This window comes from Chrysochloris asiatica, unplaced genomic scaffold, assembly GCF_000296735.1.
Source record: "Chrysochloris asiatica unplaced genomic scaffold, ChrAsi1.0 scaffold00104, whole genome shotgun sequence".
Taxonomy (NCBI): Eukaryota; Metazoa; Chordata; class Mammalia; order Afrosoricida; family Chrysochloridae; genus Chrysochloris; species Chrysochloris asiatica.
The window spans coordinates 8,700,292-8,762,109 of NW_006408622.1; the positions used below are offsets into that span (position 1 = coordinate 8,700,292).

The following is a 61,818-nucleotide window of genomic DNA, read 5'->3' on the forward strand; positions in this document are numbered from 1 at the left end:
GAGGTTGGTGTCCGCATCATTCACTTGGATGAAATATGTCAGTGATTTGCTTTCAGGTCTACACCTAGTGGCATTGTAACTGTATATAATCTCATGTGTCCTCGTGTCACTGATAGTACCACGGTAAATAAGGCAGGAGGAAAGAAAAACTTTGGGGTGACTTTTATTTTGGAATGATAATCAAAGTTTAGAAAAATTTCAGCAATAGTACAAAGAATTTCTGCATGTCCTATACCCAGACTCCCAAGTTTGTTAACATTATGTTTGGCTTTTTTTTTTTTTTAGAGTAAGTGATGTCCCTTATCTATCAAAAGGACTTTTAACCCATTCACATTCTCCTAAGGGCAGAAAACTAAGAACAGAGACATAATTTACAAAATTTATTGATATCCTGCATGACATTGACTTATATCTGAAATTGCTGAGAGTTACAAGATTATCTCTTAATGAATTATTGAACTTAGAACTAATAGGCACTTTAAACACCTAGCTTGACCCCCTTTCTCTTTCTCAACTCATTAGTACACTGAGACCCACAAAGGTAAAGCAGTTTATCTACTGTCAACCATCAGCCACTTGCCTCAATTCCCGTCCCATGCCCTTTGCCCTGTCCCTTGAGCTTTTTCATAAAAAAGTGCTCAGAAGCAACATCTTTAAGTTATTTCCAAGAACGATGGTGCTGCATAGTGTCCGTGAGTCTTCCCATCCGCCTCTCTCTGCTATGTGGATTTATCCATTTCCCATCCATGTCTCTCTGTCTATGTGGATTTATCCATTTCCCATCCGCCTCTCTCTGCTATGTGGATTTATCCATTTCCCATCCGCCTCTCTCTGCTATGTGCATTTATCCATTTCCCATCCGCCTCTCTCTGCTATGTGCATTTATCCATTTCCCATCCGCCTCTCTCTGCTACGTGCATTTATCCATTTCCCATCCACCTCTCTCTCAATGTGGATTTATCCATTTCCCATCCACCTCTCTCTGCTATGTGGATTTATCCATTGTCCCTTTTCTGGATCTGCTGCGCTCTTGGGTCCTGTGCACCAGCCACAAGGTGGCCCATGCTCAGTGTAGACCCCACTCTAAGCATGTTTTGCTCACCTGTGAATGGTTGAAGTTCTTCACTCAAACTTCTCAGGCCAGAATCCTTATGTAATTTTCACACCCTGTGTTATGCTGTAACTTATAAATACAGATAGTTTGTAAATTATGTGTACTTAAACCTTTGGGTATTCATTTATCTATAAAACAAGCAAACCTTTGCCAATCAGGTATATCTTGTTCTTAAAATCTTTTTTAAATGCACAGAGGTGCATTTCATTGTCTAATATGTCTTCTTTTTTACTTTTAATAATCTATGTGTCAAAGGGAACAAGCTTTACCCTGTATTCAGATCCAGCTACAAAGAGAGATCTGTGACTTTGCGAATCAGGCTGACCTGCCTTCTGGAAATGGAAACAAATCTTCAGGCCTCCAGAAGACATTCGCCAAACTGACATCTCGGTTCACCAAGAAAACTTCATGCACCAGCTCTAGCAGCAACACAAATTATTCCATCCCAAATACCCCTTCCAAAAACATCTTCATAGCTGGTTGTTCAGAAGAGAAGATCAAAATATCCAGTAATATTGATACAAGGTTACAAAGCATTTTGAACATTGGTAATTTCCCTAGAACTACAGACCTTTCGCAGTCAACTCAGAATTCTGGTAATCAGATGGCCAATGGTTTTCTCATGGAGAGGCATGAGAACTTCTTGCACGGGGATGATGGCAAGGATGAGAAGGGCATGAACTTACCAACTGATCAGGAAATGCAGGAGGTGATAGATTTTCTCTCAGGCTTTAACATGGGCCAGTCCCACCAGGGCTCTCCGTTGATAACACGGCGTAATTCTGCTGCCACAACCATGATGACTGAACACAAGACAGGAGTCATGCCACCACAACAGCCCCCACTGCCAGTACCCCCGCCACGCCCCCCCCAGACTGGGACACACACACCTCTGACACCCCCTCTGGGGCTGGCACCTCAGCAGCAGTCCCCCAAGCAACAGCAACTTCAAGTCCAGTACTACCAACACCTGCTCCAACCCATTGGACCTCAGCAGCCCCCACCCCAGCCTCGGGCACCTGGGAAATGGGTACAGGGCTCATCCCCACAGCCAGCACCTGTTGGAGCAGGTCTGTCTCCTCTTGGCCAATGGCCTGGCATATCTGATCTCAGTTCTGATTTGTACAGCTTGGGTTTGGTGAACAGCTATATGGATAATGTGATGTCAGAAGTTTTGGGACAGAAACCACAGGGACCTAGAAATAACACCTGGCCAAACCGTGACCAAAATGATGGAGTCTTTGGGATGTTGGGAGAGATTCTGCCTTTTGATCCTGCAGGTAAGTGTGGCTCTCCAGAGTTTTTTAACATAAAATGTAATCACAAGGGCTTCATGGCCTTCTACCCCAGCCACACTCAGCAGTGAAATGCTTTACTCACCCTTTAAAGACCTTTCTTGAAATCTGGTGGTGAGTGTGAGGCAGACCTACCTAGCAGGAGTGGGAACCGGTGGTGAAAATGAGATGAGAAGGTAAGCAGAACTATTGTTCTCATTTTATAAAGGGAAGAATTAAGGCTTAAAGAGATACACTTGAACTGCGCAAAGTTTCTTAGTTCAGCTAGGCTCACCTGGGCCCTTTTTCCTGGGACTCAAGGCAGCTGATCCCTGGCTCAGCTGATCCTTGTGCCCCTTGGTGGGCACAGTTTGCTTCATTACACACCTGTTCTTTGCAATTCATTTTTGCCTACGCTTCTGAAAAACTATGAGAAGTGTTAGGGCACTCTCCTGCCATCATAGAATTCAGCTTCTCCTGCTATACACTATGAAAACAAACACACCCGAATCATCCTAAGAGATTTAGAATAAGAACATAGAAACAAAACAAAATAGAAAGGGGAATAATTAAAGATTCAAACCAGCAGCATGACTTTTTATAAGGATCATATTACAAAACAAACTATGAAAATGAATAGTTATTAAGTCGAGTTGGTTCCGACTCATAATGACGCTGTATAAGATTGTCAAGGAGTGGTTGGTGGGTTTGAAAGGCTGACCTTGTGGTTAGCAGTCCAGTGCTTATCCTATTATACCACACCAGGACTCCATGAAAGTAAAGAAAATCTAGCAGTGTACCTTAAAAAGTAATGTGCTGCAGCTAAACCTGGCTTATAGAGGGATAAAGAGTGGTGGTTCTGTGCTGTGGAGTCGGTTCTGGCTCATAGCGACCCTGTGTAGGGTTGCTGAGGCTGTAAATGTTTACAGGAGCAGAAAAGCCTCATCTTCCTACAGAACAGCTGGGAGTTTTGAACTGCTGACTGTGAGATTATCAGCCTGACTTGTAACCACTACAATACCAAAAGAACTCTGTTGATATATGTGGTTGTTGTTAAGTGCCCATCAAGTCAGTTCTGACTCAGAGCAACCCTATATGGATTTCTGAGGAGTGACTGGTGGATATGAACCACCAGTCTTGCTATTAGCAGTCCAGTGCTTATCCTACAGCACCATGTGTTGTTAAGTGCTGTTGAGTTGGTTCTGACTCATAGCAACCCTGTATAGGGTTCCCAAGGAGTGACTGGTGGGTTTGAACCACCAACCTTGTGATTAGCAGTCCAGTGCTTATCCAACAGTGCCACACCAGGATTCCTGTTGATGTGTATCATTGTTGTTAAGTACCATCGAGTCTGTATAGGGTTTTTGATGAACGGCTGGTGAGTTTGAACAGTAGACTTTGTGATTCAAACAGACCTTGCAGTCCAGTGCTTATCCTGTAGCACCACACCAGGACTCCTGGTTGATGTTGTTGTTGTTGTTAAGTGCCGTTGCATAGATTCCGACCCACAGCGACCCTATATAGGGTTTCCGAGGAGCAGCTGGTGAGCTTGAACCACTGACCTTGCAATTCAAACGGCTTTGCAGTGTAGTGTATTAACCCACAGCGCCACACCAGGACTCCTGTTGATGTATGTTGTTGTTGTTGTGATATGCTGTGGAATCAGTTCTGACTCATAGTGACCCTGTACAGGGTTTTCGAGGCTGTAAATCTTTACGGGAGCAGAAAACCTCATCTTTCTCCCATGGAACAGCTGGTAGTTTCGTACTGCTGAACATGAGATTAACAGCCCAATTCGTAACCACTACGCTACCAGAACCGACTCGACGGCACTTAACAACAACAACGCTACCAGAGCTCCTTCCTGTTGATGTTTAGTGACCCATTATATCAACCACTTAAATGAGAAAATTTTTTTCATAGGTGTAATGTTGTTGTTAAGTGCTGTCGAGTCGGTTCCGACCCATAGCGAACCTCTATAGGGTTTCCGAGGAGCAGCTGGTGAGCATGAACTACCGACCTTTCAGTTCAAACGTCTTTGCAGTCTGGCACATTAACCCACAGCACCACAGTGTTGTAAAAACATTTGCTAAGAGACTGCAGCAAGTCTTACAAAATAAAACCCCTCAAATAAAATGCAAATTGAAAGAAGTTTCTTGAGACTGTTTTTTTCAAATTATAATTTCCAATAACAAATTATATCTTGAATGAGGAAATATAAAGTAATTTCCTTTAAAATCCAGAACCAGATATTATGTGTAATCACCAATAAAGAGTATAACTTTGTCTTAGGCTTTCCAGGAAATAATTTAGTTATGCAAAAAAAAAACAAACGAAATAAGAAGTATGGGATACATTTTAGAACAGGATAGATTTCAAAGGCACACTTCTTTGCTAATAATAAGATAGGAGGTGGGGGAAGTTTCCCTAATAAAACAATCTTCTGGAATTAGTACGAGAATATAGAGTCCTGAAGTGGCACTGTAGGGTAAGCACTGGACCACAAAGTCTGTTTGAACTGCAAGGTTGGCAGTTTCCACTCCTTAGAAACCCTGTACACAGCCACTATGAGTTAGAACTGACTTGATGACACTTAACAACAACAACAATTTAAGGGAAAATATAAATTGAAAATAAGTTTCACTCACAGAAGAATAATATAAATTGCTGTAGATAAATATAGTAAAGATCAATATAAAAAAAAAATTCCTTGCTAAAATACCCGCCAGCATTAACTACTAAAGGAAAGAAATACTTTCTTTTCCAAAAACTCCTCGTATTGCTGCTCATGTTCTCTTGATCTTGCTCTCCATGAGTAGATGGTCTAGGGAGCCTTTTGTCTACTACATTGGGACATCAGAAGGGTATGGAGTCTTACCCTATTCTTTTAGAGCAGGCCCACTTAGCTGCTACTGAAGGTCAGGCAGTGTATGTATTCTCAATGGATGATAAAGAGCCTATGCAGTTCTTGATAGTCTTAACTAAATGCAGGGTTTGGGCAGGATTTTACCATCTATTGACTCTCCAATGGGAGTCCTGGTGTGGTGCTATAGGATAAGTACTGGACTGCTAACCACAAGGTTGGCAGTTCAAACCCACCAGCCAGGTGGGTTTGAACAGGCTCTACTCCAAGGGCATAAGAGCTGCATAGCCCTTTGTGTAAATTAAGGAAGGGCAAGGCTTTGTGCTGGTGAACTGCAGAGGGTACTCTGTCTTGGGGTGGGAGCCCAGTTAGAACAAAATGCCTAATCTGGATGGGCAAACTCCACTCCTAGGGGCATGGTTTGACTAAGATGGGTGGCTTGTTTTCCCCTGGTCTGGGCAGCCTCATGAGTGGCCCCATGGCAGGCCATGAGAATAGTAATGGGAGTTATGATGAGGGGAATGTGCATTAGCACATTTCCAAATGTGAATCTAAGAGCTATACACCACTGAGCCATCTTCAGTTTGATACCCAGAGAGACTTTCCTGCCATATCTTTTTGTTTGACTTTTTCTTTAAATGCTTTATGTGCTGTTTTTTCCTTCCACTTTTCCTGCATTCACATCCTTCATCAGCTCTGTCCAGTCTACTTTTTCTTTTTTTTTTTAATTGTGAATTGAGTGATAGTTTACATGGAATAACATTGGTTTTACACTCATCATTTCATTGCAGTGATTAGCATCATCATTCAACAGTATTTGCTTCTATCCCTCTGGGTTGTTTGTTTTTGAGAGTTGTTGTTTTTTTGTTTGTTTTTTCCCAAAGGGCACATTCTACAAGCCTGCCTCCTGGCTGCCAGCACACAGCCTTTCTTTTTCTATGAGTCTAGAGTCGTCAACTGCTCTCTCTCTTCAAAGTCATACATTTTGACATATCACTTTATTTTGTCACTCTTAATTTCTTCAGACTGTATAAGCAGATCTGTCATCCCAATATACAGCAAAATTCTGGGTCCGAACCCACTAACTCAAAAGTTTGGCCCAACTTGGAAATGGAATATTATTCTCTACCTGATGTTTTGAATGACCACTTGAATAAGTTATCAGTTTATCACAAGGATCATCTGACTTTCTGATTTCTTATATAATGCCTCTAGGCACACAGAATAAAGCATTGAAAAATTAGACATAACTAGTATTTGTCTTGGAAATTTCGTCATGATAAAGGAAGCCTTTTTCTTTTCTCTTTTTCATTCAGCCTACTCTCTTAGGCATAAGCTTTACTGACCATTTCTACAACCACTATACCCCACCCTCAGCCCTGTGTTCAAAGCCCCCATCTCACTCTAACAGGATGAGAGGTACACAGTTTTCAGAGGTAGAGAAGTAACCAATTTGACTCCAAACCTGCCTGTCCCTTTGTCTCAACACAGTGGGCTCAGACCCAGAGTTTGCACGCTACGTGGCAGGCGTCAGCCAGGCAATGCAGCAGAAGCGGCAAACCCAACATGGTCGCCGCTCAGGCAATCCCCGGGGCAACTGGCCACCCATGGATGATACCCACCAGACCTGGCCTTTACCAGAATTCTTCACTGAAGGGTGAGTGCTGGCTATGGGAGCGAAGATGAATTTGGGACTGTTATCCTTCATGGGGCCTTTGAGAAGGAGGTTCTTTGGTGTTTGTATGTTTTTGTCAAGCGTGATTCCATTACAAACAATAGTGACACATAGCATGATTCCATTACAAATAAGAGTGACACATAGTTAAAACTTCAGGGGTTCAGTGGTTTCTGACAGACCATTGGATGCCTGATGTGTCCTTGGATGCCCTGGTGAATACACCCATCCATATGAAGTGATGTTTTTCAAGACAAACTCTTCAGCCCTAAGTGATGATGGCTTTTATCCTGATATGAATGTGCCTCTGAAACCCATATGATATATGAACTACTAGTCCTAGTATAGTGCTGTGGGTTAATGCCCTGGACTACAAAGTCGGTCTAAACCGCAGCTGCTTCTCAGAAACCCTATACAGAGTCGCTATGGGTCAGAACTGATTCAACTGCATTTAACAGCAATAACAACCCCATTGGAGCCCTGGTAGCATGCTGTAGGATAAGCATTGGAGTGCTTGCCACAAGGTCAGTAGTTCACACCCACCAGTTGCTCTGAGAGAGAAAAATGAGGATTTCTGGTCCCGTGAATGCTTACAGCCTCAGAAACCCTGTACCGAATCGGGTCACTGGGAGTTGGAATCAACTTGATGGCAGTGGGTTTGGGTGTTTTTTTGCTGTTGTGGTATCACTGGAGAGTACACAAAGCAACAGTGTATTGTTTAGATTCCGTTGTATTGAGAGAATTGTGGATTTTCATTATAAAGACAACTTGAATTGATTTTTCACATCCCTATTGCTATCTGGACTCCTGGTATGACACTGTAGGATCAGCATGGCACTGCAAAGAACAAAGTTGGCCATTCAAACCCACCCACTGCTCCTCAGAAACCCTGTATAAGGTTGCTGTGAGTCAGAGCTGACTTGACAGCACTTAACAACAACAACATTGCTATCTGGGAAATAAATCTGGACAGCTAAAGGCAATCTCAATTTTTTGTGTGTGTTGTTGTTGTTTTCCTAAAGTAAATATCCCATAAAAACTAGAGGTTTCTGAGTGGAATATATATTACTTTCATAACAAGGGGAGTGAAGAAAACCTCAAGATTTTAGAAGAGAGACCCATTAACCAAAAAAAAAAAATCAAACCCATTGCTTTTGGTTCTGACTAATAGCCACTCTATAGGCCAAAATGGAACAGCCCAGTAGGGTTTCTAAGGCTGCAATCTTTGTGGACCACCACTTGTCTGTCATTTGTCATACTGTGGTGGCTTGTGTGTTGCTGTGATTTTTGAAGCTATGCCACAAATATTTTAAACACCAGCAGGGTCACCCACAGTGGACAAGTTTCAGCTGAACCTCTAGATGAAGACAGACTAGGAAGGAGGAGAGACTGACTACTTCTGAATATTTAGTCACCGAAAACCTTATGAATAGCAGAGAAACACTGTCAGATAGCACCAGAATATTGAATATTGAAGCATAGTGAAGAGCAGCAGGATATTGTTAGATAGAGTGCCAGAAGATGAGCCCTTCGGTTAGAAGGCACTATTTCATGTTTGGTAAAGCGGAGGGGTCAGAGAGAGGAAGAACCCCAATGAGATGGGCTGGCACAGTGGCAGCAGCGATGGGCTCCAGCCTAGCAGTGATTGTGAGGTTGGCACAGGCCCAGCCTGTTACATACAGACTTGCTATGAGTAGGTACCGACTCCATAGCACCTAACAACATTCTTTATGGAAGCGCACTCCCATATCTTTCTTCCATGGGGAAGCTTGATGAATTCAAACCACCATCCTTTCCATTCATAGCCACTGGACTACCAGTGCTCTGTAGAAGAGACAGCAGAGACCACTGACTGGTAATGAAGTGAGTACAGGGTAACGACTGCTCTTGGAGGAATTGTTGTGGAAGTTGAGAGGCCAGTGTCCAGGCTGGCTGTAGGAGGCATGGAAACAGCTTTTGTCTTTGACTTTTAGGGATGGCCTACCCAGCGGCTGGTCGGGTGCTCAGGGAGACTCAGCCAGCTCAAGTGATGAGACGTCCTCCGCAAATGGAGACAGCTTGTTCTCCATGTTTTCAGGGCCTGACCTCGTTGCTGCTGTCAAGCAGAGAAGGTATGAATGATTTCTAAACAAAAAAAAGAAAGAAAAAGAGGGAAGAGCATATAAATTTGCCCCACAATTAATTTCTCTAGAAGGTCAGAAGCCCCATCTCTCCCAGCCTGCTTTTTGTATGAGAAAGGTAGAGGGGCCCTGGTCCCTCTAATGTTTGTCTGAAGGCCTTTCACCTAAAAGAATACTTGGCCTTGGTTTGCCGATGCCTCTGTAAGAATACCACACAGGTTTGTAGCCCAGGTGACTTAATTAAACATTGGGTTGAGTTTTGCTGTCATAAAAGTCTCCATGCAATGATAGCTAAGATAGGTGAAGAAGGATTTGGACAGAGAATCTGCTGAAGCTGGTCTCTGCCCTACAGGAGGCAGCCCCTTCTGTAAGTAAGAAGGACCAGGACAGCCTAACTCTAATCAGCACTCACCAACAAGCAGATAGGAGCCAGGGTAGGCAGTAAGACTTCTGCTTTAGACATACTTCATTTGAGAGGCTGATTAAACATCTAAGAAGAATAAATAAGTCACCTGTAGCACCAGCTTTCAGTAGAGATTACTGTCTGCATGCAGGAGTGCTGATAGAGCTGGATTTTTATTTATAAGTAAAACTAATGACCTTTTTTTTTTTTAAGCCACATGATTTCCAGTGCCATGGTAAACACTTAGTCGATATCTGTAGAATAAACTAACAAAAAGCCAAAGCTGGGGGGCTCTGAGTGAGAAGTTAAACAATGTCAGTGGCTGTCCTGATACCCACCTCATCCACCCCACCTACCTGTGACACTTGCAAGACTAAACCATGCAAGGGCTGAGACACACACACTCACACTCCCTGAGTGCAGTGTAGTCTGGAGACATTGGAGCCAAGTGGCTTAGCATTCCCTAGAGATAAGGAGACAGGAACCCAGGTCATCATTGCACTGAGCTCTTGGTTCTTTCAGGAAACATAGCAGTGGAGAGCAGGAGACCAGCACTCTGCCGTCACCACCTTTTCTTAGCACCTTGGAAGACATGAACCAGGTATAATTTTGAAGTGGCTTCAGAATAAGGAGGATGGTTCTACTTTCTTTGTAGTGACTAATTCTTTTGTTACTTTAATCCCCCAAGTCCCCATGATTTTGTCTGAATGATATCCATCTCAGCCTACTCAAAGCCACATGCAAAGGAAGCTTTATGGCTCTGCTGTCCACTGTGATAGCCACTAACCACATAAAGCTGTTTACGTTAAATTAAGTTTAAATAAAAGCTCACTTCCTCGGGTGTATTGCCCACAGGTGACTTGTTGGTAAGTGCTGCCAACTACCATACTGGACAGTGCAGATGAGCTTCTATTGCTTTCCTTGCATAAAATTCTGTTGGCACTGGCCCAGGGCTTTGAGGAGTGGGCAGTGGGGGGTGGCTGGAATTGGGCCAGGGGTTGGGGGATGTCTCACCCTGCTCCTAGGTGGGAATAAAGGTCAGAGGTCTGGGGAGGGGGAAAGAGGGTAAGTCACCAGAAACACCACTGAGACTCCTCTTCTGTCTCTCAGGACAACAAAACCAAAACTTGGCCGCCCAAAGCACCCTGGCAACACTCTTCCCCGCTGCCCAGCACACTGCCCAGCCCCAGCACGCCTCTCTATGCGATGGCCAGCCCCAGCAGCCAGTGGGACGGCACCTTGCAGATGCTGCAGTCCCCTGTGTGGGCCGCGACCAGTGACTGCAGCACCACCTCCTTTAGCTACGTGCAGACCCCACCTCAGCCTCCACCCCCAGCAGCACACAAGGCAGCACCCAAGGGCTTCAAGGCTTTCCCCGGGAAGGCTGAACGCAGGCCAGCCTACTTACCCCAGTACTGACCCAGGGCCAACCTGCCCACCTGCCCAGAGCTGTTGGGAGCAGTTCCCGGCTCAGGGCCGACTAGCTGACACCAGCTTCCCCCAGAGGACCAGTGCACCCGTCTCAGGCAGGAATCCCTGGGGGCTGAGTGGTTGGCAACTCCTAGCCTTTAAATTTTGGGTTCTCAAACTTTGGAGGCACCAAACCCCTGGAGAGCCAGCTAAAGATGGAGTTATTTGACCTGCAAAGAGTTATTTGACCTGCAAAGGGGATGCTTTGGGAATCTGTGTGCTTGCTTAATAAGCACCTCAGGTGATTCTGATGCAGGTGGGCCATGGACTATGCTTTGAGACACACAGCTTTAAAGCTTTTAGTCCCACTGTGTGTGTTGGGAAGACATCTGGCCTGAAAGTCAAGAGCAAAAGTGACCCTTTTTCCAAACTCCCTCCTTTAACACATTGTTGATCACACCAGTCACTGTTTTTTATAGCTGTTTTTCTTGTAGGTTTTAGTTAAAACATCTCCTACCTAAAATGCATCAAATATTTTAAGATAACACATGTGGCTGGAGATTTGTTTAACAGTATCTTTATTTAATCTTATACAAAATGGGCAAATTATAAATTATTTGTGGTCAGAAGCAATCACCTGGGTTTTCTGTAGGAGGGTAGCCCCTCCCTCGCCATCCCGGCAGCACCCAGGATGTGTAGCCTTCACCAGATTTACTAAAGCAGGATCATAAAACTGATATTGGAGCCCTATATGGAGATGAGCCAGCCAGCTGCTGCCCGTGTGCAGGATAAATGCGCACCTCCGACACTTGTTATTCTGCAGATGGTCAGAGGCGTCACCACAGCCCTCTCCTCAGAGGGTAGAGGTGTGGCCAAGGGGCGGCACCGAGACACCTGCACTTGAAATGGCAGCAGCATTTTTGAACTGACTCAGAAGACAAACCAATTAAAATGTAGATAGGAAGTACAAGTCTTTTCTTTAAAAAAAGAAACGAAAAGGAACAACCAACCTCATTTTCAGTTAACATGTGCCATTAAACAGTTTCCATCCTGTGGATTTAGGGATAGTTTCCAGCCAGAATGGATCCAGAAAAATTGAATGGTGCTTAAACTGAGAAATAGTAAGTATATCTATATAGAATAGACGTATCCCACTGTATATTAATTAGGTTACAGAAAGTTCTTTATATAAAGCTTATTTAAATTTTTTCATATTTCATCTTTGAAAAAGTCTAATTGAGAAAAATCCATAATATTTTCTGGTATGAAAGTTTGACAGTATTAATATTTTTTATATTTTCTTAAATCATTAAGCCATTTTAATATATGTTAACTACTAATAAATGGTTTATTCTTTCTAACTCCATATAAACTTTTCCAGCAAAGATTGTAAAAACACATTTATGTTCTCATTTTTCTACAAATATAATTATATATATTTAAAAATACCAAAAATTATATATATATATATGCATATGTGTGTATATATATATACATATGTATGTATATATATACACACACATACACACACATACACTATAGAGGACCCTTAGGGTATCTGAGCCCAGCCACCTGAATTTTAAGTCCTATGTTGCCAGGTTGTATCCAGGCCTCAGGTGTTGTCTTTGTGCTGTGTGGGGACTCCATTACTACCTGTACTTAGGATACTGTCACCATAGGTTCTGAACATTCACCTCACCATGTTTACAGAGGACTATTTTGTACATAGACTTTTTCAGGCACATGCTTTGCACCAACCCTGCGTGGCTCCTGTCTGTGTTAGCTGTCAGAGTGTGCACACTTATCTCTCTGTTGAAGTTGTTTGTGGCTATTTTACTTGTAAGATAGTTTTCTACTTCTTTCAGTAATGTACGTGTCTACAGTGCCCTGTATTCCAAGTTCTATTCTACTGAAGTACTCTTGTTTCAATAGTGCCTCCCCTACGGCCTCACTCTGGATAGAGGTCAGTCCTTGATTCCCCAGCATAGGTGACAACCCTATTATCACTTTCCAGTTTTTGTCTAATAAGAAAGGCATTTTGTAATTGCATCTCCATGGGCTGTGAGATCGTGTGAAGCTGTTTGTGTGGTCTCCATGTAGGTGCTGTGTTCTCAGCACCACCTTGCTCTGAACACTGGTAATTCCAGGTGCTGCGCTCGGCAGAGGGGTCTCGCCAAAGCGCATGTGTGTATGTGTGAGTGTCTGTGTCCTTTGCATGACCGGGCCTGGCTACCTTGCTCGGCCATCAGCAGGACACAGTGTGAATAGTTAAACGCTTCCAAACTGGAACTCTACATTTTGTATCTTACTTTTAAAGCTCCTATAAGTAAAATAACTATTGGCTTTATTAAAAATATACATTTAATAATCGTTTGTATCTTTGTTTAACATGAACTGCAACAGACTACATCTCAGAAGTCTGCCCTAATTCATTACTTTGAAAAGCCTGGTCCTGCACTGGGTTGTTTTTGAGGTAATCCCAACCTCTGATTGAGACCTGTCAAGGGAAGACTACTTGGAATATTCAAATGAGCTGGGGGGAGGTGGGGCTGGACAGAAAGCAGAACAACCCACCACACCTGCTATTGACTTCCTTAAGGCTGCAGCTGGGCACGGCCTCTGGGTAGCCGAAGCCAATGTTGTCTTGTCTTCTGAAAGCTCTCTCCTTGGCTTGTGATCTGCCAACACTCACATCCCACCAAACATAGGTGCTGTAAGCTACCCAAAGATGAAGACTTCATTTCAACCCCTTCTCCCACCAGGGACCCAATCTAGTGGCAGAGACCCTGCCTCCCAGGGATAAAAAGGCCCATCTCACTGGATGATTCCAGATGCCATTCCTGCTAAAGCAGAAGGAAAGATTGGATGATAGGAACCACAAATAGGGGAGCTTTAACTCATTTTCATATTGAAAGATAACATTTCTTCATTGAAAGTCTGTAAACTTTTTCATGAACTGAGAAGAAAGTAACATGTGAGCATTAGTGTGTGACTCACATTTCTTCTGCTGAGTGCCCCAGAAGTTGAGCGTAAAGAACAAATCCCAGAGCCTTTCATATGCACCTCAGAACCCACAGTTGTTTAGTAATAGTAACGCCCATATTGTATGAGTGTACTAAGGAATAAACTGAAAGATCAAATTAAAATTCTAGCAGGTAAAATGCACAGATGTAGTTGTGTTCGTATTTAATGTTAGTACCCAGTGATGTTAACTGACTTCTGACTCAGAACAGTGGTGGAGGCAGGAATCCCTAAACCCCAGCTGGGTGACCCATGAGCAAGTAGAGATGTGGATGTTACAACCGAGGTTAAGAAGATCTCAGTTACAACCAAAAAGATCATTGGAGACCTCAGCCTGGGGACAGCTCAGCTAAAAAATAAGAGGACATACAGGCAGGTAAAATCCTTTTTTGACCCACCTTTTCTACCAGAGGGCACCTGAGAGAATGAGCCTTCTAGCTTCAGAATTGTAGCTGAAAATGCCACATTCCAGCCATGGGGCTGACTGTAAGGATGGCTTTCTCTACCCTGTTGGCCACTCTGGAGACCTACCTCCTGATATGAGACAAAGAGGAAATAAACCTTTCCAGTGCTCCTTGATTGCCAAAGAAGCCACCATGCATGTGGACCATAGGTACTCAAGAAACTGAGGCACTTCCAAAGGCAGACTCACAGAAGTAGCAGGCAGCTGGCCTTAGAATTCCACAGCACTGAGCTGGCTGGGGCCCAGGCCTGTCTGTGTGTACGGGTGGGAATTAGATGTGGCTTGCATTGGGATTGAGTGGCAGATGTGAGCGTGAGCGTAGGAAAGAAAGGCTGTTTCCAAATTATTTGTTTCAACGTTTATTAATTAATGGCACCTAGTGGCCAGGCCCATGCTAGAAGCCAGGGCTGCAAAGGAGATGCATTCCCTGCCTTGAAATTCAGTCTTTTAAAGGAGACAGAAACAATAGAATTTCAGTATAAGAGGTAGCAAACTTAGACAATTCCTTCTCAGCCCACAACATACCCTTCTTCACTCTCAGGGGAGGACCTTGCCATTCACTGCATCATCAGGTGAGTTGTATGCTCTGGAGTTGATTCTGGCACTGTAGGACTGCTAACGATAAGGTTGACAGTTCAAACCCACAACCCACCTTGGAAACCCTATATAAATTGCTGTAAATTGAAACCAACTCAATAATTAACAAAGTTGCCATATCACAAAGTAAAAACAAGTGAAATGAATGTGTAGCCCAATCAAAAATAAGATTAACATGTAACTGATAATGAAAACAATGATGTATTTTATTCTTGTTTCTATACTGTTGTTGCCGTCAAGTAGACTAACTCATTGCAACCCTGTGTGTGCTCCATAGGGTTCAAGGTTATGACCTTTTAGAAGATCACAAGGCCTGTCTTTCACGTTGCCTCTGTGTGGGTTCAAACCATCAACCTTTTGGCTAGTAGTCGAGCACTTTTATTATACTAAATCTTTGAAATTGATGTGTACTTACACCATATCTGCATCAGATTAAACACATTTCAAGTGCTCAGTTCTCCTGGTTTAGAGCTGTAGGATAAACACTTGACTGCTAGGTCAGCAGTTCAAACTCACCATCCGCTATACAGGGTCGCTATGAGTCAGACCAATTTGACGGCACTTACCTAACCACCAATCACATGGGGCAAATGAAGTACTGGCAGAGCTGATCCAGATCCTTTGTCTGCACTCGCGGGCTCCATTTCCTCCCCTACCTTTCTGTCCTCACTACCCACCCAAGTTCACCAACAATATCTATTTAGCTAAACCCAAAGGATGCTTCTCTGACCTTATATTGACCTCTGGTGACCTTTGAGATGGTCGACCACTTCCTTCTCCCCTAGGTTCTGTGAAACCCTATTGCCCACATTGCTCTCATCTGAGAATGGCTGGTGTTAGCCCCTGACCATCTCTTTGTAGTCACTGGTCATCCATGCAGTCTCAGAGTATGCCAAATGCCTCTTGACCAGGCTCTAGACTCATGTCTAGTTCATCGCAACATCCCTCCTAAGTTCTCTCACATCCAAGCTCTGGATCATCCAACTAGTATTTCAAGTGGAAATCTTACAAGACATCCTTGATTCCTCTTTTCTTCATCTCCTCATTCAAGTACTCAGCAATGCCAGTGTATCCCCAGTGCCCACCCAGATTTCTCCATGTTCTTAACGTTCTCACTGCCATCAGCCTGCCTTGGGGTTTCCTGTACACCCCAGATCCCTGCACTAGCCTGCCCTGTGCCCTCTAGGCTTCCTGCTTGGTGCTCCTAAGACTGTACTCCCTATTCAGGACTCCCCACCAATTCCCTGGTACCTGAGCCCCATCCTTTCCCTGGTTTTTCCCTTACAACATGTAATACAGTTGGTAGTATTCTGTGCTTACGTTTGTCTTTCCAACTAGAATGAGAGCCCAGGATGCAGAACAGTGCCCAGTGATGTTAATTCACATTGACTAGGAACCACTAAGCAAGAAAACGTAAGATGTTGCTGGATCAAGAGGGAGAATGCTGGTGGTGGTAATGTGCCACTGAGTCAGTTCCAACTCCTAGCAAACCTGTATAGGGTTTTAGAGGCTATAAATCTTTACAACCTTGAAATGTTGAAGGATTCTATGGGCAAAATAATGAATGATGCAGGAAGCATCAAAAGAAGATGGAAGGAATACAGAGTCAGCATACCAAAAAGAAATGGACCATGTTCAGTCATTTCAAGAGAGAGTATATGATCAAGAGCTAATGGTAGTGAGGGAAGAAATACAAAGTGTACTGAAAGCATCGGCAAAGAACAAGACACCAGGAATTCACGTAATACAAATTGAAATCTTTCAACAAATGGATGCGGCACTGGAAGCACTCATTCATTTATGCTGAGAAATCTATACAAGGCATCTATCTACCTGGCCAACTGATTGGAAGAGATCCATATGTGTGACCATTCCAAAGAGAGGTGACCCAACAGAATGTGGATATCATCAGACAATGTCAGTATTGCATACAAGTGAAATTTTGCTAAAGATAATTAAAGGATGGCTGCAATACTACATGAACAAGGTACTGGACTTCCAGCCTTTTAATTAAAAAGAGGTTCAAGCTGGACTCAGACAAAGACATGTAATGAGGGATGTCATTAATGATATCAGACAGATCTTGGCTGAAAGCAGAGAATCCTTGAAAGATGTTTACCTGGGCTTCATTGATCATACAAAGGCTTTTGACTGTGGGTCATGACAAGTTATGGACAACACCTGTACATAGACCAAGAGGTGGTGTTCAAACAAAATGGAGGGACACTGGCAGGTTTAAAATTAGGAAAAATGTGTGCAAGGGTTGTATTCTTTCTCCATACTTATTCAATCTGTATTCAAGCAAATAATCCGAGAAATTGAATTATAGGAAGAATGTGGCATCAAGATTGGAGGAAGACTCATTAACAATCTGCAACATCCATAAGGTACAACCTTGTTCGCTAAAAGGAAAGAGGACATAAAGTACTAATGAAGATACAAAAACCACAGCCTTTGGTATGAGTTGCACCTCAATGTCAAGAAAACAAAAATCCTCACCACTTGACAATAACATAAAGATAAATGGCGAAAATATTGGAAGTTGTCAAAGACTTCATTTTACTGGGATCCACCATCAACATTCATGGTCAAGAAATCAAAGGACATATTGCATTAGACAAATCTGCACAAGACTTTAAAATGTTCAAGAACAAAGATGTCAGTTTGAGGACTAAGGTACACCTTACCCAAGCCATGGTATTTTTAGTAGCTTCATATGCATGTTAAAGTTAGTAAGGAAGACCATAGAAGACTTGATGCATTTGACTTACAGTGTTGGAGAAGAATATTAAAAGTACCATAGACTGCTAGAAGAACAAACAAATCAGTGATGGAAGAAGTACAGCCAGAATGCTCCTTAGAAGCCAGGAAGGTGTGACGTGGTCTCTCATACTTCAGACATACTATCTTGAGGGACTAAGTCCCTGGAGAAGGATATTGTCTTAGGCTGGGTTTTCTAAAGAAGTAAAACATATATATGCATATATGTTGTTGTTGTTCAGTACCGTCTAGAGAGGTTTATTATGAAGGAAATGGCTTATAATTGTAGAGTCCCAGGTCCCCAGCAGAAGAGAGAAAGAACCTTTTCCAAATGTCCATTATATTGGAGCAGGCCACACCCCTAAGGAAGCATCCCTCCAATTGATTACTCATAGCCACTCACCATAGAGGTAACCTTTCCTGTATCAGGTCCCATCACCATTGAAATAAGCACATCCCAACTGCTAAACCTCTGAAAATCCTGTCCTAGTCATGTTGAAATAGAATCCTAATTATTACTGTCCACCCTTGTCAACTTGAAACTTATAAATTATATACATAATCTCTAAGTAGTAAAGTCATGTGCCTGACATGATAAAACTAAAACACAACTGAAAACACTGGCCTCATTTACATCCATCTCGTTGGGGGTCTTCCTCTTTTTCTCTGACCCTCCATCTTACCAAGCATGACATCCTCCAGCCACTATTCCCTCCTGACAATATGCCCAAAGTATGAGAGACGAAGCTTAGCCATCCTGGCCTCCAAGGAGCACTCTGGCTGCACTTCTTCCAAAACAGATCTATTGGTTCTTTTGGCAGTCCATGGCACTTTCAGTATTCTCCTCCAACACCACAACTCAAAGGCACCAATTCTTCTACAATCTTCCTTATTCACTGTCCAGCTTTCGCATCCATATGAGGTTAATGAAAATACCATGGCTTGGGTCAGGCGCACGTTAGTCCTCAAGCTGACATCTCTGCTATTCAACACTTTAAAAAGTTCCTGTGCAGCACATTTGCCCAATGCAATATGTTGTCTGATCTCTTGGCTACTGCTTCCATGAGTGTTGATAGTTGATCCAAGAAGAATGAAGTCCTTGACAACTTCAATCTAGTATCACCCAAATCTTCATTCCTAAAGGGTCTAGACTATTAGTCTTCATGTGATCAGGTTGCCGTAGTTTACCATTGACTTTAATCACAGGACATGGTAGTACTAAAAGACATCCTACTGAGTCTACTGGATGTCACACACATTATTCTTTACCTCCATTATATAATGTCAAGCCAATTTCCCCTTGGTAATCAGACTCAATCACACCACCCAATACAGTAACTCCCTTCTTTGTTGATCCAGAGGCATTAGGAGTGCAAAATGACCAGGGGACAGTCTTAACTTCCAGTTCAATGAAATCAATGCTGTATCTCCAAGTAGGAGTATTCCGCTCTTTAGAATGAAAACATCCAGGCCCAAGGACCATAGGGTTGCAGGGACAGGAAGCAAAAATCTTTCGAGTGGATCACTAGGAGTAATAGTGGTGTGACTTCCATTTTCACCCCTTGGTTTCTGGACCAATGGATCCTGGCAGCTAGAGAAATAGCATCATATATTGGCTGCTGGTTTAGAGCATATACAGACTCCTGGAGAACATTGCTCCAATCCTTCAAGGTATTGCCAAGAAGATGCTGTGTGAGAGACCATGATGGTGGATAAGACGTTCTGTAAGACCACAGATGGTAGTTTTGGCAAAAGCATTGCATGCAGGGAAGGCAAACCTACATCCAGACTTAAGTGTCTATTTCTGTAAGAACAAACGCTGCCCTTTCCATGATGGAAGTAGCCTGATATAATCAACCTGCCACCAGGTAGCTGGCTGATCTCCACAAGGGATAGCCCTATAACTGGACTCAGTGTTGGTTTCTGATGCTAGTAGATGGGACACATAGCAGTGGCTGTAGTCAAGTCAGCCTTGGTGTGTGAAAGTCATGCTGCTGAGCCCGTGCATAGCCTCCATCCCTTCCACCATGGTCATTTCCTTCATGAGCCCATTGGGCAATGACAGAAGTGGCTGGGGAAAGAACATGATGAGTTTCCACAGAACATGTTTCCTGTCCATTTGGTTGTTAAAATCCTCCTCTATTGAGATAACCCTTTAGTGCGTATTCACATGAGACACAGTGTCTTTACTTTTTTGCCCATTCAGAGATGTCTACCCACATACTTCATCCCCTCACCTCCTTGTCACCAATTTTCCAATTATGTCCCTTCCAAGACCCTGACCATCCAGTCAAACCATTAACCACAGCCCATAAATCTGTGTACAGTCACACATCTGGCCACTTCTTCCAAGTAGAATGAACAACCAGATGCACTGCTTAAAGTTCTGCCCCTTCATCACTGCCCTTCAGGAGCTGTTGTGCTGCCACTGTCATTTCCAAATGGTGCCTGCATATCGTGCAGAACCATCTATAAACCAAGCCGTTTTCTCTTCCTCAGTCAACTGATCATAAGGAACTCCTCAGGAGGCCCTATGTGTAGACTGGGAGACAGAAGCTAATGTGACAGAAGTGGAGACTGACTCATGCTTTCAGGTTCTGCTCGAGCCCAATCTCATAATGCTACTTCTGTTTAATGATGGAGTGCAGCTGTACACATCTAACTTTATGACTGTAGGTTAGACAACACCCAGTTCATGATGGGTAACTCTGGTCGCATGGTGACTTGGTGACCCATGGCTAGGTGTTGCCTCCCCCCAAAATCCAAAGAGGCGTACCAGAAGAAGTTCTCAAAGGCATTACACAAGATCACGTTCTTGGTCCCACTCCCCTAGACAGTGCTATAGCAGGTCTTAACAGTCGAGATGATCACAGAAGGCATTGCCATAGTCATTTTCCCATATCGACTCGCAGGCATTGACTTGGGAATTGGGCAACTCCTGATTCCAACTGTTGTCTTGGAGTTTTGGAGCTGAGCTTATCCACCACAGTGCGAGATTTAAGAGTGCTCTCTAAGTATGGCCCCAATGCTGATGTGTCTGTTGTATCTGACCAGCAGTCTGGATGTTCAAGAGGATTTGCCTTCGTATATATTGAAAATGTAGATGCTGCCAAGGAAGCTAAAGAGCATGCCAATGGAATGGAGCTTGATGGTTGAACATCAGAGTTGATATCTGCATAACAAAAAGACCACACACTCCAACACGCAGAATTTATATAAGGATACCTACAACCTATGGCAGCTCACATGGTGGGGATGACGATGACAGAAGATAAGGTCTTGGGTATGATTATGGGAACTACTATAGGAGATCATCCAGAGAAGGTGGAGAAGGAGGAGGATGGAGAACTAGGTGTTGAAGACAGGGATCAGATTTACATAAGGCGGTCACCTATCTCTACTACAGGCGTGGAGGATACAGATTTGTTCCAGATCTTGATCATACTCTCCTCGACACTATTAAAGCATGAAGTTGAAGACTGTCTGAAACATGTCCGAGAGTTGGGGTACTGATTGTGGACAATATTTTTTATTGTCACCTGTTTAAAAAAGCGAACAGTGCCTAGTGAAGGTAGGTAGATGACCTTTACCCCTTTGATGATGACTACTTTGGGTGGAGTTGAAATGCTGTTTTCATTCTGCATTTGTGTAGTTTGGTGCTTTGTTCAAAGTTAAGTGCTTTCAGAAAAGTATGCTTTGCGTGTGTTTTTTTACAGTAAAAGTTCTGACTACTGAGAAGTTTTTATTGTACATAACTTCATTTAAAGGTTTTTCTACAAAATCCAATGTATTCTGAAAATCAAAGCCTGTATATAAAATGCTACCAAATGGCAAAAAAAAAAAAAAAGTAACAATAAACAGTTTGATTTTTGCTTTTCTAACATATCAATGCTTAGCAGAACTGTTCACATTTAGTAGTCAGTAGTAAATTTAAAGACAAAAATACTGGTTTTCCTCGAGGTCATTAAAAGTAACATATGTACATACACAACTAAGTGTTAAAATTATGCTCTGTCGTTTTATAGCAAGGAGGGGAGTGATTAACTTTTCAGCCTAGGAGCAGAGGTCCCTAGGACCATCAAGGGAGAAGAACCGAGAGCAGGACCCTACCCAGAGAAGCAGTGATGCCTGAGATGGAAGCAGAGGTGATGACGTGGAGCGATGGAGACTTTAGATCCAGAGAGGGAGAGCGACTGTGTGCTGAAGACCTGGAGGATACGGGGTGGGGGTGGGGGGGCAGGAATGCAGGGTATACCCTTTGGTTGGTTGATGATGCATGGAGGGGATTGTAACCATGGCAATGAGATGATATACAATAGAATGAATGTAAAATTAACGTTCTCCCATATAAACTATCACATAATTCACAATAAAACATTTAAGAAAAAAAAAATTATGCTCTATAACTCTGTACTTCTAGTCCTAGAACTAAAGATAGCTCAATATAGCAAATGCTGAGTGCTTTTCTAAATGTGGATTTGTCCACCTTTGTGCAATCTGTATTACATATACTGGAGAATAAGAAAAGAGTTACACAGCGTATGCCAAAAAAAGGCTATTTTTCCAAGCTGTTACAAGGGGATAATAGTATTTCAACTAGTTATCGGCAAATTACAATACATTCTACCACAAATGTACTCTTCTCTAGTTTTTAGGCTGTGAAAAAATGCTGAGTGCTTCAAAGTACGGGATAAGAGAAAGGAACACTATACTGTACCTGTGCATTAGGTAAAGTGAAGACATGACCTGTTGACTTTTAAATTCTTTTCGGGTCCTTTGCTTACCATAAGGGACGCCCAATTTCACTCATGCTTTAAGAACTTGATTTAAACTCAAATGGAAAGGGGGGGGGGTGTATTGTTGGCCTTTCCAGCTAAATGCAAACTGCTTCTTATGATCCTTAGAAATTGGAATTAAGAAAAGGCCAATGCTTTTTACCAGGAGATATATTAATTTGCTCAAGCAAAGAAACAACCTGTGGAACAGCTGCTGCAATTGGAGTGATGACTTGGTTAAGTTAATCCACTGTCAGTCTCCAAGATCCATCTGTGTTTTGCACAGGCCGGATAGGTGAGTTAAATGGGGCTGTGGTGGGAATCACCACCCCAGCATCCTTCAAGTCCTTGTTGTAGTACTAATCCCTACAATTCCTCCAGGAATGTGGTATTACTGCTTTTGGTTTACTACCTTGCTAGGTAAAAATAGTTCTAATGGTTTCCACTTGGCTTTTCCAACCACAATAGCCCTTATTTCACATTTCGGGGGTTCTGCCAGTTGCTGAGTATGTCTATTCCAAGTATGCATTCTGGAACTGGGGAAATCACCACAGGTTGAGTTCGGGGACCCACTGGACCCACAGTGAGCTAGACCTCAGTTAAGACTCCATTATTAACTTGACTTCCTTATGCCCGACTCTGACTTGTGGGCCTCAGTGACATTTTGGATCTCCTGGAACTAGTGTCAATACAGAGCCAGCATCCAGTAAACCCTGAAAAGTCAGATTATTTCCTTTCCCCCAGAGAACAGTCGCCCTTGGAAAAAGGCCATAGATCCCTTTGGGGAAGGTTGGAAGAAAGGTTAACAGCAGGCAGCATAGTGGGGTCCTTCCTCAAGGGGAACCCGGCCACATCTTCATTCAAGGGATTGTGGGTATGTAAACTAGCTCAAGTCTGGGAATTGGAGCCCGGGCCAAGCAAACCAAGATCTGAGCGCAGGCCCACAAGGCAAGAATCCTAAGTCTGGGTGCTGGAGCAGGGTGAAGGGCAACCAACGCTCGGGTGTGTGTGCTGCAGAATTGGTGGCGTAGAGCACAGGAACCAGGGTAACATTGTTCCAGCAGTTTTAGATTCAAGAGTGTCACAGCGCTCATCATCTGTCATCTAAGAAACCGAGGCCAAGGCCATTCGGAGAGGTGAAGCAGAGTTTCAGATTTTATTAAGTCGGCTGGCTCAGAGGAGCTTCACCAGATACTGAGCCAGAATGGGGCTTATATGGGATCAGAGTTGGGGAGGGGCTAGGTTGCAGACCTGTTTGAGGACAGGAGAGAAACCAGAGGATTGGTTCCACTCAGTAACCTGATTAACATTCTAGTTTGTCTCCTGGATGGAGAGGATTGGCCCCACTCAGTAATCTGATTAACATTCTAGCTTGTCTCCAGGGAGGAGAGGGCAGTGAATGTTTTTTACCTTTTCCAGTTCAACATGAGTAGGCTTGCAGGACCCTCCGATGGCTCTCTGCTTTTCCAGGCACACTCAGTGGGCAGGCCCAGCAGGCAGTCACACATTAGAGCAGGTCCCTGACTCAGGTTCCAAGAACCAGAGATTGAAGGACAATCCAGATATGAGATCCAGACCAAGATGTGCAGTCCAGATCCAGCTGGAAAGGCAGTGAGAGGTAAGAGTCTTTCCTGCGTGTCCAAGGAAGCATTCCTTCTATTGATTGGCTGCTCATAGCCAGTCCCGATAATGCAAACTATGCCTGTATCAGAGCCCCTTCACCATGAGAATAAGCACATCTCAACCTCTAAATCTCTAGAAATCCTGCCCTGGTCAAGTTGACACAGAGCTGTAACAATTACAATTGTCATGCTAGGTAAAGTGGAAGGTTGGAGTCCTAGTGTGGCGCTGTGGGTTAATGTGCCAGACTGCAAAGCCATTTGAACTGCAAGGTTAGTGGTTCAAGCTCACCAGCTGCTCCTTGGAAACCCAATACAGTGGCATCCGCAATGGACTCAGGCTTAACAACCACTGTGAGCACGGCACAGGCCCAGCTATGTGTCATTCCGTTGTACTTAAGGTGGTTATGAGACAAACCCAACTCCAGAGCACCCAACAACAAATCTTTACAGGAGCAGAAAGCCTTGGCTTTCTCCCACAGAGTGACTGGTAGATTCAAACTTCTGACCTTAGAGTTAACAGCCCAGTTTATAATCTATATATTAGCCTTCTGCAGGGAACCACTACCAGGATTCCCTGCAGAAGGCTAATATAGAGCAAAAAAATAGAACTAAGCTAAGAATCTTGTTGCAAAACTCAAAATTGACTCTCGCATGAAATATAGGAAAAATATAAGATGAGCAGTGTTTGGTACTAGGCCACGAAGAAACACTGGCATTAGGAGATGCAGTCATAAGTATGCAGTTCTTTAAGAAGCACAAAGTTTTCAGTTCTGGTGGAAACCTGCGGCTATGTTCCATGAGAAAAAAACAAACAAACGTGGCAATGGACAGATTTGGAAAGTCCTAGGTCGATAAAGCTCACTGTGAGGAAGGCTGCTAAGAAGATAGGGGAGAGACTTAGCTGCATCAACTGCCAAGCGCTTGGAGCCCACATTCTCCCTTTCCCTCCCCCCACCTCCCCCTACGGCGTCCCTGCTCCCTTCCCCTCATTCTTGACGCAGGCACGTTCCCTCAACCCGCCCGCCTGGGTCATGCGCAATATGCTTACTAAGGCCAATGTTTCCCGAGTCGCTTCCCCTAACCCGGAGCGGGGACATGCGCAAAAGGGCAAGCCTCGCCCAGTCTGAACGTGCGAACTCTCACGCTCACTCTCCCGCCCCATCATTACCCGCGCGTAGACAGGTCTGCGCCTGCCCCTCTGGACAATGTGTGAAGAAGGTGCTAACGCTACGCCTTTGCTGGTCACAGTGACTCAGCATCAGCGGTGCGCGAGCTGCTGCCTCAGAACAGCTTGTGATAATGGAGTTTGCTTGCGTAGCCGCACCTCCCAATGATTCACTCATCTTGGGCCCCAGCAGTAATAGCCTTTATAGCCTACCTTACCTTTGTTACATCCTGCCTGGATTAAGGCTGATTTATTTAAATGCCCATACCTCAGTTTCCTCATCTGTAAATGGGGCCATTCCTTTGGAGCTGTGTCACTACGGCTGCAATAAGTCCTGGTTTCCACGATTATTCGTTGGGAGCCTATGGTTTTTCTAGTCTGTGCTTGGCTCTGAATTAAAATTCTTACCTGGGACTCCTAATTCCTTTCTGGAACTAGACTTTTGCTGAGGGGCACTTAAAATACTAAGGAAGAGCATTTTAAAACTAAGGCCTTAACGTGAATAAGGACTCTTGACTGAAGTCCTATTTGAATTTTTCTCACAACGTAAGTGATTCCATCTTGCTAAAAGCATGTTTGTCTTTTGTTTCCCCCCCACCTCTTGCAAAAACTTGGTTTAAAATATATGAAATTCTTAACAGATAAGAAGCAGCTTTCCTCAGCTAATTTCAATTTAATTGTGTGGTTAGACATAGTCCATGTTATAAGTAATTTAGTATGAACAGGTGCTCAAACATACTGTAAACGTGCTATATATATTTTTTGAACCCCTAATTAAAATGCTTTTTGCCTTTTTAAAAATATATATGCATGTGCCTTGTACTTGGAATATACAGGTGTTTTTAACTTGACTAAGAAAATGGGTCAGTACTGACGCGATGGCACCTAACAACAACAACAAGAAATTTGTGATCAGCCTTATCTTGTCACTTGAAGGAAGTCCTTTTCGCAAAGAAAGCGAACTCGTACAAAAGATGGTCAAATCAAGATCCTGCCACCTACACCTTTGCAAATGGTTTCCCATCAGAAAATGCTCCAAGCACACTCCATTTGTGATTTTTAGCTTTATTAAAATTTGTAATACCAAGTCTTTCAGGACACATTGCCTGGGGTCGGGGAGCTGCTCCACTTTTGTTCCCCATTATGTAAAAAACGTCTTTCAGCCCTTAAAAATTTTTTTTTAATTTATTTTTTCACTTTACATTGATTTGTTTTTTCACTATGACAATACCTGATGGCTGGGGTTTCTTAGACCTCTGGAGCTAGATTTTCTTTTGATTCTGGTTAGTCTGAACCCTTTGGAGCCTAATGTCTCCAAGATACCCATAGTTCTAAGCCTTAGATTACTGTTCACAGACAAGGTGTGCCACAAAATGTGGTGGCAGTTGTGATGGCGATGGTTGTTGTTAAGTGTTGTTGAGTCAATTCTGACTCATAGCAACCCTCTTTAGGGTTTCCAAGGAGTAGCTAGTGAGCTTGAACCATCAACCTTGCAGTTCAAACGACTTTGCAGTCTGATGCATTAGCCCACAGCGCCACACTAGGACTCCACAAGTAGAGCTTAATTTTTTCAAAAGTTATGTTGGGTTTTCCCAAACTACAGAGCCCACTCTATTCCCCAAGATTCTCGTAGGACCAAAACCAAAATATTCTGACAGAAGGAGGCCCCTCCACACTCTGATGACTTCCATGCACACGACCTTTCTTAGAGGGTTTCTTGCTACTGCCCTACACAGATCTTTGGATCCAGTCTAGGGGACCAAAGTTAAGCAGTCTTTGGCTGGCTTTTCCTACCTCTCTGTCTCTGGCCATGCAATCCCTTCCATTTGGAATGCATTGAAAAATTCTACTCCGTTTATTAGTATTAAAGGAGTTCTGGTTATGAGTTGGGCTGCTAACTTCAAGGTCAGCAGTTCAAATCCACCAGCCAGCCTCTGCGGGAGAAAGAGGAGACGTTCTGCTTTTGTAAAGATTTACAGCCTAGGAAAACCTGAACAGGGTCTCTATTAGTGGGAACCGACTCCATGGCATATCACTACCATTGCCACCAATAGTATTTAGTATGATAGAAGCCAGATTGATGCTAAAATAAATACAGCGTGATCAAGGATTTACCTCCTCCCTCACTTTCTCTGTACTGTTTCTTCTTTTTTTTTTTTTTTTAATGTTTTATTGTGAATTATGTGATAGTTTACATGGGAGAACATTAGCTTTACATTCATCCTACTTATATCCTTTCATTGCCATGGTTACAATCCCTTCCATGCATAATCAACCAACCAAAGGGTATATACACTACAAGCCTGCCCCCCAGTTGTCAGCACACAGCCCCTCTCCCTCTCTGTGTCTAAAGTCCCCAGCTGCTCCATCTCTCCACGTCATCATCTCTGCCCTCAGGCATCACTGCTTCTCTGGGTAGGCTCCTGTTCTCTGCTCTTCTCCCTTGATGGTCCTAGGGACCTCCGCTCCTAGACTGAAAAGTTAATCACTCCCCTCCTTGCTATTATAAAACGTATACCTTTACATTTCCAACCCTCACAATCAGTCCTGATAACAATTATTCACCATTGTATCACAAGAGACCTATCTGAATTTCATTTCATCAGCCCCACCTATACAGACTGGATACTACTCAGTCTCTGCACTTTTTCTTAAAGCTGAAGAGCTAGAAAGTAGCAAGCGGGAGAGCCTTTGCCTGAGGTTGATTACCTTCTTAGTAAGCGGACTGGCCTTACCCATTGCATTTCTTTACCTCTCAGTTAAATGGAAAGGGCAGCAGGGCATCCCACATAGAGCTGCAATGAGAATTACAAAACAAGATTTACCACAGACAGAGCTCTGCACAGAGGAAGATGGCCAGAGTGGCTGCATTGTGTAATGTCTTGTGTAATGAGAGACTTTCAACTACCAGTGAATGATCTTCCATCTACTACTTTTTGCATTAGCTTTCCTTGGCTACTGTGTCTAATGACCCTCTAGATATGGAAAACTAGTTTTCTGTTAATATAGAAAATGATGTAACTTTGGAATTTCAAAGTGTAAGGTTGATCTTAAAATATTATGGTGTCTTGGGAAATAAAGAATTGCTGAATATTCTGGAATCTTGAATAAATCTAAAATGGTTTAACTTGATGAAAATCACAGAACCAAACTGCTCGTAGTATACATTATGGAATGTCAAAAAATAAAGGTGCAACCTTTAAAAAGACAATCATCAGTAGCTGCCTGTTCTTCCTTAGGGGTATGGCCTGTCTCCCTCCTTGTGTGTAAATGGAGGTTCTGGTAAAGTTCATTCAACCCTGCATTCTTTTTTGTCACCTGTGCTCCTGTTCTTGGAACCTAAGCCAGCAGAAGTCTTCAGCTTGCCTCTTGACCTGAAGATTTTGGATTCACCAGTTCTACAACCCCATAAGCTAGCAGAAGTCTCAAGCTTGCCACCAACCCACAGATTTAAGACTTGCCCGCCCCCACAATTGTGTGAGCCATTTTCCTGAGTGATCTCGAAGTAAATATATGGCTGGGAGTCTCTGTTCTTAGCTATGTATATGTTTGTTGTTGTCGTTAAGTGCCATAGAGACGATTCTGACCCATAGCGACCCTATATTAAGTTTCCAAGGAGAAGCTGGTGAGCTTGAACCACCGACCTTGTAATTCAAATGCCTCTTGGTGTGGCACGCTGTAGGCTCAGCACTGGACTGTGAACCACAAGGTACACAAGGTTGGCAGTTCAAACCCACTACTGCACTGCACTTAACAACAACAACAGAATCGACTCCATGGCAATTAACAACTATATATATATATATATAGTGCCATGGAGTCGGTTCTGACTCATAGTAACCCTGTATAGGGTTTCCAAGGAGCACCTGGTAGATAGATATATATTTGTTGTTATTGTGTGCCGTCAAGTCGATTACAACTTATAGTGAAGTCAAGTGCTTATCCTATGGCCCCACACCAGGACTCCAACATACATATATATTTGTTGTTGTTAAGTGCCGTCAAGTTGGTTCCGACCCACAGCAACCCTGTATAGGTTTTTCCGAGGAGTGGCTGGTGAACTTGAATCTCCGACCCTGTGGTTCTAATCAACTTTGCAGTCCAGCGCATTAACTCACCGGTGAGCGCCACACCAGGACTCTACAGATATATAGAGAAACATGGAGTCTTGGTGTGGCGCTGTGGGTTAATGTGCTGGACTGCAGGAGAAAGATGAGTTTTACTCCCATAAAGATTTACAGCCTCAGAAACCCTATACAAGGTCGCTACTGTTGGGAACCAACTTGATGAAACTGACATGACAAGACCTAACAAATAAGATATATATGAGTCTGGTTTAGCACTGTAGAATAAACACTGGACTGCAAGATCGATCTGAACTGCAAGGTTGGTGGCTTAAACTCACCAGCTTTTCCTCGGAAATCCACAGGATCGACAGGACACAACAACAACAAATATATATCTCCATCCTCCAGTTCCCCCAGCAAGGCCAGCAACTCTAGAGTGTGCTCTGCCCTGTTTCAGTCCTAAACTTGTAACCTCTCCCAGGTTTTTTATGAAACATGTCAGATGATGTCCCTTCATCAGCTCAGAAACCTTCATCTCTCTCAGAATAAACACCAAAGTTCTTTAAATGACATATAAGGCCCGGTGTGATTTTGTTAACTTCCCTTCCTTCTCTGACTTCATCTTCTACCACTCTCCCTCTCTCACTCCCCTCTTTCCTCTTTCACTCCACTCCAGCCACATTGACCTCTTTGCTGTTTTTAGAACATCTAAATATCTGAATTGGAGTCCTGGTGTGGTGCCATAGGATAAAGCAGTGGGCCACAAGGTCCCTTTGAGCCACAAGGTTAGCGGTTCAAACTCCCCAGTTTCCGCTCCTTGGAAACCCTATCCAGGGTCACTATGAGTCAGAACCGACTCAATGGTACTTAACAACATCAGGCATCTCAGTGACCTTTTCAGTTGCTGTGCCCTGGTGGCACTGGGGGATAAGCATTTAGCTGCTTAACTATAAGGTTAGAGGTTCAAACCCACCAGCCACAATTTAGCCTCAGAAACCAAAATCCACTCAATGACAGTGAATTCTTTGTAGTTCCCTCTGCCTAGAATATTTCTTCTCCCCACACTCCTTCGATGGATTTGCTTGCTCAATTGGCTTGTTTTCTTCCTCATGTTATGCAGATTTTTGTTCAGATGCCAACTTAAAAAAGCAGACCCATTGCCAAGGAGTCATTTCCAACTCATAGCAACTTCACAGAGTTTCCAAGGGCTATAATCTTTATGGGACTAGACTGCTGTATCTTTCTCCTTCAGAGCCACTGGTGGGTTCAAATTAACCTTTTGGTTAGCAGCCAAGCACTTCGCCACTGTGCTGGAGGAAAGACGTGGTGTTTCTGCTAAGGTAAAAGAACTTAGCTTGGGGACTCTCTGGGGCAGGTCTACTCTCTCCTTTAGGGTCACAACGAATCAGAATTGATTGGTGGGCAGGGAGGTTGGCTTCTTGGGTTTAGTCTCAGTTCTTTCCAGCTTTCTTTTTCTCATTAGTAGAGCTCTGGTAAGGTCAGCGGTTCGAAACTACCAGCCGCTCCGCGGGAGAAAGATGAGGCTTTCTACTCCCGTAAGGATTTACACCCTCGGAAACCCTGTACAGGGTCGCTATGGGTCGGAACCGACTCGACGGCACTTAACAACAACAACAACAAATTTATCAATATAAGCAGCTCTGGTAGCGTAGTGGTTATGAATCCGGCTACAAACCTTCAGGTCAGCAGTTCGAAACTACCAGCTGTTCCGCAGGAGAAAGATGAGACTTTCTGCTTCCGTAAAGATTTACAGCCTCAGAAACCCTGTACATGGTCGCTATGAGTCGGAACTGACTCCACGGCACATAACCACCACCACCATTTACCAATATAGAGTCCTGGTGTGGTGCTATAGGAAAAACACTGGACCACAAGGTGGGTTTAAACCACAAGGTCGGAGGTTCAAAGTCATCCGTCACACCTCTCAAACCCTATACAGGCTCACTATGAGTACTAACTGAATGATAGCACTTAACAACAAATTTACCCATTATCTGTTTCTGTGGTGCATGGTTATCACCTTTGCCTAACATGCCAAAGGGCCCCGAGTGGAAATAAGCAGGTTAATCTTTAAGATGCCCTGGTCACTCTGTAGGATAAGCACTGAACTGCTAAACACAGTGGCGACAGTTCAAACCCAACAGCCACTGTGCCTGAGAAAGAGGCTTTCAGCTCCCATAAAAATGTACAGCTCAGAAACCCTATCCTGGCTCATTATGAGTCGAAATCCATTTGATGGCACTTAATTTTGTGTTTTTATTTTTTTTTTGGCATACCATGTACAAGGTTGGACTCCTGATGTGGCTCTGTAAGATCAGCTCTGGGCTGTGATCCACAAGGTTGGCAGTTCAAGCCCACCAGCCCCTCCTCTGAAACCTAATACACGCTAGACGTGGGAACCGACTATTTAACCACAGACTTAACTTGACTCCATAGCTCCTGGAACACTACCTGAAACCTGTAAGATCATCAGTACAATGTTGTGGAATGAATGAAAGAAACACGCCCAGGCACGGAAAGCTAGGCCTTCGTCTTCCTAGCCACTTTTGGATAGAGGCCAAAGGTGTGGTAGCGCCAAGTGGCCGCCAAGATGAAGGGAAAGGCAAACGGAGAAAGCGCTATGGCTCCAGGCAAGGTCGTCTAGCGGACAGCGAGCGCAGCAGAGAGGTGGGCGGGTAGGCGGGGCAGGGCCCGGCGCCTGCGCCATAAAGGCCACTGCGCGCCGCCCGCCGCTCCTTCCTCTTCCTACTAGCTAGTCCCTGTCCGTGTCTCCAACTGGTGCTGCTATGGCTGCCCTCGCCCGGAATCCGCAGTTCCAGAAGCTGCAGCAATGGCACCGCGAGCATGGTTCCGAGCTCAACCTGCGCCGTCTTTTCGACTCTGACAAGGAACGCTTCAATCGTTTCAGGTGTGCGCGGGCTCCCCTTGCGCAGGGCCGAAGGCGGAGGCCAGGGTGGGTGGGACAGCGATCGGAGCGCGCAGCCCAAGCGCGCGGGGGACCGAAGGGTGGCGGCCCCCGAGAGCCACGAACCCGGGCCCAGGCTCAGGCGGCACCTAGACCTTGAAGCCTCCTTGGAGGTACCCGGGGCTCATGGGGTCTCCAGAGGCCCCGGCCTGATAAATCTTGAGGAGTAGCGGACACCTCCCGGACCATGGACGGAGCCCGTCTGTCGCCACTCCTGACCATGTTGTGTGTCCATTTCCTCTCCTGACCTCAGTTCCCCGTCTGCACGCTCTGGGTAATTGTGCAAGCTGCTGGAGTGGAAGATGGCCCGGGGCCCACCTGAACCTGGGTCATAAAGTCTTTCTATTTGAGAAGGAGCTTATCCCTCCGCGATTGTGAGGACCGGCCCATTCCAAAGCTGCAGGCGGGAAAGGGCTGCCCCCTCCCCTAGCTCCTGGCTGAGACTGGGCTGGGGACTGTATGCGGGGTGCGGTCAGGGGTAGGGCAGACCCCGGGCTTTTGTGAGGAGCCCTAGTGACTGGGTTGGGATAGGATTTCTGTTGAAGAGACTGAGGTCTTAGAACCTAGGAAGGAGTGAAACGGGAAGCAATCTGTTGGAGTCAGTCTTGGGGACGGGAATGGAGTTCAGATGCTCCCACCACTGCCACGGGGAGCTGGGGGCTCATGGCTCCAGACGAAGTTTACCATCGGGATCAGTGTTGAGTAAAGAAGTCTCAGAGAAGATGCTCTGGGAGGGAGTGGTCACTCCCTGACTTAGGCAGGGGCCACTGCACTAGCTCCCTGCCTCCTCACCCTTCATCTCTTTCCTTCAGTATTAAATGAATGACAACTCTCCCCTCAGGGTCTGCATCTGGCTCCTGTGAACATGCTGCAGGCTAGCCTAGCGGTGATAAGACAGCACCACTTTTCCTGGCCACCAAGGCCCCTTTTAGGGTATGACCCAGGGAAGATGATTCTTCTAGAAGCAGCTCCTATTGCTGCTCTTCTGGGAGACAGATTGGCCCAGGCCTGCTGACAGGGTGTGTGGTCAGCAGCTTCTCTCCTGCCATTTTTTTGCAGCTTGACCCTTAACACCAACCATGGGCAGATTCTACTGGATTACTCCAAGAACCTTGTGACAGAAGAAGTGATGCACATGCTGGTGGACCTGGTGAGTTGCTGCTGCTTCTTGGGACTTGACTTGTGACCCGCAATATGGGAGCCTCAGTGGGCTCCAGGAATTCCCCCAGGCCCTTTGTGCTATTGCAGAGTTTTGGGTGCCTATCCCTAGGTTAAGTTCTGATCAACATCCATGAGGACCCCATATGCGATGTTTGAACACATCTCCTCCAGGAGTAAGGGAAGAAGCTAGGCTGTAGCTATCTGTCAGCAGCCTTATTGGGGGAAGTATTAACCTTCATGGGTGGGACCAGAACTCAGTGTCTTCTCTTCCTAGGCCAAGTCCAGGGGTGTGGAGGCTGCCCGGGATCGCATGTTCAATGGTGAGAAGATCAACTTCACTGAGGTGAGCTGGCCTACTGGACCCGAGGCTTTACAAACTCCCTGGAGCTCTTTGGAGATATAGTTGTTAGCAGCAGCATCGCCCTGTGGCTCCCCCACCCCCACCCCTTCTCTTAGGCAATGCTTTTACTTAATGAGGGGCCTGACCGCCTGTTTCCTCAGACTGGCTGTTGGGTCTGATGAGCTTTTCCTGATAGTTACTCAGGGAGGTTCACCTCTAAAGCCGGAAGGGGGAAGACTTCTCTCTGGAAAACTTAGGATACATCCTTGCTGCAAGCTTTTTTTTTTTTTTTTTTTTTAACTGTGCATTGAGTGAAGGCTCACCTTTACATTCATCCAATCATACACTTTGTTTCATCTCCATGATTGCAACCCACTCCATGTATCCACAGCAGTTTGAAACTACTAGCTGTTTTGGAGGAGAAAGATGAGGCTTTCCACTCCCATAAAGATTTGTAGCCTCAGAAATTCTATATGGGGTTGTTGTGAGTCGAACTGACTCCACAGCACATCACTACCACCACCGCCACCACTGTATACCCACTGTATCTCACTTCCTCCTGTGGTTCTTACTTCCATTCCTCCTTCCTGACCCTTCTGAACTTTGTCATTAGGCAAATGTTGCCTTTTTTTATCTCAATGGTTAGTCATTCCATGGTGACATTCCTTACTAGTATTGTTACGTCCCCTCCCCCCCCATATCTCTATCTACCGCTTGGCTGAAAATTGGACCACAAGGCGTGGTTGAGGATTATAGTCTCAGTTCCTCCAGTCTCTTTCTGACCTATAAGCCTGGTCGTTTTTTATAATTTTGAATTGTGTTCCACATTGTCTCCCATTCTCTCCAGGACCTTCTAATGTGATCCCTTTCAGAGCAGTTGATAGTGGTAGGGAGGCACCATCTAGTTCTTCTGGTTTTAGGGGCATGGAGACTGAGGTGCACGTGTGCTGTTAGTCCACCGGGCTAATTGATTCCAGGAGTTTTCCATTTTCATCACTCTTCCTGTCTTCTGCACATGGAGAGATCAATAGTTGCACATTCAATGGCTACTTATGAGCTTTGAAGATCCCAGTCGCTACTCACCAAAGTAGGATGTAGAAAGAATATTATCTTTGTGTGCACTATGTTATGCCAGTTGACCATGGTGTCCCCAGAGACAGTGGTCCTGAGCCCCTAGGCCCAGCATCTCATCCTTGCTGCATCCTCCTTAGTGCTTGGGGTCAATAAGAAACCATGGTAAGGTCAGGTCTGGGAGCCTTATAAATCCTAAACCTGCAGACTTTCCATTCTCACAATAATCCAGTGAGGTGGGTGCTGATCCCTGCATTTCTGGGATCTGTTGAGGGGAAGGCTGCATCTAAAGAGGGCATTTCTGAGGAGGTAGGACTTGCTTGTGGAATGTGGACCATGAAGCTCTCCTTAGTGAACCTCACTGGGTTGGAGACCCAGGACCATTCTTTTCCTGCCCACTTGAGGTCTTTTCCTTCAAGGACTCTTCTGTTGGCTTCAACTTAATGGTACTATTCACAAATGTCACCAGGCCTGCTCCCTGGCACCTGTCACAGACTTGGCATCTGGTTTGGTTTCTGGCAGTTGGAGGTGATAGGACCATTTGGTGAGGGAAGCTTGATTTGCCTGCATGTCTCTACATCTAAGGGGCAAAGGGTACGTTTCAAAAAGTTGCCTGCCAATACAACCTACTCTTATTGGCTAACATAGCACAAACACTGAAATACTGCATTACTAGTTGACAATTCAAACCCACCCAGAAGCATCTTGGAAGGCAGGTCTGATGATTTGCTTATGAAAAGTCACTGTCTTGGACCCTGTGGAGCAGTCCTACTCTACACACATGAGGTGACCATCAGTCAGGATCGACTCAAATACCAACTAACCACAAAGTATATATCATCAGTATTTGAAAGTTACAGTGTGAATTGAGTGAAGGTTTACAGAGAAGATCGCCAGTTTTATATTCAGAAAATCATATACTTTGTTTCAGCTGAATGATTGTAATCCTCTCCATGCAACAAGTGATCCTGCTTCCTTCCTGTGCTTCTCATTTCCATTTCACACTCCTTCCCTTCCCTTCTCAACCCTGTCCTTAGGTGAACGTTGCCTTTTGGTCTTGAGAGGTTAACCATTCTGTGTTGAACACACATACCATAAAAGTGTTGTTGTCCTCCCTCTATACTTGTCTACTGCTTGGCTGAAAATCGGGGCCATGAGGGTGATCTGAAAGGTGGCTAAGGCCACAGATTTGGGTTTCTCCTGTCTTTTCTGACCATTAAGCCAGGTCTTTTTTTTTTTTTAATAATTTTGAATTTTGTTCCACACTTTCTCCCACTGTATCTGGAAACTTTAAATGCCCCTCCTGGCACCTGGTCTGTGTCATAGAGAAGACCCTTTTCAGAGCAGAACAAAGCATTTGTTTACACTTGTCTCTGACCTGTGTTGTCCTCTCTCCACCTTTGCTCACTGTTTCCTCCTTCCTCTGGATGTTTGTTCTTGCCTTCAGTACTCATGGGCCCTTAGGATCTGTTCTTGACTTGTTCAAGTTCTCCCTACACCTCCCTCACTTCCCCCAATGGTCTGTACCAGGACCTTGGGGTAGCCTCTACTCTCACAAGTACAGAGTTGTTGTTGTTACGTGCTGTGGAGTTGGTTCCGACTCATAGCGATCCTGTACAGGGTTTCCGAGGCTGTAAATCTTTACAGGAGCAGAAAGACTCATCTTTCTCCCGCGGAACAGCTGGTAGTTTTGAACTGCTGACCTTACGGTTTGAAGCCCAATTTGTAACCATGAGTAGGCCCTCGTTAGGAGACCATGGTACTAACAGAGACTTCAGGACTTGCCTTTCTCGGTAGATTTCGGGGCTTTGTGCAGCTGGAAATGTGGGTGCCCTGAAGTGGGTGTTTTCATGCTCTGAATCTCATCCCCAGGACAGAGCAGTACTGCACGTGGCCCTGCGGAACCGGTCCAACACACCCATTCTGGTGGACGGCAAGGATGTGATGATAGAGGTCAACAGGGTACTGAACAAGATGAAGTCTTTCTGCGAGGTAAGTGGCTGCTGGGCTGAACTTGCCCTTGGTTATATATGGGGATCTGGGAGCCCTGGTGCGGAGCTCCTCCACTCTCCTTGGAGGCAGGACTCAGCCCTCACTGTAGCCTGAGGTTCGGGTGGTCTGTGTGATTGCTGAACTTGGGATGCGTTGCCTCCGTCCAATTGTGTTGCACGTGACTCTAAGGGAACCCCTGATAGCACCCACTGGGTAGCCTCTTTCCAGGATTATAGACATCTGAGGGTTCATGGTAAGAACCCACTGTGGCCTGTGGTAGAGGTACCCACTGTGTATCCTAGGGGTGATGCTGAGAAGCTCAACCAGATGTTCTCAAGCCTGGAATACAAGGATGGTGTCTGTACGGGTGATGTATGCGTGTGTGTCTGTGTGAGTCAGCGTGCTCTGGGAGGAATCAGCTGTAAGCATTCACCGTGGATCTCTGAGAGCAATGGCCCTCCCTGGGGCAGGTCAAAGTCTGATTGGCCAAGAGCCGTTTTCAGGTCTGAAGATGCTGTAGGCAGTAGCAGGTGAGCATGGCCTGGATCCTGACAGCCTGGCTGCCATGGGGGTGGGACTTCCCAGAATGAGGAAGACTTGGGATCCTGGTGGGAATCTGGGATTTTAAATGCCCCTTATGGAACCTGGTCTGTGTAATGGCAGGGACATCTCGAGCTGTCTGTGGTGAGAAGCAGAGCTGACACACTGGGGAAGTCTGATGTTCTCTGATCCACCTGTGCGGGCTTCCTTAGGTGTGGCACTAGGGATCTGGCTCATGTATCCAGAAACGCTCTCCCTTGAGCTAGCACTTGCAATACCCTATTGAGACTGCTGGGGTATTTAGAGTTCAACCCAAACTGCTGATGAATGGCAGCATTTCCATTATGAGGAATATTCCCTGTGGCAACTTGTCAAAGCTCACCAAGAGACGAGTGAAGATGTCCACTCTGACCTCACTTGTAGTGGCAAAAATGGAGAAAACCTGAGATCATTTATTGGGACAGACCAGTAAAATCAGGAGAAATGAGGGCCTGTCAAAAAGTTTATGGAAACCAACTCCATTTTTCCATGAACTGGAAAATGAAACTTCCTCATAAATATAGTGTAGCCCTGGGCAGTGTTAGGAGTCAGGGAGCTGCCATGCTGTCCAAGGTGTATACTGTGAAGTTGAAAAAGAAAGTTTCAGGATTTGCCTATGTGGTAAAGCCTCATCGGGTCAAATAAAGGATGTATGTATGTAGTTATATGGAGTCCTGGTAAGATCAGTACTGGACTGTTAACTACAAAGTTGGTGGTTCAAACTCACCAACCACTCCTTGGAAACCTTATACAGCGTCACTGTGAGTCAGAACTGATGTGATGGCACTTAACAACAACAACACAGTTCTGTGAACAATATACACACATGTACCCACACTGCCCCGGGCGCTTATAACAAACCTTTGATGGTGAGACACTGAAGGTTGGGGTGCTGAGAATTGTATTTTATCTCTTTCTGTGTTAACAAATATTTTCTCATGACAGTTGATTTTGTATTTTTTAACAGATTATTATTTAGAGCAGTTTTACGTTTACAGAAAATTGTGCAGAAAGTATAGAGGGTTCCCTGAACAATAATGTTCCTTCTGTGAACAGCTCACATTACTGTGTTAACATTTGTTATGATGATAAACCAGTACTGATACATGGTTATTAACTCAAGTCCAAAGTTCACGCTCCACTTCACTCTTTGTCTTGAACAGTTGTGTGGATTTTTGACAAATGCTTGATGTTAGGTGCCCCTCCGTTACAGTATCATATAGAATTCTTTCACTGCCTTGGGAATGCACTGTGCTCCACCTGTCCACTCCTGTCTTCATCCTGGGAATCACGGACCTTTTCACTGTCCCTCTAGTTTTGCCTTTTCCAGAATGCCTTATAGTTGGAATCATAACACACACACCCGCCCCCACCCCCACAGAAAAACCAAATCCATTACCAGTGAGTTGATTCCACCTCACTGTGACCTGGTAGAACACAATGCTTCCAAGGCTATAACCTTTAAGTAAGCAGAATGCCACAGCTTTCTTCCTTGGAGCTGCTGGTGAGTTCAGACTGCCTACCTTTTGGTTAGCAGATGAGCACTTAAACCACTGTGCCACCAGAACACCACTGGAATCATAGTATATATAGCATTTCCAGATTGCCTTTTTTCTCTTAGCAGTATGAATTTAAGGGTGCCCACTATGTCCTTTCTTGGGGTGATAGCTCTTTTTTTTTTTTAGTTTTTATTGTGAATTATGTGGGTTTACATGGGAGAACATCAGCTTTACATTCATCCTATTGTATTTCATTTCACTGCAATGATTACAGTCCCCTCCATGTATCATCAAATAACCAAAGGGTACACCCCACAGACCTGCCCCCCACCACCATCAGCACACAACCACTCTCCTTCCCTGAGTCCAGTGCCCCCAGCTGCTCCATTCATTTCTTTTTAAGTTTTTATTGTGAATTAAGTGATAGTTTACATGGGAGAACATTATCTTTACATTCATCCTATCATATTTCATTTCATTGCAATGATTACAATCCCCTGCATGCATCATCAAACAACCAAAGGGTACACCCCACACGCCTGCCCCCTGGCCACCAGCACACAGCCCCTCTCCCTCCCTGAGTCTAGAGTGCCCAGCCATTCCATCTCTCCACATCATTGTCTGCCTCCATCCCTGGCGTCACTGCTTCTCTAGATAGGGTCCCTCACTTCACTTTTCTCCCTTGATGGTTATAGGGACATCCTCTCCTGGACTGCAAAGTCAACCACTCCACTCCTTTTGTTAGAAAACGTCCACCTTTACATTTCCAACACTCACGGTCAGTCCTGATAGCAATCATTCCCTCTTGAACCACAAGAGTCTTATTCCCATCACCTTTTATCATCCCCATCCGGACAGGTTAGATACCACTTAGTGGAGGTTCTACCTTTCCCTGTACCCTCGGAAACTAGGTTCCCTATTGAAAGCTTGTAAGCCAGTCACTTCTTGCACTTGTTGTTGTTAAGTACTGAGGAGTTGGTTCTGACTCATAGCAACCCTGTGCAGGTTTCCGAGACTGCAAATCTTTATGGGAGCAGAAATCCTCATCTTTCTCCCGCAGAACAGCTGGTAGTTTCAAACTGCTGGCCTTGAGGTTAGCAGCCCGATTCGTAACCCCTATGCTACCAGAGCTCCCCCATTTTGAGTAGCCAATGTCTAAGTTACCCATCCTTGTCGACCCTTACTCTCTTTTATGTCTCAGAAAAACTCTTATGTGTACTAAGGGGATGGGAATGATCCTCACTGTAAAGATTTGTTCGCTCCTTTGCCATACTGCATCCACAAGCATAGGTCAAGTTCATCTGATTGTAGTGGATTACTCTTTTTTCCCTCTTCTTTCTTCCTCTAGTTATGTTCTGATCATCCAGCCATTGAAGCCAGGTCAAGTGGGTACTATCTGCAAGTGTGGGTGTTCTTGTGTATCTCCCCTCATTTCATATCAGCTGGACGCTTCACACTCTGCTCTAGTCCTCTGGGGCCATGTCACTGTCTCTGGGCCCAGGAGTCCCCAGGTCTTGTCATACTGCTGGCCAAGCAGGTCTCAATCTAGGTTAACAGGAGTCTGTTGAATGTGGTCGGATTTAGCTCACAACTTTATTGCTGGTTTCCCCCCACTTTCCCTTATCGGTGACTAACGTGGTCACCAGTCAGACCACATGCCTTCTCGTGTATTCCCCTGAGTTTTAGTCTTGGAATCGGGTTTACCTTGAGAGGGCCTGACCACTCGCTTTGATGGCTCTCGAGGGAACAACTTGCTTGTTCTTATGGTAGTCAGACTGTTTTGTTTTTATTTTTCCTGCTCATTTCTTTTTAATTACTGAATTGTTGTTGTGAAGTGCTGTCAAGTCCATTCTGACCCATAGCGACCCTGTATAGGGTTTCCAAGGAGCAGCTGGTGAGCTTGAACCATCGACCTTGCAGTTCAGATGTTTTGCAGTCTGGCATATTAACCCACAGCACCACACCAAGACTCCAGTTACTGAATACTAACTAGTCCTTTAACCGAGTGTGTCACAGTTGGTCCATTCACTCATTGACGGACATCTTGGTGGTTTCCAATGTTTAGCAGTTACGAATAAAGCTGATACTATACAAGCATTCCTGAGCAGGTTTTTATGTAGATAAACATTTACATTTCACCTGGGTAAATATCTAGAACAGTTGGTGGATTGAGCGGTAAGCCTCTGTTTAGTTTTGTAAGAAACTTCCAGACAGTCTTCCAAAGTAACGGTATCATTTTGTATTCCCACTAGTAGATTACTTTTACTTAAAGAAAAAATTAATGTTCCTGGATGTTATAGAATTGATCCTGCCTTATACTTGTAATTATAATCCCATTTGGGAATAGATTTGTTTTAGTTATGTTAATGAGGCAAGATTAGTACAGGATGTATCATAAATCAGTCCCTTTTTTTTCCTGTTAGTATGGGTATCTTTTTTTAAGCTGTTACAATAATGGTCTTATATAATATTTGTCCTTTTGTGAAGTCAGCCTCTTTTTTTTCTTTAACTTTTTAATGTGAATTGAGTGATAGCTTACGTGGGAGAACATTGGCATTACAACATTGTTTCACTGCAATGATTACAATTTCCTCCCTGCATCATCATTCAACAGTATTTGCTTCTATTCCCTCTTGTGTTCTGTTTTGTTTTGTTTTATTGGCAGGGGGGATGTGCACACAAATACTCAGGAATATATAATCATTTAAACAACCAAAGAATACATTCGAAGTTGGTCTCTTTTTAAGACATAAAAGAGACTAAGGCAGCAAGTGGAGTTGAGGAAAGAGAGATGCTAAGTAATGAAGATCATCCAAGAGCAGAAGCTTGAAGGAGACAAGAATCTTCAGCTGACAGAGAGAGAAAACCTTTCCCTAGAGCCCGAACTCAAACTTCTAGCCTCCTAAACAGTGTTAGTTGGTAGTTATGTGCAGTGGAGTCAGTTCCGACTCATAGCGACCCTGTGTAGGGTTTCCGAGGCTGTAAATCTTTATGGGAGCAGAAAGCCTCATCTTTCTCCTGTGGAACAGCTGGTAGTTTCGAACTGCTGACCTTGAGGTTTGCAGCCCAATTCATAACCATTATGCTACCAGAGCTCCTTTCCTAAACAGTAGGAGAATAAATTTCAGTTTAAAGCCACCAATTTGTGGTATTTCTGCTAATAGCAGCTCTAGATAATTAAGACACTAGGTCTTGTTGGTTTTGGGAAAGGTGTGGGTACTAGTTTCTTATTGCTGTGTTACCCTAAAATAATTACCCTAAAATATAACAATTTAAAACAACAGTCAACATTTCTGCTGGTCAGGGATTTGCAGTGTTTCTGCAAGGAGTTTTTTGGCTCCTGTGTCATGAAGTTGTAAACAAAATGCAGGCTGAGGTTTGTCGTCTGAAGGGTTGGTGGGGTCTGAAGGATTCACTTCCGAGATGGCTCACAGTAATTGTTGTTGTTAAGTGCTGACAAGTCAGTTCCAACCCATAGAGATCCTGTATAGGGTTTCCATGGAGCGGCTGGTGAGCTTGAACTGCTGACCTTGTGGCTCAAACAACTTTGCAGTGTAGTGCATTAACCCATAGCGCCACACTAGGACTCTCACTAGTAATTGTAGTGGTGGTTATGTGCCGTGGAGTCGGTTCCAACTCATAGCGACCCTGTACGGGTTTCCAAGGCTGTGAATCTTTATGGGAGCAGAAAGCCTCATCTTTCTCCTGCCAGACAGCTGGTAGTTTCAAACTGCTGACCTTGAGGAATGAGTGCTAGCTTTTTTATGGCTGGATGCTTCTGTCCCTTACTATTTGTACTTCTCAATAGGCTGTTTGACAAGGTGTAGTGCAGTGATTTCCCTGCAAATAACTGGATGGGACCATGCAAGTAGGGGGTGTGGGGTGTGGGAATTGGTCAGTTTTATCATCCTGCTGGGTTTTAAATGAGCCCTCATCTCAGATGCAGGAATGAGGATTTAACTACCTTCAAGAAAGAAGAGCCAAGAGTGGGGTGCACATCCTTTGGAGCCCAAGATCCCTGCCCTCTGACCTCCTTGGTTTAGGAGACACAGAGCACTGTGAAACCAGAGAAAACAGTTTTGAAGCAGTGGCCCTAAGAGTACAAGGAAGAGTGGTAGGCTTCCAAGCCCACAGAACAAGTAAAGTTCTTAGAAGGTTTGCTTGTGGAGTGAGTTGTCTCCAGGCACTTAATCAGCTAGAGCCAAGCACCTTTTGGACTGAGGTTTATGAAGGAGTGATGTGCCCCTTGGGCGTTTATTGGCATTTCTAAAAGAACTTTATAACACTGTCTGAGTGGCTGAGAAGGATCCAAGAGAGCAGCATGCTTGTGGGACGAGACTGGTCTCACTGAAGAACTGTATCCTGACCATTCCTGATCCTATTAACTTCCTTAGTAAACCCCATAATCATGACTATTGTCTGTGAGTTCTGTGTGGTCAGTAGGGAAGTAGAGTGGACGGACAGTTGGTGTCCAGAATTGGTAAAGAAAATTGAAAGGGAGAGACTGGTCTAATTTCTGCCTCATTGGAATCTTTCTTCAAGCCACTGTTCTCTGAACTAGTTTTCCTTAATGGCTACCCTGATTTGTGTAGTCTCTGTACTTTCTTTAATGGGTCATGATTAACTGAGAGATGCTCTGAGAATTATGAGGACATCGAGGCAAAGTTATTTAACAACCATAAATGTCGAACCTTCCTCTCCTGCATAGAATTGGTGCTAGATTCATTCTACATCTACATGTCCAGACCAGTTTGCATGTTTGTTTGTTTAACTTTTTGTTGTTGAGAATTTATACAACAGAACAGACCAATTCACCAGCTTCTACGGGTACAATTCAGGGACATGGGTGCATTCCAGTTGTGCAATCATCCCTGCCCTCCTTTTCTGAGTTGTTCTCCCTTCGTTAAACTCTCTGTCACTTAAGTTTCCTGTCCAATCTTTCCAGTTCCTATTGTCATGTTGATCTCATATCGGAAGATCTCGAAAGAGCATAAGGTTCAAGGTGGATATTCTTTATTAGTTAAGCTGAACTGTTGATTTTAAGATATCAGAGAATATTTTTTGTTTCAGATTTAAAGATTATCTCAAGATGATGCCAGGGTTTCATTCAGCCTTCATGGCTGCAGAAAGACTTTGTTGAGGCCAGGAAATTTGAAATTTTACTCTGTATTGGCCCCCCTTTTGATCAAGATATTTGATCACAGTGTTCAGTAATGATACTTGGACACCATCCAGTTCTGGTCTCATAACAAATGGAGGAGTCAGAAGTAATTAGTCACACTGTACCTGACTCTCGTTCTCATGCATCAGGCAAATTGAGAAGCTCTGAAGACACCCTAGGCATTACGTAGGGAACTAAGAGGTAGCTAGAAGCACTAAATATGCTATTAGGTTAATTAACTTGGATGTGTCATGAAACCATGACCCTAAACCTTCAAACCATGGAACCAACTTCCAAGGTGCTTGCTTGGTTGTACTTTCTATCACACAAGTTCTGTCAATTTAACTTTTTATAGGCATCCAACTTATTGATAGCAATTGTAATAATCAGCTATTTAATCTTATCAATATGATTTTTCCATCACAGTTAACCCCGTTTTCTCCCCCATCCAGTCCCTGGTAAGCACCAGTTAACTTTGGTCTTAATACATTTGCTGCTTTTTGTCTTTTTAAGTGAGGTTATACAATTTTTTGGTTGGCTTATTTCCCATCAGCATAATGTCTCTGAGCACCATCCAAACCATCTCTTTTCATTCGTGACTGGTGCTGGCTCTTGGAAGGGAGAACTCAGTTCCTTGCCACATAGTCTTCTTCATAGGACTGCTTGAGTGCCCTCAGAATATGAAGGCCGACCTCCCCAAAATCAGTGATGCAAGAGAATGAGGCAGAAACTGCATGGTCTTTTATGATCTAGCCTCCTAAATCAAACTGTCATTCTTACATTACCCTGATAGTCACATATGTCAGCCCTGTTAGTGTATGTGTGTGGGGGGGGTCATGTAAATATCAGGAGGCCAGAAGAGGCCATTTGGAGTTGGCTGCATGTCTGATATTTCTGTCCTCAGCACAGAAAAATCCTAGCACATGGCTTTTGCTGAGAGCTCATCTTGGTTTTGCAAATTCCACAGTGTTACTCTGAATAGGGTCTAGTTGGTAGTGAGAGTGACAAGGATAGGCTACTGTGGTCTCAAGAGATCCCTGCCTCTTTTGCCATGAGACCAAAAGTTATGTCCAACTACTATTGCTGATCAAAGATTCCATAAAGGATTCTGATCAGAAGGGAGAAAATGCAGAAATAGCCTTTTAAATTCTCATGGCTTCCAAATTTTCTGTAGTTGTCGCGGTTGGATAAACCCCTATAACTACTGGTAGCCCTGAGGTAATCTTTAAATCTGAAACCAAAAATATTCCCAGAAGTCTCCATAGAGCCAAACAATTATTTAGCTTCCCTAGTATAGAGATTGTCTGCCTTGAGCATAGCATTGTTTTAAGATCTCTCTGTGTGGGATCAGGCTGACAACAGCAGCTGGCAACATTCAGTATGAAACTTGAGGGGTGTGAGTTTATGTTGACCGGAGGGGACAACTCAGAGAAGGAAAGTGAGTGTGGCTGTACAACTCAAAGGTTGTAGTCATTGTCACCGAACTGTCCCTGTAGAAACTATTGAAATGGTGTAGATTGACAATAACAAAACAAATCAATTATAAACTAAATACAGGGGGGAAGTAATAATATAAGCAATGGATCCTTTTGTTTTTAAAGAGACTCTTCTGAGGGTCTGAAATTTGGGACTGAGGTAGTAGCAAGGACCCAGAAGTAGTGTTAATTCTGAGCCGTGGCTTTACAAGGGAGCATGGCTAATGACGTCTCCCCTCTGTTCCAGCGTGTCCGCAGTGGTGACTGGAAGGGCTACACAGGCAAGCCCATTACAGATGTCATCAACATCGGTATCGGTGGCTCTGACCTGGTGAGGAGAGGTCTACCTTGGGATGCGGTGAGGGGTTGTTCCTGGTGGTCCCTCTCCCACCCTTGTGGGCGCCAAAATCTTGTTCTCTGATGCTGTGTCTTCTCACAGGGACCCCTCATGGTGACTGAAGCCCTTAAGTCGTACTCTTCACATGGTCCTCGCGTCTGGTTTGTTTCCAACATTGATGGGACCCACATTACCAAAACCCTTGCCTCCCTGAACCCAGAGTCCTCCCTGTTCATCATTGCTTCAAAGGTATGGTTGCCACCCACTGCCTGGCTCTTTAGCCCTGTGTGCTTGTGTTAGAGGTTGGGTGGATAGGATGCTTTGCCCAGCCCTTCACTGGACCCATTCTCAGTGACCCACACTTTGTGGGCCTGCATAGCTGCCCTCAGTCTTTCACTTGTTTGGCAGCAAGCAATTTGTTTGAAAGCCATGCCCACTCACTTGTGGGATCTGCTCTTCTTTTTCTTACATATTTGTCCCCAGTATTTGTTGCTTTCGGACCCCAGAGCCATGTCCTGATAATGTAGGGATTTTGTTTGTTGTCATTCATGCCCTCTTTATTTGCACGAATGCTTAGAAGTCTGAGAAATCTGATGCAGCCTAGTGTAGGCTTCAGAGAGCCCCGCATGGCTTCAGTCCTTCTCCTGGCCTTTGACAGCTGGGGAGGGGTGGCTGTATGAACTCCTGGAATCACAGGGTAACATTGCTATTTGCAGACCCCTGTCCAGACACATTGGAGTCTTGGTGTGGTTCTGTAGAACAAACACTGGATTGTTAATCTCCAGGTCAGCAGTACGAACTCACCAGCTGCTCCTTGGAAACCTTATACAGGGTCGCTACAAGTCAGAACTGACTCAGCGTCACTTAGCAACAGCCCCAAACACAGTTTTGCTGAACACAAAGTGATTCTCTGTGTTAACTAGCATTGACCCATGTGTGTGGTCCTTGTGAAACTGGGCCCTGTTGTGGCTTCATGCCGACCCCTAGATCAGGGTTTTACCCTGGCCTGAGCTTGGGGACTGACGGCTTTGCTCTCTGGCCTGCAGACCTTTACCACTCAGGAGACCATCACAAATGCAGAGACAGCAAAGGAATGGTTCCTCATGTCGGCAAAGGATGTGAGTAGATGGGCCTCCCTTGTGCTGAGCTGGGTGATGGTCAGTTTGTGGACTGGGAAGAACCTAACCACCCACCTGAGAGACCAGACTTGGTCCAGCTTCTCGTGAAGTTGGAAGTAGAAGACAGACCTTCTGACGCCTGCCTTTTCTGGTTGATTGCTCATCTTTGGCTTGATCCACCTCCAGACACAGCAAATGTGGCAGAACCTATTCTAACTGGCTAAGGGCCCTTTCCATGGTGCTGACCTCCAAGCCCCTTAACCCTTCGGAATCCTCTACTCCTGGCCACACCAGGGGGTTGGGAAGATGAGACTGACCTCTGTGGGACTCTTGCAGTAACCTCAGAACTAAGGACTGAGAAAACAATCCCTCCAGGGGTTTTGGTTTCACCAGAGGTAGAAAAATCACTGTGCTGGGCAGTCCCTCTTGGGGTATGTTTGTCACACTTGCTCTGTCTCTTACAGCCTTCTGCGGTTGCGAAGCACTTTGTCGCCCTGTCTACCAACACGGTACGTGTCCTCCCATACTATCTCCCTGGAAGGCTCTTGGCCCATCAAGGTCATGGCCTATCAGAATATATAACCCATGTAGTTCATGGGTTTGGAGAATGTTGGTCCAGCTGATGGTATAGAATGGTTGGTTGCCTGTGATGTGAGTTGTAAGTCGTCCTTGTCTTTTCTGACATCACCCCTTCAAACCTTTGCAGCCCCGACAAGGGACTTGCAGATTATGTTATTCCTGTCCAAACCTGACCAATGTCTCAGCCTTCATGACTTCTCTTGGTTGCTGCCACTGGGCCATCTCCAAATAAATACCCAAATGGAATATGACAGAGGTTGGGATGCATTTTGCTTCTCACATAAGGATGTTACGCCCTCACATAAGGATGCAGCTTTTTGCTCTGATTACCGATGCTGGCATCAGAAATGGGCCATCTGCCTGCAGGCTTTTACCATCTGCCCTTGCCATGAGAGCTTGCTATGTGGTGGACATTATGCTGAGCTGTGTCTTGACAATTTCCTCCAGCCTCTGCCTTCAGCACACCCAGCCTACAGTGCTGGTCTGCCCATGGGGGAAACAGGAGGACATCTACAGGCTGGTTGACCTTAACACCATTGTCTGCCTCCTGGGGGCCCAGGGGGGTTCTCCTGTTGGGAGTGAGTACAGAAAGTGGAGTTTTGAGGAACACAGTCAGGCATCCTTCCATAAAGGTTTCCTGGGGCGCAGTCACCATCCTGGACACTAGAAGTGTGGGCAGATGTCCTGGCTGTATGGCTCCTGCCCATGCGTGGCTTCCCATGTATCCTGGGGTCATTTTCTGGTGTCCCTGATAGGCCCAAGAAATGACTCTTAGAGAGAAGACTGTGGGGGCCAGGTCTTCCCACTGAATGTGCAGCCCCCCTCAGCAGGAGGGGGCTGGTGCCTGATGTTCAACTCTGGGGTGGGGCCGGTCCTGCTCCATCCCTGTCCCACTTGGGGCTCTGAGGAAGGTGAAGACACACGTGTGACTTAGTCCACACAACTCCTCACAGCCTGAGGTTCCTGTTCCTGCCCACCCTTTCCTGTCCACATAATAAACACTTCATTTCTTCTCTCCCTCTTTGTCCTTTTTAGACCAAAGTGAAGGAGTTTGGAATTGACCCTCAAAACATGTTTGAGTTCTGGGATGTAAGTAATGGCCCTCTGTACTGGGTGAATTGTGTTCATTTTCACATCATGATGCTTGAGCCACAGAGGAGGGGCCTGTGAGGTCAGGTCAGCGTTAACATGGAGCACCTGTGGTACCTCTGGCTTTGGGAAAGGCCACAGTTCTTAGGCTTGTGGGGCGAGAACAGCTCAGCCAGGAAGAAGGCTCAGCTTCTTACCCGAGGGCAAAGCAGAGCTTGTGAGGCCAAGCTGGTACGTCCCTGGGTGCTTGCCAACAGCACCCGCTGTCAGGTAATCGGAGCCACCCCTCACCCTCACTGAGCTGAGGCTGAGTTATTCTCAGTGATGACCTTTCTGTGAGCTGCAGCTGTGGTCTGTAAAGGTCAAGGGGCAGGGTGAGACAGGAGGTCTGGCAGCTTAGTCCTGAGTAGAAGTAGCTGTAGGAAGTGTTGTAGGACTGCAGTGAGGAAGGGCCAGGTCTGAGGCGCCAGGGTGTGGGTTGCCCAGACAACCCACACCTTAAGCAGAGATGCTTATAGCAACAGATGAGGACTCCCCTCTGCTGGAGCCGTGGCCGGTACCAAGCCATGAACCGTGGTTTTCTTGGCGGGCTCATCTGCGTGCATCCGTGGCACCAGAAGAGCTGTGAGCTTGAGCTCTGGATGTGGAATGCAGGGGAGGCTTGGGGTGTGGGGGTGCTGTGATACAGTGGGTATGTCTAGGTGTCTGGGCAGGGTGCTGTGATACAGTGGGTATGGCTCAACCACGTGGCCACGGCAGGCCCAGTGCACAGGACATCATCCATTTGTGGGCCTTCCCCACTGGGTCTGTTTTCTCCTCTGTACTGGACGCTCTTTGCCTGGTAGCAGTGCCCACAGTGTAAATACCTGACTTTAAATGCTCTAAGGGCCTTTTTCTACCAAGGTCTGGGAGAGAATTCAATCTTAATGTCCTAAGGGATCCATGTGTGTAATGAGTTAAACATGTTCGAACAGTGGGATCTGTTACACCCATCCTTGGAAAGGCACAGAGTCCATTTTCTGCTCAGATGAGAGAGACTGTGCAGCTTCCAGCCAATGTTTCATGCTCGATAAAGGAGGAAAGGGAGCCCCCACCTCCTCCCTGGGGACTGGAGCCTGAGCAGGTGGTGGGGAGGCAGGAAACCCAGCTCTCAGTACCGTGACTGCCTACATGCAGAGATGAGTCAGGATAGGGACAGGGGTGGTCTCCTTGTAGGGTCTGGCAATGATATGACATTAAGCACAGGAGCCTGGAGCTGGGATGGTGAGTGAGGATGAAGTGGCCAGGTCGAGCACACAGAAACCTGGACCAGATTTAACAGATCTACCACAGTGGCTAGGGGAGGGACCTGCCTGAGCCACCGGAGACCGGAGTGCATAGCTGCATCCAGAGGTGAAGTCTAAGGAGTGAGCTACCAGGGACAGGTGACAGTTTAGGGCTTAGGCGAGATAGTGTAATCGGGCCACGCATAGGCTCTGAAGTGAGATTGGAAGAGACGATTCTGACAGAGATATGGTCTGAGCAGCTCAGATGAGAGCAAGGCGTGAGAGAACTGGGGAGCTGGGGCAGGGGGAGCACAGACACATGGACTGAGTGTTCTTAAAGAGGCTTATGGTAAGCAAAGGTCTAGAGACCTGTGTCTGCATGATGAGGTGCCCAGAGGCCTGAGGCACTCAGATACTGTTTGGAAGTACTGGTCTCTCCCAAGGCTCACCTCAGTGTCATGTGTCATCCCAGAAGTGGGAATCGGACTGAAGTGGGTCTATCTGGGTGTTTCAGGTGAGGCCTGATGAGAAGCCAGACTTCGGCACATGTAGGCAGAACTGGCTTAGTCAGGTAAGGACACTGGAGTCCTACACAGGAGGGCAAGCTTTGACCAGTAAGGACTGAAAACCCATGACTGGGCCCAGTGATAACTGTGTTTCAGGTGATATCTAAGCAGCTGTGCTGCTGGGAGAGGTGGCTGGTACCAGGGTCCTCACAGGGACAGGACTGAAAATCTGGAGTCGGGGAAAGCAATGAGAATTACAGCCATTTAGGAGGGTTTTATGAAGCCTGGGTTTCAGGTGTTCTGGTGAGACACAGGTTTGCACTTCTGGGTCTCACAGGTAAGATCTGAGCTGCTAAGGCTATGCTCTGGTTTGTGCTCTGAAGTCTGGAGCTAGGATTACGTCTGTGGGTAGAGCTAAGTTTGACAGAAAAAGTCCATGAAAGCAAGGGTGAGCAAGGTTGGCTAGCCTGAAAAATCAATTAGGGTCATTCAACTGTCCTGAGGTCTGAGGAGCTACAATTCAGCTCCCCTAGAAACTCTGTATCTCCAATGACCTCTGAGAATATGAAGCGAACACAGGCAGATAGAGTTTGGCTTCTCAGGTGAGATCCCCAGGAACTGGGATCAGCTACAAATGAGTAGACCTGGCTTTCTGAGGTGAGGTTAAAGGGTATGTGTTGTTGTTGTTGTTGTTGTTGTTAAGTGCCGTCGAGTCGGTTCTGACCCATAGCGACCCTGCATAGGGTTTCCTAGGAGCGTCTGGTGAGCTTGAACCGCCAACTTTATAGTCCAGTGCATTAACCCACAGGCCACACTTAGGTATATAGAACTGCATCTCCTGGGTGAGGTCTGAAAAGTTGTGGTCTCTCACAGGAACTGAGTCAGGTAAGATCGGTGGAGAGGTTTGTAGACTTGAGTCTTTATCAGATCTGAAGAGCATAAGTTAGACTCAGGTAGGTAGAACAAGTTTGTCAGGGAAGGTCTGCAGAGCCAGGATCAGAGTAGGGTCACAAAACTGGATCTGTTCTAGAGATCTAAAAAGTCATGGTCAAGTTAAATAGAACCAGCTGGTTTGTATGATGTGCTTGAAGACCTGGGTGAGTCATAGACTGGCCCATCAAGTATGGTTGGGAGGCCTGAGGAGCCATGGTTGAATATAAGTTGAGTTGGCTCTTTTGGGAGTTGGATTCAGGCAAAAGTGTATGCCCCTGGGTCTGTATGGTGAAGCTTGAAGGAAAGGGTTAAGCCCAGGTAGAGAGAACAGGCTCTCATATTAGGCTTGTGGCCCTGGGGTGGAGCAGAGTGTTCTGAGTCTCTCATAGAAGGCCTTTGGTGACCCAGGTTGTTAAGACATTAGTAGGTGGATGTGACTTCCTCAAGTGAGGGCTTTGGCCAATTTGGACTTTGGACAGTGGTACGCAGGAACAAGCTGCCCAATAAGGTATACATAGGCTTACTTGTACACTACAGATTAGTAAGTAAACACAAGTAAGCCCATGTGTACCTGCTTTCTGGTTAATCCCTGTAGACTTGGGTCTCAGAGATAAGGCCTGGGGAACATGGGTGGGTCACAGGACATCTATAGAGATGCTCTTGTCCATCGAGGTCTTGAGAACCCTCCGGGAGGTTGTTGGTGCTGAGGTTAAGCTGAGGTAAGTAGTGCTGGATCTGTGTGTGAGACATGAAAAGCGGAGTCAGGTCAGACCTGAGGGACCAGGCTCATGTTCAAAGTCCTGCCGCTTTCGAGAAGGAAGGTCTGAAGAATCTGAGTTGGACTGGGTCTGTCATTGGAGGTGTGAGGAGTCAGGAACAGACTGGTGGGCACGTGTTAGTCTATCAGCTGAGATGTCTGGAGGCGTTCTCTAACAGGTATGTAATGCTGCAGTGTGAGGCACTCGGGTTGGACACAGGTAGGCAGAGCTGGGTCTTCTAGGTGCAGTATTCACACCTGTGTCCACTCCTGGGCTGTCTACCTGAGGCAGAGGTATATAGACCTGGGCTTGGATGGTTTCTTAGAAGCCTGGCACAAGCACTAGTTGGACCCCTGGGCTTTTGAAGTGACATGAGAGGGGCAAGCTGTAGTTCAGGAATGCTGATGGCTGGTGAGGCCTGAGCTCTCGCCACATAGACTCGGGGGTGTAACACTGAGCTGGACTCCTGAAAGCGTCAAATCTTACTACCTGCCTGCGCTCCACTCTAGCTCCCTGGGCCTCCTGTGGGCCTTCTACATTGGGATCGGGTGTGGCTAAGTGGGTAGTGTGAGCTCTCATCAAGGGAAAGCCAGACTCATTATAGCTGTCTGGGCTTACCTGGTGCTGTCTCGGGAGCCTCTTAGATCAGGTACAGGCAGTTGTCCTGAGCCAAGTCAGCCTCCTGGTTCTTGTACTCTGATCAAGTGTTTGTCTAAGTCATCCAGTGCTGCTGTAACAAATATCACAGGGGAATGACTTTAACAAACAGAAGGGTTTTTTTGTTTTTTGTTTTTTTTAACAGAAGAAGGGAGAGGGATTTGTTTCTTTAGCAATATAACCAAAAGGTAAATAACATATAAAAAATAAACTGGAACTGAGTCTTTCAGGTCTATAGAGATTAATTGTATATTAATCTACAAAAGTATAAAATTAATATGATTCTATGCTTTCGTGACATATTTTCTTAAAATACTACTGTGTTGTCTATTTAATAAACTATTTTAAGCAGAAGAAATGTACATTATAATTATTTACCGCTCCTAGAGAAAATATTCTCTTAAGTTTGTATTATATCTGAACAAACAGAAGTTTATTTTTGCAGTTTAGGAGATTATAAGAACAAACTCGGAGCGCTGACTCTGGAGAAAGGTCCTTATTTCCTTTGAGCATCTGTAGGCCCAGTAGTCCGTGAACAGTCCATGTCTTGGTCTCCATCTTTCACTGCATCTTGGAGCTTCACAGTACAGGGACCCCAGAGCCAAAGGAAACTCTCCACTCCTGGCTCGTCTGTCTTGGTGGTAGTAGGTCCCTCTGAGCTCTGCTTGCTTGGTTCTTTTCTATCAGAAGAGATTGGCTCAAGATAGAACCTGGAAGCTATCAGTCTGAGGGTTGATCACATGCTCAGGACACACTTCTAGAATTGAATCTGTCAGGTGAGGTGTGAGAGCCTGTGTCAGGTATGGTGGGTTCTGGAGGACTTTGTCAGATAAGATTCCCCAAAACATAGGCCTTTTTTCAGGTGAAGGGCCCCACTATTTATCTCTGCCTAAGCCAGAAAACTCTGGGCCTCACTTAATTCTCTCATTTTTCCAACCTATCCTGTTTGATGGGAGTCCTGGAGTGGCGCTGTGGGCTAATGCGTCAGACTGCAAAGTTGTTTGAACTGCAAGGTTGGTGATTCAAGCTCGCCAGCTGCTCCTTGGAAACCCTAGAGAGGGTCGCTATGGGTCAGAATCACCTCAAAATCACTTAATAACAACATCCTGTTGGATTGGAATTCCTAACCCAGTCTTCTATGCCTGCTCCCTGCTCCCTGCTTCCTGTGCAGGGTAGCTTCATTCTCTGGAGGACTACTGGGGTCTCCTTCTCCGCTTCCAATCTAAACTCACTCACAGACTATTCTTACTTCTCCAGACTTATATCTCATCTTCTATCCTCTTGTCCTCTTTCCTTCCTTCATCTTCTAGACCAAGAGTGAGGAACCATTTTTCTGCCAAAATTTATGTCATAATTCGAGGGCCATACAAAATTATCAACTTGAAAATTAGCCTTCTATTTTTCAAACATTTAATTAACTCACCCCTAATGTGATGGCTTGATGGCACTTAACAGTAATAAGTGTGATGGCTGGAACTGTGGTTGCCTTGGCAGGGCCAGACCAAATGATCTCGAGGGTCTTTTATGGCCCGCGGGCTGGCTGACAATTCCCTACCCCTGTTCTAGATGGTATGACACCTCCCCTTGCTTTAATTAGCTTCCAGGAGAAGGGCCCTGGAAGGTCACAACTTTGGCCATTTTGGGGAGAAGTTACGCACTCAAATAATTTTCTGTAAGCCTTAATTCTCTCACTATTGATAAAATAGCTGTTTTGGCCACTGGAATGCTTGTCCTGCCTCAGCGCTTCCTGGGTGTAATGCTGTTCCTCATTCCTCCTCAGATCCCTTTTATGTAATCATTCTCAGCAGCATGGTCCCTTCCTCCTGAGCACTTGTATCTCAGTTTCACATTGATGAGTATGATTATGTCATCTACAACTCTTGTCTTACTGAACTGTTATCATTGTCTATGGTAGGCATGCATTAGGGGCTCTGTGAATAATTGGGAAGATAGGAATAAAGTTCTGAGGATTCTAAGGAGACCTTTGTACAAAGCATGTGATAGGCCTACCTGTGTTTAAGCTGAGAAGATAGGTCAAGCTAAGGTGAGGGGCTCTGGGCCTGTTAGGTTACAAGGAGACTGGGCCAGGCACAGGTATGTGCCGGGTCTGCCCAGGTCTGAGGAGGAGGTGGTACCAGGAACAGGTCTGAAGCATGGGGTGTTTCTGTCAGAGGAGGCAGGGCTGAGCATCATTAAGGATCTCTAGGTCTTTGAATGTCTTAGGAGAGGGGACCAGGCTTAGATAGTAGGTGTTCAGTGTTTTCAGTGCCCATGCAGGTGGTACAGGTATGAGGCACTGGATCCGTCAGTCTGATGAGGTACTGGCCTGTCAATGTACAGAGGTGAGGCCTAGCCTGGGCCTTTCAGTCTCAGGAGACTGGACTAGGCCCAGGTATGAGGCACTGGGTCTGTCGGTCTGAGGAGGTACCGGCCTGTCAGTGAACAGAGGTGAGGCCTAGCCTGGGCCTTTCAGTCTCGGGAGGCTGGACTAGGCCCAGGTATGAGGCACTGGGTCTGTTGGTTTCTAAGGAGGTGAGGCCTGGCCTAAATCTAAGGCTCTGGGCCTAATTGTGTTTGAGGAGGCAGGACTGGACACAGGTATGAAGCTCTGTATCTTTAGTGTGAGACGACACTGTCAGGCCTGAGATACTGGGACTGCCCATATCCAAATAGGTAGAGTCGGGCACAGGTGTGGGGCTCTGGACCTTTCAATCTAGAGAGGCAGAGTCGGTCATAGCTCTGAGGGCCTGGGTCTGTCCATGTCTGAGGAGACTGGATCAGGCAGCCAGATGGGTTGGGCCCAGGCCCTCAGAGCTGTCCCTGTTCAAGAACAGTGCTCTCTGGGGCCAAGCTCTGTGGCAGGAGGGTGGTGGCGGGTGCCGGCCCCTCCTCAGCACCGTTTCCTGTCTCCCTTAGTGGGTTGGAGGAAGGTACTCACTGTGGTCAGCCATCGGACTTTCCATTGCCCTGCACGTGGGTGAGTACTTGAGTTTCTGCTGGGCCCCCTGGGTAGACAGTGGTACAGTCTAAGGTCAGGGATGGAGGGGGAGGAGGGAGAGTGGAGGGTCTTATGTTCCCAAACACCTTCGTGTCCCCAGCAGACTGGTGGCCTCTCTACTTTGGCTGAAACATTTCAGGCCAGAGGAAGGCTCAGGCGTTCATTTGAGTTTGTAGCTTGGCCTGTTCACGTACCCTTCATAACTGCAGTCGTGCTCACGTCACTTCCTAAGTGGAGTTGGACCTGCCTGTGAGCTCAGAGCTGCAGAGAGAGGCTTTCTTCTGCAAGCCCAAGGCCTCCCAGATCCTGTTTCTCGGACTCCACGTCCAGCCATTTGCTGCTTCCAGGAAAAGCTGTGGCCCCTGACGTGAGGGTGCAGGGCATAAGTGTTTCTGTTGACGCGGTTTTTGTGTCACAGGTTTTGAAAACTTTGAGCAGCTGCTTGCGGGGGCTCACTGGATGGTAAGTGCTGCCAGCCAGAGTCTTGTGTGTGAGAGCTGGTCCAACTTCCTCTCTGTCTCCCTCCTTTCCTCTGTCCCCAGGCAACTACTCACCTTCTCCTCACTCTGCTCTGCTTTCAGGACCAGCACTTCCGTACCACGCCCCTGGAGAAGAACGCCCCAGTCCTGCTGGCTCTTCTGGGTGTCTGGTACATCAACTGCTTTGGCTGTGAAACACAGGCCATGCTGCCCTATGACCAGTACCTGCACCGTTTTGCTGCCTACTTCCAACAGGTAACCCAGCTGTCACACCAGGCTTTGGGCTCAGCAGGGTCTGTGAGAGCCTGGGGGACCCCATGCCTAGATGCCTGCAAGAGCCCTTTCCCCTATTGCTCTTTGGGCATAGGTATGGCCAAGGCCCACCTTTGCACCCCATTGCAGGGTGAATCCTCTTGTAAAGACTGTCTGTTTAACTGGAATGTTTGCTGAGCTGGGCTGCCATAGACGGGGCCTGACTCACACGGTGAGGTGTCTGTGGTGACGTCGCTTTGGACATGTCTCTAAACCAGAGTCACCTCTTTCTTGGACTCCAGCCGTAGGGTGGAGCTGGGAGCCTGCACTCCTATGGTCTGAACTGCCCTTGTCCCGCTAGAAGAGAAAGTTCTCGGGCTGTGGTGTCTCTTTGGGCCACTCAGCTCCCTGCACCCCCCAGAGTGTGAGCAGCCCCTCTCCTGCTCAGAGTCAGCTCCAGAAGCCCTTCCGCATCTTCCCCGGGCTTTGTCTCGCATGAACCTAGTCCCTGTCTTACAGCCCCTTGGTTCCTCTGGGCAGGCACAGCAGACTTTTGTGAGTATCTGAAGGTGAATCTTACTGGTGAGGGTTGCCATAACCAGAGCCCAGGGAGGTGCCCCCAAGGTCTAATATCTACTTCAAATGAGAGCATTCTGGACCCCAGCCTCCCTCCCTAAAGAAATAAAGGCTTGTGACTGAGTAGTTTTTCAGGCTCTAGGAGAATTCCATTTCCTTACTCATTCAGGTGGTTGGCTGAATTCATTTCCATGTGGTTAGAGGACTGAGGTCCTGTTTTCTTGCCAGTTATCAGCCTAGGGTTGTTTCCAACTTCTAGAGGCTGCCCATAGTCCCTACCCCTTAGGGAGGTCCTCACCAGTCCAGCGTTGGTCAGACTGACAAAATGATCATGTCTGTGGATACATATGTGCAAGTCCATGTTGTGGGCCTGGAGCAAGGTGAACATGGTCTGATGCATCCCAGGCAGGGCTTGAGGGTGATGCATGGAGGGACCAGACCAGGCAGTTAGAGGGCTGGGTTTCTGTCCCCATTCCAGGGTGACATGGAGTCCAATGGGAAGTATATCACCAAGGCCGGCACCCGTGTGGAATACCAGACAGGCCCCATCTTGTGGGGAGAGCCAGGGACCAATGGCCAGCATGCCTTCTACCAGCTTATCCATCAAGGTACCAAGATAATACCTTGTGACTTCCTCATCCCAGTCCAGACTCAGCACCCTATACGGAAGGGACTGCATCACAAGGTAAGAGCCCCTACTCAGACTCTTCCACCGTTCTCTTAGGTTCATATTCCACCCAGACCTCTTAGACGTGATGCATTGTTGGACAGTTGTATTGATTTTCTGTTGCTGTCATAACAAATTGCCACAGATTGAGCTGCCGCAGCCTTCCCATTTATTATCTCTTAGTTTCAGTAGGCAAAGCCCAGTGCACTCTCTTGGATCTCTGCTTTAGAGTCTCACGAGGCTGACAATTAGGGAGCTGCCAGGACTGTACTCCTTTCTAGAGGTTCTGGAAGAGAGTTTGTTTCCTTGCGCATTCAGGTGGTTGGCAGAATTGCTTTCCTTGTGGTTAGAGGACTAAGGTCCCAGTGTTTTGCCAGCTCTCTGCCAAGAGTTGTCCTCAGTGTCTAGAGGCTGCCCGTAGTCCCTGGCTCGTGGCCCCCTTAATCTCCGAACCAGCAAAGACAGGCCAAGTTCTACTCAAAACTTCGCTTCTCTCTGATTGGCTCTTCTGCCTTAAGAAGCTTTGTGATTACATTGGACCTACTGGATCATCCCGGATAATCTCCTGTTTTAAGGTCTTTAACCGTAATAAGAACAAACACAGTGGGTTAAGTGTTGGGCTGCTAACTGCAAGGTCAATTGTTCAAGCTTACCAACTGCCCTGTAGGAGGATGTGTCAGTCTGCTTCCGTAAAGATTGTAGCATTAGAAACCATGTGGGGCGGTTCTCTGTCTTGTAGGGTCACTGTGAGTTGGAACTGACTGGACAGCAGTAGGGGTGCCTTAATTCCAACTGCAAAGTCCCTTTTACCATTTAGCATAGGTATAGCAGCAAGGGCGAAGATAGGAGTGGGCCAACATCTTGCCAACCACAGCTTGACTGCTGGTCCTCATGATCCATGTCCCTCCCACAATGGTCTCATCTCCTGACTACATCAACTTCCTAAGTCCAGCATCTAAAATCGCATTAGCTCCAGAGTTCCAAATCTCATTATCCTAAATTCCGTAAATTACATATGAATGAGGTTCTGGATATAATCCGTCCTTGGGCACAATTCTCCACCTATGGAGATGCGGTACTCAAGAAACAAGTTATCTGTTCCCAAAATACAACCACAGGACAAATATAACAATTAGTCGTACTTCTAGTTCAAAAGGAGAGTAAATGAAAAGAAAAAAGATGTCAGTAGTGTTTAACAATTTCAGAATCTAGTGTGCAAAGTCATGAGGTTCCACATGCTGGGAGTGATACTCTGTGTACAGCCCTGCCCACTGTGCTCCCAGCTCTGCCCTGCGGCATGAAAAGAAACATTTGTTTGCCGCTGAGTAGTCTCCTCAGCCCGTTTCCTGCCTACAGAACTTTGGGGGTCTGGCAGCCTTATTTCACTTTATACTTTCTGTCCCTTTTAGTCTAAGCTGGCATTATTTTTGCTAATGTAAAATTCTCAAGAACTTGGTGGGTCTCCTGTTACGTGACAGAATTTACCACAGTAAACAAGAAACTGGTCTATAGCTCTTTCCTGATGGCCTTTGTGTATAGATTTTATTTAAATGGCTGAAGGTGAATGCCCCCAGTTTCCTCGAGACCTTTTGTCTCCTTTCCCCCACCACACTGAGCTGTTCAGTGAGGGTAGGCAGTCTGACCAGGCTTCATTCAGCCTGAGTAGGCAGTGCTTGTCTCTTCTGTCTGAAGTACAGCCCTTGCTCCCAAGTATAACTGGTTCTCTTTTGTCAGATCCTTCTGGCCAACTTCTTAGCCCAGACTGAAGCCCTGATGAAGGGGAAAACAACAGAAGAGGCCCGGAAGGAGCTCCAGGCCACGGGGAAGAGTCCAGAGGACTTAGAGAAGCTATTGCCGCACAAGGTCAGCACCTCTCTCTCCTCAAGTGGGCTTTGGGGGTTACCATGCTGGGACGAAGCTGTGGGGTCAGGACAGGAGCTCCTGACATCACCGGCCTATCTTACCTAGTAGGTAGGAGGGTCTGGCCTTGTAGAACTGTATGGACATCTCAGCCTCTGGGGCAGGTGTGCTGAGCTTTCTGAGCATCTGAAGATCTGGAGTAACTGTGAATACTCCTTGGTGTATTGTATAGGTCTTTGAAGGAAATCGCCCAACCAATTCCATTGTGTTCACCAAGCTCACACCGTTCATCCTTGGATCGCTGATCGGTGAGTGAGTAGGGGAAGACGGCAGCCTGAGGTGGGTAGGGTTGAGCTGCGGGAGAGTTAACGTGCACTGTCTTGCCAATTCTGCAGCCATGTATGAGCACAAGATCTTTGTTCAGGGCGTCATCTGGGACATCAACAGCTTTGACCAGTGGGGGTGAGTTCCTGACTCAAGGAGGATGGGGAACACCTCTGGGTTGGCACATGGATTTCACTGGCATCACTAGAACCTTCTGCATACCATTCGTCCTCTCTTCTCTGGCAGAGTGGAGCTGGGTAAGCAGCTGGCTAAGAAGATAGAACCTGAGCTGGAAGGCAACACCCCGGTGACCTCTCATGACTCTTCCACCAATGGGCTCATCAACTTCATCAAGCAACAACAGCAAGTGTGAGGCCAGAAGCCAATAAACTCCTGCTCAGCAGCAGCCCCTGTTGTGATTGGTCCTTCTTGTCCACACTGCCACAGTCTGTACTGCACGGCCCCGCCCCAGCCTGCCTAGAGCACCCTCGGGTTATGGGCTCAGACCACAGTCCCTTGTGGGAAGCTGGTCTGGAGCTACCACGCCCCTCTCTCTCCATGGCCATCAGCCCTCTGTTTTGTAATTGATTGGAGTGTTTCGGTACAGCTGATTTTTCAGACCCATGTCCACACTGTTCGCATCCCAGGTAGAAAAATAAACATGCCACCAAGGAGGTTATGGATTCAGCGTCTTATTTTTTCCTGAGATGGTGCTTTATGTAGGAGATTGAGTACCTGGTAGGAGGAATGCACATTGCTAGCACTTCTTACCTTTTTAATGAAGTAGGTTTTTTGTTTGTTTATTCTTTGGTTCCACCTTCTTTCTTTCTTGTTATTGTTGTAGTAATAGTTCAAAAGGAGAGTAACTTACCAAGCAGCAGCTGGTGAGTTTGAACCACTGACCTTACAGTTCAAGCTGACTTTGTAGTCCAGCGCATTAACCCACAGTGCTATACCAGGACTCCTTTGCAGAAGGGGTAAAAAGTTCTTTGACAGTTAAGCTCTGTTGAGGCCGCTGCTGACCTACTTCTTTTCTTATTGTACGAAAACATCTATAGTCAGAGAGGAAGATTCAACACTGTAGACCCTCTCAGACTAATTTGACTTTACCTATGTGTCAGACTGCAAAGCCATTTGAACTATAAGGTTGGCGGTTCAAGCTCACCAGCTGCTCTTCGGAAACCCTATACAGGGTCGCTGTGGGTCCGGGTCGGCTCAACAGCACTTAAAAAAACAATAACATAGGATATCTTGGAGTACTGGTGTATTGCCTTAGGATAAACACTGGAATACAAGGTCAGTTTGAACTGCAAAGTTAGCAGTTCAGACTCACTAGCTGCTCCTTGGAAACCCTATAGAGGGTCGCTATGAGTTGAACCTGACTCAACAGCAGTTTAAAACAACAACAGGATCTCTTAGCAGTGGGACTGTTATGCACACCCAAGACCAGCTGCCATGCTGCCAGGCTATCTTCTTCCCTTATGCAAGAAGAGCCAACACATCAATTGTCTGGATGCCCCTAGCCTGTCTTACTTTTCTCTGGTTTCTCAACACTGCCACTACCATCAGATTGCAGCTTTCACTAGTCCATGGTTACCAATTGTTGCAAATCTTGACTAGATAGATCTTTACTGTGAGGCTAAAGCATGGGTCAGAACTGACTCAACGGCACTTAATAACAACAAAGCAACTTTCAATATCTTCATTCTATACTTCCTCATACAAAGAGTATCACAACTTGCTACGTACATAATTTGAGCTCTTCTGAGCTAACCAAAGCTCAGAAGGGAGTGAGAAACATATTGTTGGAAACCAAATCAAGGGGGA

The 61,818-nt window shown here is 45.7% G+C and overlaps 2 protein-coding genes and 1 pseudogene across 2 annotated transcripts in view; all 3 read left to right on the forward strand.

Moving 5' to 3' along the window:
- Positions 1-10,934, forward strand: part of KIAA0355 (KIAA0355 ortholog) — a 70,084-nt gene extending 59,150 nt beyond the window's left edge. The window contains exons 8-13 of the mRNA XM_006867318.1: positions 1-3; positions 1,370-2,394; positions 6,743-6,908; positions 8,900-9,037; positions 9,972-10,050; positions 10,560-10,934. The exon at positions 1-3 is cut by the window's left edge and continues 123 nt beyond it. Of these exons, the coding sequence (XP_006867380.1) occupies positions 1-3; positions 1,370-2,394; positions 6,743-6,908; positions 8,900-9,037; positions 9,972-10,050; positions 10,560-10,868 (1,720 nt within the window). The 3' untranslated portion in view covers positions 10,869-10,934. The remainder of the gene's footprint in view (positions 4-1,369; positions 2,395-6,742; positions 6,909-8,899; positions 9,038-9,971; positions 10,051-10,559) is intronic.
- An 8,468-nt stretch (positions 10,935-19,402) lies between these two features.
- LOC102814223 lies at positions 19,403-21,163 on the forward strand (annotated as a pseudogene).
- Positions 21,164-32,134: 10,971 nt separating this feature from the next.
- Positions 32,135-60,364, forward strand: GPI (glucose-6-phosphate isomerase). The gene is made up of 17 exons (XM_006867393.1): positions 32,135-32,258; positions 33,375-33,465; positions 33,751-33,819; positions 36,760-36,879; positions 45,841-45,924; positions 46,033-46,179; positions 46,977-47,048; positions 47,513-47,557; positions 48,663-48,716; positions 55,752-55,812; positions 56,252-56,295; positions 56,415-56,567; positions 57,619-57,825; positions 59,542-59,670; positions 59,900-59,975; positions 60,063-60,129; positions 60,238-60,364. Exons 1-17 carry the CDS (start codon positions 32,137-32,139, stop codon positions 60,362-60,364), a joined length of 1,668 nt encoding a protein of 555 aa, XP_006867455.1. The 5' UTR covers positions 32,135-32,136.
- The last annotated feature ends 1,454 nt before the right edge of the window (positions 60,365-61,818 follow it).

Coding starts and splice junctions, on each gene's coding strand:
- GPI (XM_006867393.1), top strand. CDS start 32,137: ATGGCTGCCCTCGCCCGGAATCCGCAGTTCCAGAAGCTGCAGCAATGG. Junction 48,717..55,751: donor ACATGTTTGAGTTCTGGGAT/GTAAGTAATGGC, acceptor TGTCTCCCTTAG/TGGGTTGGAGGAAGGTACTC. Junction 57,826..59,541: donor GGAAGGGACTGCATCACAAG/GTAAGAGCCCCT, acceptor CTCTTTTGTCAG/ATCCTTCTGGCCAACTTCTT.